General features: G+C 41.2%; 1 protein-coding gene across 1 annotated transcript; it reads left to right on the top strand.

Moving 5' to 3' along the window:
• Positions 1 to 24,032: 24,032 nt before the first annotated feature.
• Positions 24,033 to 65,218, top strand: LHFPL1 (LHFPL tetraspan subfamily member 1). Its single transcript, XM_007183601.3, has 3 exons — positions 24,033 to 24,429; positions 33,483 to 33,581; positions 65,037 to 65,218. Exons 1-3 carry the CDS (start codon positions 24,048 to 24,050, stop codon positions 65,216 to 65,218), a joined length of 663 nt encoding a protein of 220 aa, XP_007183663.2. The 5' UTR covers positions 24,033 to 24,047.
• The last annotated feature ends 6,871 nt before the right edge of the window (positions 65,219 to 72,089 follow it).

Below are 72,089 nucleotides of genomic sequence, written 5' to 3'. Positions count from 1 at the left end.
TCTCAAAGGGTTGAGAGTCCTTTATGCTCCATTCTATTTCAGTGGTAAGCAATATCAGAGACCCTTACAAAAGGACTTGAGTTGTTGAAGCACCATCTCATTGGTCAGAGCAGAGGAGCAGTGGGAGGTTTTAGAGAAATGGCCTTATGAACGTACAGGCAAGACACTCTGATAATCTACCGACCTCCTTCTCTGAGGGAGGCTAACCAGATCCCTGGACAACTATATAGAACTTGCTCTTTAGTTCACTAATTTATGGGAAAAAATTTAAAAATGTCTTAGTAGCACACACCTAACTTCTGGAAAGAACTCAATTCACCCATTCTCACTCCACAGGAGGATGCCTGAAGGGAGATAGTGCAATGTGGGTGGCTAAAAGTAAGGGCTATGATGCAAATGGTAAGCAAAAGAGAGCAAGGATGACCATAATAATATCAGACAAAATAGACTTTAAGTCCAAAGCTGTTCCAAGAGACAAAGAAGGACATTGTATAATGATAAATGGGTCAATTCAGCAAGAAAATATAGTAATTATAAATATTTATGCACCAACTTCAGAGCTTCTAAATATATGAAGTACATTTTGACAGAATGGAAGATAGAAATAGATAACAGTACAATATTAGTAGATTTGAATACCCACTTTCAATAATGTATAGAAAAATCAGAAGATGAATAAGGAAACAGAGGACTTAAACAACACCATAGACCAGTTAGATCTAATAAACATATACAGAACATTTCATCCAAAAATAGCAGAATATACATTCCCCTCAGGTACACATGGAACATACTCCAGGATAAACATAAATTAGGCCACAAAACAAGTCTTAATGAAAAAGATTGAAATCGTACAAAGTATCTTTTCTGATCACAATGGAATGAAACTAGAAATCAAGAGCAGAAAGAAAACTGGAAAATCCACAAATATGTGGAAATTAAATAGTACGTTCTTAAATAACCAATAGGTCAAAGAAGAAGTCACAGAAGAAATTAGAAAATACCTTGAGACAAATGAAATGAAAACACAACATACCAAAATTTATATGATGCAACAAAAGCAATGATTAGAGGGAAGTTTATAGCTGTAAATGTGTACATAAAAAAAGATCTCTGGGACTTCCCTGGTGGCGCAGTGGTTAAGAATCTGCCTGCCAATGCAGGGGACATGGGTTTGAGCCCTGGTCCAGGAAGATCCCACATGCCGCGGAACAACTAAGCCCATGCGCCACAACTACTGAGCCTGTGCTCTAGAGCCCACAAGCCACAACTACTGAGCCCATGTGCCACAACTACTGAAGCCCGCGTGCTCTAGGGCCCGTGCTCCACAACAAAGAGAAGCCACTGCAATGAGAAGCCCGCGCACTGCAACAAAGCATAGCCCCCGCTCGTCACAACTAGAGAGAGCCTGCGCGCAGCAGCGAAGACCCAACACAGCCAAAAATAAGTAAATAAATAAATTTATTTAAAAAAAAAGATCTCAAATCAACAACTAACTTTGCATATCAAGAAATTGGGGGGCTTCCCTGGTGGCGCAGTGGTTGAGAATCTGCCTGCTAATGCAGGGGACACGGGTTCGAGCCCTGGTCTGGGAAGATCCCACATGCCACGGAGCAGCTGGGCCCGTGAGCCACAATTGCTGAGCCTGCGCGTCTGGAGCCTGTGCCCCGCGACGGGAGGGGCCGCGATAGAGAAAGGCCCGCGCACCGCGATGAAGAGCGGTCCCCGCACCGCGATGAAGAGTGGCCCCCGCTTGCCGCAACTGGAGAAAGCCCTCGCACGAACCGAAGACCCAACACAGCCAAAAATAAATAAATAAATAAATAAATAAATAAGAAAATCCTTTAAAAAAAAAAAAAAAGAAATTGGGATAGATTGGGAGTTTGGGATTGACATATACACACTGCTATATTTAAAATAGATAACCAACAAGGAACTACTGTAAAAAAAATAAATAAATGAAAACATGTTGACCCTAAAGGGATATAAAAAATACATAAATTGAGAAAAAACAAGCAAACAAAAAAAGAAATTATAAGAAGGATAACAAAATAAACCCAAAGCTAGCAGAAGGAAGAAAATAATAAAGATTAACACAGAGACAAATAAAATAGAGAACAGAAAAATAATAGAACAAGTCAATTAAATGAAGAGTTTGCTTTTTCAAAAGATCAACAAAATTGACTAATCTTTAGCTAGCTTAACTTAGAAACAAAGAAGATTTAACTAACTAAAATCAGAAATAAGAGAGGAGACATTACAAGTGAGAGCAGAGAAAAAAAGCTTATAAAATAATACTCTGAACAATTATGTACCAAAAAATTGGATAACCTAGAAAAAAAAGATAAATTCCTAGAAACACACAACCTACCAAGACTGAATCATGAAGAAATAACAAATCTGAACTTACTGATAAACAAGTTAGAAAATACAATCAGTTATTAAAAACTTCCTAACCAACAAAAGCCCAAGACCAGATGGCTTCACTGCAAATTTCTACCAAATATTTAAAGAAGAATTAATACCAATCTCCCTGAAACTCTTCTGAAAAACAGAAATAGAAGGAACACTTCTAAGGTCATTCTATGAGGTCAGTATGACCTTGATATCAAAGCCAGACAAAGACATTACAAGAAAAAAAAATAGACCAACATCTCTGATGAATATTGATGCAAGAATTCTCAACAAAATAGTAGCAAACCAAATTCCACAGCACATTAAAAGGATTATACATCATGATCAAGTGGAATTTATTCCTTGAATGCAAAGATGGTTCAACATACACAAATCAATAAACGTAATACAACACATTACCATTATGAGTGACAACACATACATGATTATCTCAATGCAGAAAAAGCATTTGACAAGAACCAATATCCTCTTATGATAAAAGCACTCAATAAACCAGGAATAGAAGTAAACTACCTCAACATAATAAAGACCATATATGAAAAGCTCACCGCTAACATCATACTTAATGGTGAAAACTGAAAGCTTTTCCTCTAAGATCAGCAACAAGGCATGGATGCCCACTCTCACCACTTCCACCCGACATAGTACTGGAAGTTCTAGTCAGAGCAATTAAGCAATAAGAATAAGTAAAAGGCATCCAAATCAGAAGGGTGAAGTAAAATAATCCCTGTTTATAGATGACATGATCTTAAATGTAGAAAACCCTAAAGATTCCACACAAAAAAAACTGTTAGAAATAATAAACTATTTCAGCAAAGTTGTTGGATACAAAATCAACATGCAAAAATATGTTGCATTTTTATACACTAACAAACAATCCATAAATGCAACTAAGAAAACAATTCCATTTACAATAGCATCAAAAATAATAAAATACTTAAGAATAAACCTAACCATGGAGTTGAAAGACTTACACACTGAAAACTACAAAACAGTGGTGAAAGAAATTTTAAAAGGCAAAAATAAATGGAAAGACGGCCATGTTCATGGATTGTAAGACTTAATATTGTTAAGATGTCCACGTTACCCACAGCAATCTACAGATTCAATGCAATTTTTATCAAAATCCCCATAGCAATTTTGCAGAAAAGGAGTCAAAAAGTTCATTATATATTGTAGTTATTAACCTTTTATCAGATGTATGATGTGCAAATATTTTTCCCCTTCCATAGGTAGCCTTTTCACCCTGTTGTTTGTGTCCTTTGATGTACAAAAGTTGTTAAGTTTGATGTAGTCCCATTTGTCTATTTTTTCAGAAAAAAAATATCCTAAAATTCATACGGAATTTATAAGGGATCCTAAATAACAAAACAATTTTGAAAAAGTACAAAGTTGGAAGCCTCACACTTCCTGATCTTAAGACATAATACAAAGCCACAGCAATCAAAACAGTGTGTTACTGACATAAAGACAGGCATATAGACAGATGGAATAGAATATAGAGCCTAGAAATAAACCCTCATGTGTATGGTGAAATGATCTTTGACAAGGGTCCCAACACCACTCAATGGGGACAGGATAGTCTCTTCAACAACTGTATTTGGAAAACTGGGTATCCACATGAAAAAGAATGAAGTTATACACTTATCTTACACTATATACAAAAATTAATTAAAAACGGATTAAAGACCTAAGCATAAGGCCCCAAACTATAAAACTGCTAGAATAAAACATAGGGGAAATCTTCATGACATTGGATTTGGTGATGATTTATTATATATGACACTAAGAGCAAAACAGTCAAATGGGACTACACCAAACTTAACAACTTTTGTACACTGAAGGACACAATCAAAACAGAGTGAAAAATCAAACTTTGGAAGGGGAGAAAATATTTGCAAATCATTTGTCTGCTAGGGGGTTAATATCAGTAATATATAATTAACTCCTAAAACTCAAAAATATCAAATAACCCAATTTAAAAAATGAGCAAAGTACCTGAATAGACACTCTTCCAATGATGACACACAAGTAGCCAACAAGCATATAAAAAGTTGCTAAACATTTCTAATTATCAGAGAAATGCAAATCAAAACCATAATGAGATATTACCTCACACTCATTAGGATGGCTACTATTAAAAAAAACAAACAGAAAGTAACAAGTGTTGGTAAGGATGTGAAGAAATCCGGACCATTGTGCACCATTGGTGGGACTGTAAAATGTTACAACCACTATAAAAAACATTATGGAGCTTCCTCAAAAAATTAAAAATAGAATTACTATATGATTTAACAATCTTCTAGGAATATATCCAAAAGAATTGAAAGCAGGGTCTTGAAGAGATATTTTCATACCTGTGTTCATAGCACTATTCACAATAGCCAGGAGGTGCAAGCAGCCCAAATGTCCTTCAACAGACAAATGGATAAACAAAATGTGGTATATACATTGCTATAGACTGAATGTTTGTGTCCCCACCCGCCAAATTCTTATGCTAAATCCTAACTCCCAATGTGATGGTATTTGGAGGTGGAGGCTTTGGGGGGTGATTAGGTCATGGGTGGAACTCTTATGAATGGGATTAGTGCCCTTATATAAGAGACCCTAAAGAGCTTCATTGCCCTTTCTTTCAAGTGAAGACACAGCGAGAAGATGGCCAACTATGAACCAGGAAGTGGGCCCTCTCCAGGGACTAAATCTGCTAGCACCTTGATCTTGGACTTCCTAGCCTCCAGAACTGTGAGAAATAAATATCTGTTGTTTAAGCCACCCAGTTTATGGTACTGTATTTTGTTATAGCAGCTTTAACAGACTAAGACATACATATAGTGGAATATTATTCAGCCTTAAAAAGGAAGGAAATCTTGTCACATGATACAACATGAATGAACCTTGAAAGCAGCATGCTCAGTGAAATAAGCCAGTAACAAAAACAGACATATTGTAGAAATACACTTACATAAGCTATCTAAACTAATCAAATTTATAGAAATAGAAAGTAGAGGGATGATTAATAGGGGCTTTGGGGAGGAGAAAGGGAAGTTTTTGTTTAACTGGTATAGAGCTTCAGTTTTGCAAAATGAAAAAGTTCTGGAGATATTTTGCACAGCAATGTGAAAATACTTAACACTGTTGTACACTTGAAAATGGTTAAGGTGGAAATTGTTACTTATGTGTTTTTACTATAATTTTTTTTAAAAAACCTTTAAAAAGTCAAGGGCTCTGAGATATGACTGACTGAAAGTGGATATTGGCTTCAGTATTTTCATGAGCTGAGAGACCTAGGACAAGTCTGTTCTAGCTATGTTTCAGTACTTCCAATTACAAAAATAGAGGATAACACAGTATCTCCTACACAAGGTTGCTGTCAGGACCTAATGAGATAAACTATGTAAAAGCACTACCACAGTGCTTACTAGATAGTAAATGCTTAGTATTTTTAGCAATGATTGCTATTTAAGGACACCTTTAAGCTACAGTTCTAGAGTAAAGTTGTTTATGTGATGAGGGAAACAATGCCTGAACTCTGATGACCAACATACTCTTCTCTTTTCTCACAGACCTTAAAGGGTCAGAGAAGCAGCACCATGAATGTGTACAGACAGGTCGTTTCTAATAACTCTGCCTATCTCCTTTAAAGCAGCCAGCTATACCTCTGGTTGACCAAAATGTTGTCTATTTAGCCCAGTAAATTTACCAGAGAAAGAATAAAAGGTGTTAGGAGCATACCCCTAACTTCTAGAAGGATCTCAATGCTCCCTCTTCTAACACCACAAAGAGGAGCACTCCTGGGGCTCAGAGGAGGCAGGGTAGTATGATGTCGAGCTTAAGAGCAAGTTTAGATTGACAGAACTTTGGTACTCTTTCTTATCTATGAAATCTTAGGCAAGGATTTCACCCAGCTATGCCTCAGTTTCCTCAGTTGTCAAATTGGGGATACAAGTGTGTAAAATCCTCACTGGACTGTTGTGTGGATCAAACGAGATAATCTATACGAATTTATCTAATATAATGCCTAGCACAGAGTAAGGATTTAATAAAATGTAGCTGTTAATGTTAGCAAGGGGATCCTTAAGCCACAGTTCCAGACAGTAGAGCTTTTGATGTTATGCAGTTGGAACCATTAAACTTCCATGTCCTTGGAACAAGCATACTGTATCCTCTCTCCATTACTTTCAATTAGGAAAAGTATTCTCTTTCCCCGAGTTAGAGGGTTCTCTGATCTTTGATTTTAGAGACCTTGGGTCTAGCACAGAGAGGCCAAAGAAGCTGCTCAGCATATATTTATCGTTATAAGCCTTAGATCTGCATGAAGCCTTAGGAGGATGGTATCCTCAGGTAATTTACATCTCTGCCCCTTCTATCACTTTCCCTCACTATTGTCCTATAACAGCCTGCTTTTTTGTGATTACAGCTTTTTGGTATATAATTCACATACCATTCAATTCACTCATTTAAAATGGTTTTCAGTATAAACACAGAGCTGTGACACTGACACCTTCACCATTATCTAGTTTTGTAATATTTCATCATTCCTAAAAGAAACAATGCATATTGAGTAATCACTCCTCCATCCCCTCCCCCCAGCCCCTAGCAAACAATAATCTTCTTTCTGTCTCTATAAATTTGCCTATTCTGGACATTTCATATAAATGAAATCATATTATATATGATCTTTTGTGTCTGGCTTATTTCATTTAGCATAATGTTTTCAGGGTTCATCCACGTGTCAGAATTTCATTCCTTTTATAGGTGATTAATATTCCATTGATGGCTATACCACAATTTGCTTATCTATTCATCAATTGATGGATAGTTGGGTTGTTTAAACCTTTTGGCAACTATGAAAAGTGCTGCTGTGAATATTCATGCACAATTTTTTAATACTTGTTTTTATTTTGGGGGGGGGCATATAGGTAGGAGTAGAATTGCTGGATTATATGGTGACTATGTGTTTAACTCTTTTGAGGAATTGCCAAGCTCTTTTCCATGGCAGCTGCATGATTTTACATTCACACCAGCTTATCGACCATTTACATATTTTCTTTGGAGAAATATTTACTCAAGTCCTTTGCCCATTTTAAAATTAAGTTGTTTGTCTTTTTGTTGTTGAGTTGTAAGTGTTCTTTATATATTCTGGATACTAGGCCCTTACCAGATATATGATTTGTAAACATTTCCCTCCATTCCATGGGTTGTCTTCTCACTTTCTTTTTCTTTCTGTCTTTTTTTTTTGGCAGCACTGCATGGCTTGTGGAATCTTAGTTCCCTGACCAGATATCGAACCCAGGCTCCCTGCAGTGGAAGCACAGAGTCCTAACCACTGGACAGCCAGGGAATTCCCTCTTCTCACTAACTTGATAGTATCCTTTGATACACAAAAGTTTTTAATTCTGATGAAGTCCAGTTTATTTTTTCCTTTGTTGCTTGTGTTTTTGGTGTCATATCTAAGACACAGTGCATAATCCAAGGTCAAGAAAGTTTATGTTTAAGTATTCTTCTATGAATTTTATGTTCTTTGCTCTTATATTTAGATATTTAATCCATTTTGGGTTCATTTTTGTTTATGGTGTGAAGTGAAGTAGGGGTTCAACTTCTCTCTTTTGCCTATGGACATCCAGTTGTCCTTAACCTGCTTTCAATTCCTTAAACACTCCGAGCATTTTTATGACTTAAAGCCTCTTAATTTTCTGTGTCCTCTGCCTCTACTTTCCCTCTGGGGAAGATTTTTACCTTGGCTCTTTGCATGCCTGGCTCTTTCTGATCTTTCATGTCTTGTCAAATACTAGCTCGGAGCCTCTCCCAACTACTTCATCTAAACTAAAGTTGCCCTTATTCCCACCCCAACACCCTATCTTATGACCAAATTTTATTTTTGCTTTAGACCTTATCATTCTACTTCATTAATTGTTCACTTTTTAAAAAATTTCTTCCTCACTAGAATGTGAGCTTGGTGAGAGCAAGGGCCTTCTCTGTCTGATACAATTTATCACTGTATTTCCAGTGCCTGATACATAACAAATGGTCAACAATTCATTATAGAATGAACAGAATGGTTCCATCAGTAGTATAATACTGACAACAATGTCCTCCAAGTCATTTTGGAACTTAATAAATGATCTGTTCCCACTGTGGATGAGGCTGGTTTTTAATTTTCTAAAATCTTTCCCTAGATAGGAAAATTAAGTTCTGGGAAGGATATAAGTGACTCCCCAAGATCAAACAGAGAGTCTTTGATTTGTGGAGTGATTCCCACAGCATTAATTTAGCTTGTGGTATCCCACAAGAGTAGAGGAGAAAGGCACAGGAGACTGTTCAAGGTCAAATCCAAGGTGCTTGAACCTGCATTCAGCCTCCCTGCCATTCCTCGAAATTTCTCTAAACTCAAGAAAGAAAACCAGGTGGTACCAGAGTTGATGGCTCTTTGCCAAGCCCAGCAAGCATCAGCTACTGAGTGGCCCCTTAAAACTCATTAAAAATGAAAGAGACTTGTTAAACAAGCTGGAAATACTGTCGCATTTGAGTGAGACTGGCTTCTCACAGCTCATCCCTGGTTACCTCCAGACAATGGTTGGTCGATAAAGCACTTAACGCTGAAGGATTTTTAACCACTGTCCGCCTCAACCTCCATATCCCCACATCCTTCCTGAGCCAGTTCTTCCTGAGCCAGCTCTTGTTCTTGAGAGGTTGTGGTGTGTGGGAAACAGGATGGTAAGGGAAGGACTGAGCAATCTGTGTCTCCTTCATAGGTCCTTGTCTCTTTACCCATCCTTTAAATGTGGGGATAACCTTTATCAGGGTTATTCATGTCCTTGGCCATAATGTTTGACAAACACCTTGGTCTTGTAATCTACTCTTAGGGCTTGTGTCTTCCACACTTGAACTCTCAGTCCAGAACTTCCCTCTGAGCTCCAGACTCATATAACTATTTACTATGTACTAGGATGTTCCAGAGATGCTTCTAACCTCATAGCCAAGCTGAACTCAACTATTCCCTGCTCCTCACTGCCCATCACCAAAGAGAAGGGGTGTAGGGAGGTCACACTGCAATTTGCCTTTATTCTTATTTTAATAAAGGATATCTGCATGTACCCGGTTTCTCAAAGCAGAAATGTAGGATTCATGCCATATTTCTTCCTTTCCCTCATACCCCTTTTGGCCCCTCTCCTCTTTTCCCATGCAATCTGTCTTCTGTCTCCAAGTGTTTTCCTGAATATGTCATCTAAGAGCTCTGTGGCTTTGGGAAAATCTTTTAACTTTTCTAAGCCCCAGTTTTCTGCCCTGAAAATGGAGGTAATGTCTACTTCATAAGGCTGTTGTGAGGATCAACTTTACTATTCAAATTTAAGGGTCAGTTACTAAGTAAAAGGCAAGTCCTGCTTGCAAAGATTAGGCAATGTTTGCTCCAAATGCCCAGCAAATATCCATGACGACAGCCTTGTGGGCAGGTCTTCTAGATAGAAGTCATTTTAGAATCACAGATCTGCCTATGATGTCCCCAGAAAGCAGAATTACATCCCAGGAAGAGAATGAACAGAGTTTTTTTGGCTGCCAATTGTATTTTACCCACAGCTGCCAAGAAAACATGGTATATACTGCAGGTCACTAGGCAAATGCTCAGATATGCCCTGGGGTGGTTTTACCCCAGTACCCAAATACTTACCCAGAGAACAAAGCCGAGGTTCATAGAGAAGGGCCTTTCTTATTGTGTGGTCCTTCCTTCCTGCAGCTGTTGCTTCATGGGATTTTGTGGGCAAGTAGTCTGGCTCGTAGCACTGTCTCCACTGGCCAGCCACTAGCCCTATCAGATTACCCCTGTGGAAAAGGCTGTTGTGTATTTCCTGAGCTCTACATCTCATTTCCTGAGCATTTTTTGGTTATCCTGTAACCCTCAGTTTTCCTTCAGCCTCTAAGCCAGCACTGAACTGGCAGGAGGTACACTCATCCTTTCAGCTCTTTTAATGTCCTTCTGCAGTGTGATTGCTCAGGTGTTTTGGAGCAGCCTGGTTGGCTACAGCATTCAGCAAAGCCAGGAAAGTGTAGTAATGCTGTGATAACCAATTGGATGCCCAGAAACAAATCTTTGTGAGTGAGGTCCCCAAACTGACAAAACTCTGTGACTTGCTTCAGGAATCAGAGGCAAGGATAACAAGGATTTCTTGGTTCTGGAATGCTGCTTCTTGTTTCACTGAAACTCATAACCCAGTTTGATTATCCTTTGGAAAATGAATCAGGGTGGTTTAGAAAATCAGTTATGCTACCAGAGGCCACTCTCCCACATGGTTTGGCCAACTGTGAAGATAGGGGTCTTAGTGCTAGGAAGGCTTCAAAAGACACTGATGGCTTTGTGGTAAGAGAGGTGAGGTGGAGAAGGACAGAGGAAATACTGTTGAGAGACTTGGGAGGAGACCGTTTGTTCTTTCAGCTGTGCGGACCATCATTTAGGACACTGCCCTAGGAATAGAATTCTAGTCAAACTTTGATTAACTGGAGCATGAGAGAGTGGACCTTCTGTTCCTAGGCAAATCAATCTCATAATTAGTCAGCACTGGGGTACCTTGAATGCAGGGGCCAAAAGGGAAATGAAAAGTGAAGTTTGGCTGTTGTAAATGCAAGATGATCTCCGAGAGAAGATGAAAGCTTTGAGGAAGACCTGGGGCCTGGAAATGCTAATATTACAAACTTTTATACTTTAAAAGAAGACAGTTTTCAAATATAAATCAGATAATCCTTTAAACCACACAGTGTCTTCCCATTGCTCTGAGCTGGGCAGATCAGAAAGGCGGGTCAAGGGTCAAAGACTGGTGAGGATAATGACTTAGACTAGGTCAAGGCAGCTTAAGTGATAAAGTAGTAAATCTCAGGCCTAAGTAATAAACCTCAGTTTACTACTAACAAATCTGTGAACAAGAGTACGTCAGAAACCCTGAGATAAAAATAGGAGATGATGGTCACTGTTTCCTTGCAGCTGCTCCTGCTTTCATAGAAGTACGTATGAAGTTGTGTGGTCTTAGCCATGGTACTTAAAAGGAAATCCTATAAATCCCTGCATGATCTGCCCTCTGCTTACCTCTCCAGCCTTACCTGGTACCACTCCTGCTTGGCTCACCATGTTCCAGTCCCACTGGCCTTTCTGTTCCTTAACGTGCCAAGATCCTCCCACCCTCAGAGCCTTTGAATTTACAATCTTCACCCAACTTCTTCCAGCTCTTCTCTTGCTTCTCATCCTTCAGCTTTTAAGCTCCAAGCCTCACCAGAGAAGCTTTCCCTAATGCCTCTATTTAAGGTAGGTCTCCCTCAACCTCATTACTCTATCAATATCACTCTTTTTGTAATTACTCAATATTCATCACTGTCCATTATTATCATGTTTGTTTGTTTGTTTAATCTTTTGCATCTCTTTGAGTAGAATGTAAAAGTCATAAGGGATCCTGTCTATCTTCTTAACTCTTGTGTTTCCAGCACCTAACACAGAACCTGGCGCATGTTAGCAATTAATAAGGAATTATTGGCAGGTTGTCCTTCTCCAAGAGGGAAACAATCAGCATGGGTGATGGATCCTCCCCACCTAATCTATAGGACTTTTGAAAATAAAAGTAAGACTCAAAAGAATTTCATTTAATATGTTGACAAATTTTCTCCATATTTTTTCTTTTCGAAAGTTAATTTCAATATAAATATGCTTACAGAAAGATGCTCATCGTGGTTAATATAATGCAATTTAGTTTAATTTACACTGTACAATTTGGACTAAAAGTATGGTACATTTTTAAGTTTTTTTTAAAAAAGGGATTGCGACCTTTTTTTAAAATCTATTATAAATATAATAAAGATACTATCTCAAAAGTTGTTAAAGCAGGCAGCAAGATCTATGAACAATTTATCTTTGGTTTACTTCTTAATAATACACACATTGCACTCTGAAGGCTGTAAGTTGGGGCAGCAAAATATTTTTGAAATGTTTCAGTGCCAGCTAATATAGTGTATAGAGAGTGGGGAGAGGTCTGTGTGCAACACATAAACAACTATGATAGCTATAGTATTTTGGTTAGTATTGTTTATAGCTTATAAATCTACACAAACCAAGACTGAAGTAATTCCTTGAATCTGAGTTCCAGTAGTGTGCTGGAATTGGATTGTACCAGCTCACGAGAGTAGACTGTGTGTATGTCTTCCCAACTCCACTTTCATTGACTTCAAGTTGGTAGCTTGAAATTGGCCAATGGTGGGAGTATTTACAACACAGCGATCAGCAAATGCCACCAATCAGGGCTCTCTTCCTCCCCTGCCATGTGAAGCCAGTTATTAAATATTTACCTGCACACCACATCACAACACTAATAAGGTCATCCTCTGAGCTGAATAAGGACATTCGCCAAAAGAGTTGTCAGTTCCAAGTTTTATACAAAAAAGAAATGTGTAAGTTTCATCTCTAGGTTTTCAGTCTAGAACTGAAACTATAGTATAAGCAAGGTGTACCTTCCATATTCAACCTGCATGGGTGACAGGTCATGGAGTCTATGTGGTTTTAAATTTGTAAGCACATAGTGCAAATTCTCCAAAGTTCAAGGGCAATGGGACTCCTCTGGAAATAAATGGTCCCTTCCTGTAAGACTAGGACAAAACATAGAGCCATATTAATAAGAAAGTTTAAAAAAAAAAAACAAGTAGCCCCCACAGAAGAAGCAGCTCTGACAAAAGAGGAATAAATAAATTAAGTTATACGCTAATAAGTATGAGGTTTGTTTTTGGGGTAATGAGAATGTTCTGGAATTAGATAGTGGTGATGGAGTGTACAACTTTGTGAATATACTAAGAAAACCATATTCTATACTTTAAAAGGGTGAACCTCATGGTATGTGACTTATATCTCAATAAAATGGTCAGTTAAAAAAACTTAAGGCATATTGGAGAACCACATAAACACAGGTTCAAAGGATAATCAGTTAACAGAGAAATACATTTTCGCAAGCTTACCGAATATTTGGCTTATACTGATCTCTAGTGCGTTGTTAACTTCACAGATTCTAAAGGACTGGTAAGGGTTGACTGGCACCTTAACAAAGCTGAAAGCAAGCAGCACTTCTCTTTCACTTTCCCTTCCTCCTTTTTCAATGCCTTTCTCATAACAATTAACTTAATGTCTCTACTATAATCTATCGGTGTGGGTTTAAACCAGTGGTCAGCATTTTTTTTTTTTGTAAATAGCTAAAGAGTAAATATTTTAGGCTTTGTGGAGCATAAGATCTTTGTCACAACTATTCAACTTTGCAGTTGTAGCATGAAAACAGCCATAGATGATACATAAATAAGTTGTGGCTCTGTGCCAATAAAACTATAAAAACAGGCAGCCTATTGGATTTGGTGCACAGCACAGGCTCTGGCTTGCTGACCCCTTGTCTAGACTGCAAAATGTCGTGGGAGTGTTGATTTTGCTTGGGAAATTCTATTGTATAGAGCAGTGTTTTGCAAACTTGGAATGGGGGATGGGAATATGTATCAGAATCACCTATCACCATATCTTGTCTTTGCAGGATCTCTTATTCCATACTGATCAAAGGCAGAATGTAGGTATTCCCTGGGCCCCTGACCAATGCCCATTTTAGCATTATTAAAATATTATATATCATCCTTCCCCTAAATAAATAACAAGAAGTGTTCCCTTCTCAATCCTTCCCATATGATCTTCTGGAAGCATGGCTGAAAAGCATTTTTAGATGAAACTATATCAAGAGCCACAAGATACCAGCAATTTTTTTTCTGAGACCACTATCAACTGTTAAATTAACAACAGAAAGCAAAACTTTACCCAATAAATTTGATCATTATTTAGCATACATTTAAGTTTCCATAGTATTTACTTAAGGAAACTGCAGGCACAGGGAAAAGAGGATAAAAAGAGGTAAGTAAAAATGAGCTCTTAGAGTTGCAAGTAGGGATCAGTTACCCAAATGTCAGGTGTAGCCACTAAGCAAAAGGCAATATTTATCAGTGCATAGAGTGGAATCACTATCTTTCTGATGTCAAAATTTTCATCCATGTCTCACACACAGTTATAATGTGTCTGTTAATACTGACTTATTTTTAATGAGAGAGGGTCTAGCATTTCTTTTTATATAGCCCTATATCTGAAGCCGTCATTCTTAAGGGCACACGATCAGGGAGTTTATAAAATTTATCTCGGGAGCTTATATTGCTGAAAGTCTGACGTTCCACCTATGGGGTCATCTCTTCCTCCCCCAGAAACTGACATATTATTACAGATGGGAATGTGGTTTATCAGTGTGTTGGGGCAGAAAAAAATGGTTAGAAACTACTGATGGAAAGTAGCAAGATAGACAAAAGCAGGCATAGAAGAATGTAAGGCTTTATCACTGATAAAAGAGAGGATGCCCGCAGGAAAAACTTCAGCAACTACATTAAATTATCAGGGTACAATGAATGTGCTAAACTGCTGGTTCATTTACTCTCATATTTTGAATTGTTACCACAAAATGCTAGATAACAAACCTGATAACCTTCATTGCGTTCTGAGAAGCCAAGTGGACCATTATGGAAGCGAAGATGTTTTGGATCAGTCTAGTATGCTCTATTAAGTTAAGCCAGCTACCATTCCTTCTTCTAACTCACTTTGTTCAGCAAAGTTCCCTGTTCACAAGGCAACTCAGAGGCGAAATGAGACATATATGCAAAAAACTAATACAAGGTAGAAGGTAATAAGTTTACCAAAATAAATATGGAGGGCCAGGGACATTATAGGTGGGAGAGATGACATCAGGTTGGAGCAGAGTGTTCGGCAAAGCTCCATTAATCTCCAGTCTTCTCGGCTCTTTTCTCAAACACAAAAACAGTTATTGGTGTTTTGGGATAAGTTAGACACTGACTTTTGGTAGTACTGTTACTTTTTAAAAGGTATTATTAAGCTTTTTCAATGTGTGATTTTAAGTTTCTGAAATGTAAACTTGTCATATCCTTGAGCCATAGGTTGCTCTGTGAGAGCACCTTCCCTATCACATAGTGGAAATCAGTTTGGGAAAAAGAGGTTATTCTGTCTTACTCCCTTCAGGCATGTGTCTTCTGAGTCGTTTCCAGCCACATTAGGTGCTACCTAATATACATGGTGAGATTATTTAGGGCTTTGGAAGTTAGGGAGAACTTAATATACATGGTGAGATTATTTAGGGCTTTGGAAGTAAGGGAGAACCTAATATACCTAATATACATGGTGAGATTATTTAGGGCTTTGGAAGTTAGGGAGAACCTAATATACCTAATATACATGGTGAGATTATTTAGGGCTTTGGAAGTTAGGGAGAACCTAATATACCTAATATACATGGTGAGATTATTTAGGGCTTTGGAAGTTAGGGAGAACCTAATATACCTAATATACATGGTGAGATTATTTAGGGCTTTGGAAGTTAGGGAGAACCTAATATACCTAATATACATGGTGAGATTATTTAGGGCTTTGGAAGTTAGGGAGAACCTAATATACCTAATATACATGGTGAGATTATTTAGGGCTTTGGAAGTTAGGGAGAACCTAATATACTTAATATACATGGTGAGATTATTTAGGGCTTTGGAAGTTAGGGAGAACCTAATATACCTAATATACATGGTGAGATTATTTAGGGCTTTGGAAGTTAGGGAGAACCTAATATACTTAATATACATGGTGAGATTATTTAGGGCTTTGGAAGTTAGGGAGAACCTCTATTCCTCAGCAGGCATTTGGGTAACAGGTGAGGACGTGAGATAGATACGCAGTTCAAATGTGGGCAGGCACACACACACACACACACTCACACACTCACACACAGCTGACTTGGCAGCTGTGAGGATGGAGGTGGGGGACTCAGTGCCCACTAAGCTACTTCAAGTGCCTGCATGTCTGAGGCTGACTTTGAAGCCTCCAGCGTGTTTGGAGTTAATTCCCATTAGGTTGGACTCCGCCCCTCTCTCCCAAAGGTAAAGCAAGATTTTCAGGCTTCACTGCAAAGAGCAGCTGGGATTCCCATCCCCTTCTGACAAGCTGTAAGGAGAAGTTGTTTCTCAGATCTGAGTCCGAAGAGAGGAAACAAGTCAATCAGCCTTCGTGGTCAGAAGGTAAATTTGCAACTTGGGCCAAATGCAATTGAAACAGCTGGATAAGAAACTGTTTGCTCTCCCCTTGCTCAACCCCCCCTTCTCCCCTTCCTTTCTCAGGCTTCCTGTCCTTTCATCTCACAGCTCAGAGAATCTGTTTTCTTCTCAAAGGCAGCCTGGTGCATTTTTACTTCCTCAAGTCTGTTGTTTGCACAGAGGCTAAGAGGAATCAGGGCTGAATTCCTATTTCATATTGACACGGTGTGAAGACCTAAGGGTTAAATGCTAGTTGGTTTCCCCAGGAGAGTTGGTAATTTGAGTAGAGGAAGTCCATGTCTGTGGGAGTGGAGGGAAGGATTTTGTTCTGACCTGTCTATTGAAATAAAAGTGGATTGGGTTTGCTGATATGCTGGGTTGATCTCTTAGACTTGCCTAAATTGGGGTTATGGTACTGAAATGGGGTGCTGGGGTTAAACTGAAATGCAGATGTTAAAGTGAGTTGGGCTGGAAATAAAAGATTGCATTCACTCAGTAAATATTTGAGTTCCTACTGTGTGCCAAAGCATGATGATTTCCAGAAAAACCTGAAATAGTTTAACTATAAATCCATTCTTGAAAGGAACACTGGGCCAGATAATTCTGTTTTGTGGTGGGAAACAGAAAACAGAAAGAAGTCTAGGGATGAGGAGAAATCACTGAAAGACTGGTTAGCAGAGAAAGGGGAGAGGAATGATATTCTACTCCTTGGGTGACTTTGAGTCTTCTCGATTACTTATGGGAGAATGGAGTCTTCTCTGATAGGGGGGGAATGAACACCTATCCTGGTGTTAGGTATACATAGCACAGATGTTACTTCACTTGAACTTTATGTTCCATCATCTCCATTTTATAGATGAAACTAAAACTCAGAGGTTTTCATTGATCCTTTCAAGTTCATATAACCTGTAAGGGGCAGACCTTAGGACCCTATCCCAGATCTGGATTCTAAAATCTGGACTCTTGTCCATTAAAAGAGTATTTCTCAATCATTAATTTCCATCAGAATCAATTGAGGATTTTTGAAAAATGCAAATCCCATAAAATTTAATTCAGTGAATCCTAAATGGATGTCATAGTCTGCATTTTGGACAAGCATTGGAGGTGATTCTGATGCAGAGGGGTTAGGGACCCCATTTTGAAAAACACCCTTCATATGCCAGGCTGCCTCTCATGTCTGCTGAAGTGAGAGGAGAAGCATTCAGCCCACCTTCTTCCTACACTGGCCAGATTCACTGAATGGGGGAGGTTGGCTATGGTGGCATTTTATTCACTATTGAGGCCATGGGTAGAGGGACTACAGGGCAACAATAGCAGGCCTGGGGCTATGAACCTAAGGGTGTGAGGAAATGCTTTACCAGTTAGTCCATTGTTGGAGCAGTGAGATAGGACTCCTAGCCAATCAACTGATCACTAAAGGTGGTGGCATCGTTCCAGCCAGAATAAGAACTGGGGTGAAGATCTCTAATTGATATGCCACTTTCCAAAGCAGAAGACAGACAGAGAACTCAGTGAGCAGTATTTTTTTTTTTTTTACAAAGAAGGGAGAAGCTCATATGAAATTTAGGGAAATCATTCCCATTCCCACCTTTCTAACCTCAGACCCGGGAGAAAGGGAATAGCCCAGGACTTGACATGGAGGTTCTTTTTATGGGCTCTCTCTGTCTCTGCCTGGCCAACTTGATTATTTCGAATTGGCCTTCTAGGTTGTTGATGACTTGGTTGGGCCTCTCTCTGCACTCACTCCCTGGCTTCCTGCCTCCTAGTGCCTTACCTGCTTGTGAACATCTTCACCTCAGGATGGAGCAATGCAAATAAATAAATAAACAAACCCCACACAGCTAGTTTTGCTAGTCTTTCTACCCCAGACTAAAAGAGGATGGAAGGAGGGAAAAGGCTTAGAAAGACAATCAGCAAGCAAGAAAGCTGAGGATTTGAAAGATAAGACTTAGACTGAAAGCAAGGTCTTCTTAAGCATAGAGTAGAATGGTGGGCGCCGGGGGATGGAGGGAGGGGGGATGAGGATTTGTTTCTCAATAGGTTTACATTTCAATTACGCTAGATGAATAGCTTCTAGAGATCTTCTGCACAACTTTGTACCTATAGTTAACACTATGCACTTCAAAATTCATTATGAGGATAGATCTCATGTTAAGTGTTCTTAGCACACACGCAAACCCACAAAACACTACAAGGAACTTTTGGAAGTTTATGAATATATTTAGTACCTTGTCTGTGGTGATGGTGTTACAGATGTAGGCATACGTCCAAACTCAGAGAAATGTATACATTGAATATGTACAACTTTTCATATATCGATTATACTTCAATAAAGCTTACAAAAAGTGAGGTCTTCTTCAAGTCACCGGGATGCAAATGGGAAACAACGTTCTGGGAGTAGATAAATCATGAGATGATTTCAGGCACAGGAGAACCTGGAGACACTCCCATTGTGGAGATGTACAGAGGAGGAGGAACTTCTGGGGAACTCAGGTGGCAGAAAATAAAGAGAGAAATGTTTGGGAAGTGGTCGTAGATTCTTTTTGAGGCTGCGTCTGAAGCAGAAAGATCTAGAATAGTCAGGTTGCTTATATATCCAATTTGATACAATGGCAAGCCATTTCTCTGGAGTAGGACTCTATTTACACACTGGAACCATATGCCTGTGCATATTGCTTATTTCCTAAAGTTCCAACACTGAGCATGACGTATCTGTAAAAGGGTTGGCAGGTAGGCTATGCGCACAGTCTAGGGGCGTGAGGAGAAAGTCCGTTCATATTCCTTTGCCAGCACCAGTGCCAACAAAGCTGTTCCTCACAAAGCAGTCCAAAACCGGTAGTGTTGCAGTCACATTTTCCTCAGCAGATGCAAGTCAGAGACTCCCTTTCTGACCACTTCATATTCTGGTCATTAGCTCGTCGGCTTCTTTGCCTGGACCCTGTTAGCCAAGATAGCACTGTCCTTAACCCAGAAGTTGTATGACAAGCTTGAGTGAGAACAAAAGGATCTGAGTCTTTTTCTGTGGGGACTGGGGAGGAGGTAAGGTATTGGAAGAACTTGGGTTGTTTTTCTCCACCAAGAAAAATATAAGAGCAATGTTTCCAGTTTCACTGATATTAAGTAAGTGCCCACATATGAGTAGGTACACATGGGAGTGAAAAGGTGAGAACAAATGATTACAGGCTTGACAATGAGACACCACAGGGAGAGATGGAGTGCTCATTTGGGGAGAAAAAGTCTAAAGGTAAGCTACCAGCAATCCGAATTAATCTGTGTTGATGAAGGGCTCTCGTCTGGAGGACAGTGGCCAAGCTGTTCTCCATTCCCTCTGAGGCCCCGACCAAAGGAATTGGCCTTAAGTTGCACCAGAAAATGGTTTAAAATGAGACGTAACAAATGATTCATTGACAGTGAGAGTTGTCAAGCTACTGAGAAAAATTGTAGAGTTCTCTTCTCTAGAGTTCTTTGAAAGCAATATAGATAACTGTTTGACATGTATGGCTTAGGTGGGTTTCCTGCATCTTACAGGTTGAAATGACCTCTATCCATGAGTCTGTGTTAGAATGACCACTGTATCTTTACCACTAGTCTTTAGTAAGAACAACAAATTTAGAACAGACCTCATACTTCCACCCTGGTCGTTATAACTTTCTAGCCACACTCACTGCATCTCATACAACTGCTCTCAGAAACAGGCATGTGACCCATTTAGGAGACAGAGCAACTAAGGGTGAGGGACCATGTAACCAAAGAGAGGGGGTCAATAGCAATCCTATCAATACCTGGTTACTGGACCACTTAGCAGGAGCACCAGGGTGAGTTCTTGGTTTCTGAAATCCAGTGTGGCTCTGTGGCTAGGCATTCCAGGACAGGGAAACCAAGCGATTGCTACATGAAATACACAAGAGGAATAAAGATAGAGTGAAGTATAGCACTGTGTGTGACTTTTATTAATGTGAATGTAAAGAGACTTGGAGAGCCCCTGGGAATGAACTTGGATTGCTTTGGAGGGCTGTCATGAAGGGAGGTTACTCCATTGCAGGTGGTGCAGTAACTCAAAGCATTTGCTTGAATGCACTTCCCTGTCCTGTACATGTGAACATGTAGCAATGTACATGCAGACGGCACATGGCCCATTGCCTCCTTATCTGGCCACAGGAGAAGCTGGGCTGGGGCTTATTTTGTGAACAGAAAATACTGAGCAACTGGATCCCTGACCTCTCTTTCTTGTCTACATGAAGTCAAGCCTATGATTCAGAAAGGTTTACCTTCAAAATATAAAGATTTCATCTCTCCATTATTTAATTCCATGGTCACTTTTAACTTTATATCATTTAGGTCCTGGAGAGAGAACATGAGAAAATGATCTGTGGCAGTGATTCTCAACCTGCTGTCCATGGATAGTGCTGACTCACCACCCTTCTAGTCCTAAACAGAATGACTAGCCCATCCAAGTTTGGGACTTTCCTAGTTTCATCCTTGACAGCCCCACATCCTTCAGTCCCAAGTGAACTAGCTTGGTTGGACATCCTCATTCTAAATGAAAACAGGACAATGAGTTTTTCCTGAAGTTGAAAGTATTTAAATTCTGAAGGCCAATGAGTTTTTCTTAAGCTACACCTATTTTGTTTAAAAGGAATTTTGTAATTCTGCCTTCCTACCTCTTGGTTTCAAAATACCATTTTTTAAAAATGAAATTATGGTAACAGTGGTTGGCAGTCTTGTAGTTTTTTAAACATCCTGCTTTGTCACAGATGGTGATAACCTTATGTCAGAAGCCCTCCTCCTATTTTAGTGTAATGTAGGTACCACTCACTGATATGGTCCCTTTCTCTGCCTTAAGCTCTCTGCCCTTCTCCTGCCTGTCATACTGGTACTTCTGATCTCAAGGTGATGACATTTGTGGGGGACATATGGGGTTAGTTCTGACTACAAACTTGAAACAGTGAATACCCTGGTCCTGACGGTTACATGCTGCTTAGAGAAAGTGGCCTTCCTCCTACCTTTCCTGTCCTTCCCCTCTAATTCTTTTGCCATCCTTAAACAGTTTTGGCATCATGGGTGGGAAACCACGGAGGCTTTTCATTGAAACAGTTTTGGGGTGATGAGGAAGAATATGGGCGAAAATTGCAGGTGAAGGAGAAGTGGGAAATCATGGCTCTGCCATTGAATCACTGTGTAACCTCGGGCAAGTCATTTAGCTTTCTGACCCTCAATTTGCTCATTTGTAAACTGGGGGTACTATTGATACCTTTCTTAGCAACCTAAAAAGATTGTTGGGCAGAGCACATGAAATAATGGACTTGGAAGGGAATATGATGCTACAGCCAGCAGCTGTTTATCAGCTTGTTTCCTCTCATCCTCTGGCCTGGGCTTCTTCACCAAGAAGTAAGTTCATAAAAGAGGGCTGCTTGCATTTTCCATAATCTTACATGCTGTAATATAGCAAGCAGAGGCATTACCTCATTGCGTCCAAGCGTACCTGCTTTCTAACAGCAATTACTCAAAACTAGTTTCACTTCTCCTGTTGGCTTTCAATCCCTCATCACATCTTTCTCTCATTCCCTCCACTCTCAGGCACAAAGCCTCATTCCCTGGGGCCCAGCTCAAGGCACTCTCTTCCCAAGCCCTAACATTCCAAAGTAAGCACCTGCAATTTATGATCTCTGCTCCCTTCCTGCGCAAAACACACAGCACACAATACATACGTATCAGGAGGGGAATTGTGGTGGAGTGAAAAAAAAGCATTCTACTAAGAATCAAATAACTGGGCTCTAGTCCGGCCAGTGTACTTCACTAGTTCTTTACCCTTGGGTAAATCATTTCCTCTCCGTATTTCCATCTGTAAAGTGATAGGGCAGGGGGGTGATTAGCACTGTGTAGTACAAAAGTACTGACCTAGGAATCTGCAGATTGGGTTTCTTATTCCAGTGTGGCTGCTTGCTAACTTGCTCTGTGACTTGGGGAAAATTATTTCCCCCTTTACAAGGCTGTATTCCCCCATATGTAAAACAAGAAGGTTGAATTAGGTGATTCATTAAGATCCCTGCCAGCCTGGAAATTGGATGCTTCTATAAAATGGGTTTCATTAAACAAATATGGATTGCAGTGCCCGCCCCGTGCCAGGTACTGTTTGATGATGGTTATGACGGAGCTCATGGCTGGGCAAGGTCCTTGAGACCCTGAGTACAACTGCTGCTTGCTCCTGACAATGTCCCAAACTGGCAATATAGCCAGTTCCTGTAATTCCCGTGCATTCAGTCCCCCACCCCTGAACCCCTCTCCCACCACCTGTAACTTTAAGCCGTGGTGATGAATCATGGAGAAGTCTCTGAAACAAACCCCACCGTCTGCTTGCTGGAGATGTTCACAGCGCTGTCAGCAAGCTTCAGTGTGGTCTCTGGCTGCCCTCATTGAGAAACAGGCCAGAAAGCAATGGCAGATTAATGGAGTTGGGAGGGAAGTGGTTGATTTTTGACAGAGGGGTCTGTGAAAACCATTTGTGAGCTGGGCTGAGGAGATTAGATCTAAAAAGACTCTCACTGTCTTGAATCTGAGATGACTTGTTCCAAAAGGCACCCTGAAAGGCCCTTACAGCTATAGATCTATGTTCCTGCTGCCAGGCAGGGGGTACCTGATCCATTTCAGAGAGATGAGACGCTTTCTTCACTTTATTCGGCAAAGGACCAGGCAGGTTTTCTTAGTAGACAGCCTAGTGTTAGACAACCCTCACTGGTTGGAAAGGTGCCTCCCATTTTGATTTTGGGAAAAAGTGACTGAACAGTGCTCACTCAGTGATAAGCAAAGAGTATGAGACTAGGCACCCCTTATTTTATTGACCCATTTTAGCCTAGCTGATGTAGTACTGTGAAAGGCCACATTAATGCTCTCCTGGACATCCTACCAAGGTCAAATGGGTACATCCTCTAACTCCATGGTGAGCTCTCCTTCCCTCTTCTCCCTTAGAGTAGAGGCAGGCCCTGTGAGGTATCTTCCTTCTTTCTTAACTCTCTGAAAACAACTTGGTTCCTGGCCCTCTTGAGATATTGCCTCCTTCTAGGCCTTCAGGTCAAACAAGGCCATTCCACCAGAAGTTGGGGGCTCTCCAGAGAGCCTTGGTTTGATTCAGACTTCCCTCCTGTCACTTGTTCCATGCTGGTTGTCAAGAGCTAAAAGCTGTCTGCTCAGGCTGCCTCGGAGTGGGCAGAACAGTCACTAATTCCGTTCTACGCTTCTTCCATGGCAGCCTAGAGACCATAGAACTCTGAATCAGGTGGAAGGAAGGGAAGATGGGAAAAGTGCTGGAGAGCAGAATCCCATAGGGACCCAAATGGTCCTTGAGGCAATAATCTTATCCAGAAGTAAGGGCCAAGAAGCACATGACTGAGCCCCAGGACTGGCCAGGCAGATGAAAACTAGGCCAATAGAGCCTACATGATAAGATTCTACATTGGTGCTGTGACCCAACTCATCTCCCCATCCCCGCAGAGAAACCTGGGACCATGAGGAGCAGCCTGACCCTGCTGGGGACCCTCTGGGCCTTTCTGTCCCTTGTTACCGCTGTGGCCAGTTCTACCAGTTACTTCCTGCCTTACTGGCTCTTTGGATCCCAGCTGGGGAAGCCAGTGTCATTCAGCACATTCCGGAGGTGCAACTACCCTGTGAGGGGAAAGGGGCAGAGTCTGATCATGGTGGAAGAGTGTGGGCGCTATGCCAGCTTCAATGCCATCCCAAGCCTGGCCTGGCAGATGTGCACAGTGGTGACAGGTGCCGGCTGTGCTCTGCTGCTCCTGGTGGCACTGACTGCTGTCCTAGGCTGCTGCATGGAGGAACTCATCTCCAGAATGATGGGACGTTGCATGGGAGCTGCACAGTTCGTGGGAGGTAAGACGGTGTTGCTGGGATTGGGTAGGTTGGGGAGCTTTGCGGGGGTGTGGGTAGTGGGGATGTTGTCTTATGGGGAAATCCACTCTCAGCTTCTCCCCTTTGTCCATCTCTAGGGCTATGAATGGGGACTCGTTTGAAACACCTAGTCTGGGACTCCCCGAAGTGCAATCTACATCAGGGTTTTCTTCACAGCAAGATTGGCTAGTAGGCAGAGTTGTTATCTGGTTTTTTTAGCCCTGATTTTCATCACCTTCTTCTCCCTGCAGAGTGCGCATTGAAGAACACTATCCAGGTCTGCTTTCCTGGGGCAGCAACTTATACTCTAGTATTACTGCTCCAAAATAAACTTGACCTCTAAGATCCCTGATCTTTGGTAGTTATCTCAGAGGACAGTGATCTGGTAAACACATACACACAGGTGTTAATTACTAATACGAGTTTAATGTACAGTCCTCACCAAAAAATACATCTCTAATAGTGAAATGCTAGGTACCAGGCAGACTGCAGGTGACTGCTTATTTGGCAACATCTAAGCCATTAACAGACTCTCCAGGTTTCCTATGGCCCTGACTCACCCTACTTAGCTTTTCCCTCATTCAGCCTCCCTCTAAATTTAGTGCAGGAGACCTGGATGCTGGCAGTGTGTGGATGGGCTAGGAAAGAGCAAAATGCAAAACTGGCAGACTGTAGGAAAGCAATGGGAGCAGTTTAATCTGAACGGAGAAGAAAAAGCAAGTTTAGACAGACAGGCAAATGTGTGTGTGGATATGTGAGCTATTTTTTACACCTGGCTGGGGCAGTGGAAAAAAGTGCTGGTAGAACCTATTGCTGAAGTTTGTTGCTGTTGTTCCTAAAGTTTTAGAATCATTATTCATTATCACTGTCATCTCCATTAGCAGCACAGTGTGGGTGCCTGGAGCCAGGAAACTTGGATCCCACTTCTGGCTCTTTCACTAAGTTGCCCTGTGGCTGTAAGCAAATGACAGTGACCTCTCTCTTGTTCACTTCCCTTCTTTCCTTGAATTTGTTCGTTGGCAAGATAGCCCAGATCCTAATTTTCTTTCTTCTCTCCAATGACTGCATTCATGTGGCCTTGGGGTGAGATGGTAGTGATGAGCTAAGACAGTGCTTCTCAACAGGGGCTGATTTCTTACATACCTCATCCCCCACCAGGGGACATTTGGTAGTGTCTTTGAGATGTTTTTGGTTATCACAAATTGGGGAGGGTGCTACTGACAATCAGTGGATAAAGGTGAGGGGTGCTGTTAAATATCCCACAATGCACAAGAAAAAGACAGCTGCCCACTCCCCAAAACAAAGAAGTATCTGGTCCCAAATGTCAGTAGCGCCAAGGTTGAGAAACACTGAGCTAAGGTATCATGATTTCCTGGCCTTCTTACGAAAAGCACCAGATTCTCTTTGTTGTGCCTGTTAAGGTGATGTTTTCTGTTTCCCTCTTTCCTTAGACTCATTGTACAAAGTTTTAAATTTGAATTCACATTCTAACCTCCCTTATCTCTGAATTTTCCCACTCTTTAGCTACTAATGATTTTCTGGCCACATTGGAAAGTCGTTGGATTAATTTCTCTCTTCCGCTTCAAAACCATGGTACAGAACCGGTTATTAAGGCTGGTTTAAGCCTATGACTTTACCTCCCTTTGGGGGCTCCACAGATATTACAAATGAACCTTAAGTAGGCTCAACTTTCACCTGCATTCTTGGGCTTACTATGGCTAGCTCGGTACTTCTATGGGCACATTATTTCAGGAAGTGACACTTAGCGGGCAGGTGAAAGGGGTGCTCCTTACAACTCGTATTTATAGCCCCAGAGCCCAGTTCAGTGCCTGGCACAGAGCAGGAATTCAGTAATGGTAGAAAGAATGAATGTATGGTTAAGGCAATGTTAGTGTATTTTGGGATAAGTTGGTCATGTGAAAGCTGGGTTCGTTCACACCCTTTGCTTTTTCTCCAGGCTTCCATTCAAGGGTATTAGCACCCTGAGTTCTCTTCTCTTCTGACTTGAGAGTGATAACTTAGCTTCACTTGCTTTTCTAAGAATTTCCAGCAGAGGGTGAGGGGGGACTAACTGTTAGGAATCAGAACGTCAGTAGCAACAGCCTCTATCTGACTCCAAGCATTAACACTGGCTCCTACACCCACCTCGCCTCCTATCTTAGGCTTGAGTGAGACTTTCACAAAATGTTTATGGTTCTCCATATAATACATTTTGGTTGATCTCACCTTCTAGGTCCAGAAACTCAAAGGAAATTGTTGAAGGGAGATGTGGGTAGGAAATGGAGATTTAGACACTCATGGACTGAGTGGGGGAGAGCTTTAACTGAGCAGCAGATATCATACAGGGGCAATAGAAACATCAGTATCGTGTTAATCTCATATGACTCTGCTATTTTATATTCCCCATCGACCATTGCTCATAGGAACATAGTCACAGTGCTTACACTTAGATGGGGGTGTTTAAAGTTCAAGAATAAAATGCCATTTGACAGTACTCATGGAAAGAATCAAGATCCAAGGTGTGCTACAAGGGTTATCCCTGGGGATATTGGACAGATTGCTAAATTTCTACAGCTTCCCCACCTGAAATACCAGCCAACTAAGTGTCATTCTCATTTCCTTTTTAGCAACTGGTGCCTGTCAAGGTTGCATCAGATGTGAAGGAATGGTGAAGGCTGCCTGAATGTATCATATTTTCTAGGCACCCCTTGGCATACAATCATTATCCAAGGTTCTTCAGAGATCTTGGTGTCTCACTCCTCAGAGATGGGCTTTGCTTGTGGCAGAAAGCCAAGCCTGAACAGCATTTTGAGCTCCGTGGATAAAAGACATAAGAGAAAGAGCTGTGAGGGTTAAGTTTAAGCTTGTTGTTCAGCGGAGGGAAATTGATTTTGTTGCTCCAGGCCTGGCTGCTTCTCGGCAGCTAGTGCATTAACCAAAATACATCAGGGGGAGGAGCCAATTTTTTTCAGGTCTGGTTTATCTCTGCCAGACCCCAAACCACTGAAGAGATGGAGGATCCATTAAGAACTACTCCCTCCCCCTGCCTGACGTTTGTTCCCCAGTTTGGCGGCTGCCCACAGAGATGAGCGGTGGGAAGTGGGAGAGACAGGAAGAAATAAAGAGCTGCTGGCCTGAGTCATACTCAGCAAGGTGACCTGATGGGACCCTTGGGTCCCATTTGCTCCACCTGCAGCTGATCCAGCTGGACAAGTGTAGGGTCCAGAGAGCCTTCCACTGGGACCTTCATGCCCTCCTCTAACCGGTGAAGGAAACATCTGGCCAGGAGATTATTTCAACCCTGGGGATGCTGAGGTTTCTAACCAGCTGGCCCCCAGTCCCTGAGAACAAGGTCATTATTTACATTCCCCTGTGTATACATATGCAAGATGCTTGTGAATTATGCTCTACCTTCAGTGAGAGCTAACCAAAGAAGAAATAGGTGAGAAGTAAATATAAGGCACTCTTGGCAAGAACAAGTGTAAGATCTTGGATCAGGTTCCTTGAGGGGGGCCAAGAATCTTTCTAGAGCAGGGAATGTATCAGAATCACATGGAGGGCTTAAAAAATGCGGACCCAACTCTCCAGTCCTCTTTCCCATACTGATATACACAGCAACAGGTGGAAAGCTGCATGTTTTGGAAAATCTCTCCAGTGCCTCTGATGTGTTCCCCTTCCCCAACCCAAGTGAGAACTACCACTCTGGACTGTTTTTTTTTTTTTTTTTTGGTTAAGCAGATAGAATTCAACACACCCAGACAGGCGCTAATGATTTTCTCCATGGAAGGTCCTAAAGCTACATGCTTCAAGCTGAATGAAAATTGCCACTGGAGACAGATCACTGAGAACTTGATTCAAGGAAAGAGTGCTGTTTTCTAAAAACCATTATCTTCTCTGGAAACCAAGCATTTCCTGGAAAGTCTTCCAAAGTTTCATCAGGCATAATTTAACTTATCCTTACCATGCTGAACAAGAATTATAAAAGTGGCTTTCTGTTTGGGAAATGGTATTTAAAGAAGTTAACCTACTAACAAAAACTCATGTAGCAAATTTGAAGCAGAGCAGAGACTGTGGTCCAGGGTTTCTGACCCTCAGCCCTGGACTTTATGCACTGATGTCATTGATTTTTCTTTCTCCGTTTGGAGAAGAAATTATTTTTTTTTTTTTAATTAATTAATTAATTAATTAATTAATGGCTGTGTTGGGTCTTCGTTTCTGTGCGAGGGCTTTCTCTAGTTGCGGCAAGCGGGGCCCACTCTTCATCGCGGTGCGCGGGCCTCTCACTATCGCGGCCTCTCTTGTTGCGGAGCACAGGCTCCAGACGCGCAGGCTCAGTAATTGTGGCTCACGGGCCCAGTTGCTCCACGGCATGTGGGATCTTCCCAGACCAGGGCTCGAACCCGTGTCCCCTGCATTGGCAGGCAGATTCTCAACCACTGTGCCACCAGGGAAGCCCAAGAAATTCTATCACAATGTTTTTCAGAGTGGTGCATGAAGCACTTGTATAAGAAATTTCCTGGGGTGCTTGTTAAATGCAGATACCTTAGTGCCTTTCTAAGCCTACCCAATCGGAACTGATGCCTGGCACTCTGCATTTTACACGGCCTCTCATGCTGATTTATTTTTGAAAGCATAGTATGAACTATTTCAGATATGTGCACCATACAGCTTAAGAAATAGAATATTACCAATGTTGTTGAAATCTCCTTCATACCCTGATAGTATTCCCTTGTTCCCACAGCAAAGTTAACTACTGTCTTGGATTTGTTGTTTATCATTTCCCAGCATGATTCCAGTACACACTAACATTTGAAAACCTCTGCTCAGTTTTGTTCATGGTGTTGCTTTTTTCTGAAATTCTGTTTTCTTCCATCTCTGCATGTAAATATCTCTCTCTCAAAGGCCAGGTCAAATGCAGCCTCTCTGTGAAGCCTCTCCTGATGTACTTTAGAAATCTCTAGCAGAGGCGAACTGTCTTATATCTCTGAGAGAGAATATGCAGTGAAATGAATAGGAGAGTTGAGTGGGAGGGTTCCCTGGGAAGGGAAAGCTGAGATACAGCTGGACGGCAGACATAAATTTTCCACTATGTTTGAGTTGAAGTTGCTACAAGAGCAATACATTGAACAAGTTAATAACAAATTAACCCATACTAGACTTCTGCTCAGGGTAGTAAATTCAAACTACCAAATAGCCATATTTGGACAGATATTTGAGAGTGGGGTGTGACGTGTAACAAGACGGCTGCCCACCCAACAGTTGCACTTGTGAATGGGAGGTTGTGGTGGACAAAAGGGGGTTGATAACACCCAGTTGAGGAGGCTTTCCCTGCCCGGAGACAGAGACTAGGCATCTACCTAATTGAGAATGTGCAGTTGGGAGGGGGTTATACAGCTGTTGCGATATGGGGAAGTAGTAATTCTGGCAGCAGGGGGGGATTGAGGGCAGCTGGGATGTAGCAGCAGGGAGGGTTCTGAGGTCTGTCTGAGATTGTGCACCCAAAGGTTTGTATTGGTGTTGAGGTTGCCACAAGGGCTGAAGCCGAGCAAAGTGTCTAACTCTAGGCCTCTGTTTGGTCAGAGCAATGAATGAAAACTATAGCAACCGTGTTTCGGGAGGACACTTGGTACGTTTTGTGATAGGGGATTCTTGTGGAAGGAGCAGTTGAGGAAGGGAAGGAAGATGGCATCCCACTGGTCACCTGCACATGTTCAGTGGGGGAGTAAGGGTGGTACCACACTCGAAGGGGCTTTCCCTTTCTAGAGGCAGGTGCAGTTGGGACAGACTTCTCCAAGGGACATGTGTGTCTGGAGGGGCAGGAAAACCTGTAGTTAGGAATGGCATGTAGAAAAGTAGGAGCCAGGGCTACAGCTCATACATGGCAGGGCTGGGATTTAAACTAGTTTTCTCCACCACCAGAGCTCCTGCTTTTAATATTTTTAGTGGTGTTTTTCTTAAGTATTGGTACCAGAACCTGATGCATCAACATCACTAGGGTGCTTTTGAAAGGCATATTCCTGGGCTACAATTACTGAATCAAATATCTGTGGGTGAAGTTCAAGAATCTACATTTTAAATAAGCCCCCAGTCTTCCAGAAGGTGACAGAGCCTGTCACTGGAAAGTGACTTCTATGTTGCTATTTGAAGCACATCTTCATATCCCAAATTCATTAGAACTGTTGGGGACAAATATAATTGAGGATAAATTATCCTGTGACTTCATTTTAAAATAATACGTCTTCTAGGACATCTTTCTCCATCTATGATCAAATGTAATGAATCTTCTATCAGTTACAGGTCCAATGTCTCCATGAAGTATGTTTACAACCTACTGTGCTCACCTGTCTAAAAGGCAGGAGGGAGGATAGGGGATGGGAGGTGTGGTAGGGCAGGTTGGGCAGAGCACAGAGCCACATGCGCTGGGGCAAAACACACACCTGGGCAGAGATTCCTGGTCTCTGGCCTGGTGCCTGTGAAAAATTGCAAGATAACAGCTCCAAGCAGGCAGCTTTTAAATCAAGCCCTGTCTTCAGGGGGGCTGAAAAAGGTGAAAGGTTCCTCCTGCCATGTCAGGAAAGGCACTTAGCCAGCACAAGCTCCTGCTTGAGAAGTCAGAGCTCATGCCAGTTCCAGGGATCTGAATGTGGAGGTTGGAATATAGAACTGCTGTTCTTTTATAAACTTGTGTTCTTTTCTTCCTAGTCTGTGTGGGAAAGCTCACTTTTTGTTAACTCTTCTCTCAAAGGGTACACACTGAAAGCAGGAAAAGGCTGAGGTTTTGTTTCCAATTTTGTCCTTAACCCATTGTACATACTCTGGGCTTACATACTCTGGCTCATACATCCTCATATCATATGATTTCAGTTTATCTGTGGTGAGAAAAAATAGGAGTGTTGTTCCATTGCTACTGGATAAATTCCAGAGCCCAGAAAAGTCTTTTGAGTGACCAGTTTCATTTCCTTTAAGACTATCAGACAGATAAGAGTGTCTTCTAATTTTAAGCATTCCACTGAAGGGAATTTCTAACCTTAATTGGTCATTCTTTTAGTTTCTAAACCCTCTCGCACCGTCAGAAAATTCTCTCTGTTTTCCTATTTAAACTTTTCTTGATTTTTCTTTAGGTCCCTGTCTTTTTCTCTGGCCTCACTGAGTATTGAGAACAGCTGGTTGCCATGTTGCTGACAAGCTTAGCGAGTACTTTGAGATCTTCCAAAAGGCTGCAGCTGAAGGCAAAGTGGGCTTATTAGCTTCTCAGAGTGTATATGGAGTCTTCCTCGGTGAGGAAAGAGAAACGAAGGTGAGGCTGGCAGTCCCGGGAGCAGCTTGCTTTTCACTGTCTGGAACCTTCCTGGAACCTCTAAATATGCCACCCAGTCATCATTAATCAAATACCTGGTTTGTGGAGGCTCTGTGTTTTGTGTTAGGTTCTGCATCCACACTCATGGCGGGTGACCGTCCTATGAACTTTGGTGTAGTAGTCAAGTATAGTGTTCTTGTAGTTAGGCTTTCTTGGCTGTAAGCAGCAGAGACTTGCTTGAGTTCTCCAGTGAAAAGGGAACTTATTATAACATAAGAAAAATGGAACTGGGAAGCCATTGGGAAGGACTAGATTCTCTAGCTCTTTCAGGAGCAGTATGGAGTTTTCCCTCATGATGTATCTGCTTCCTGCCACTGTGTTCTCTTCTTTTACCAATCAGTTTCCTCAGCTTACCCAGAATTGATGTCTATTCATAACTTTGGACTGAACTTGGCTTTAGCTTGACACACACTTGATTTTACCTCCTGGTGTTTTTTCCTAACTTCTGCTCCATCTGCTAAGTAGCTCAGCTTCTCTATGTTTCTTTTCTTTTTAAAAAATATTTATTATTTATTTGGTTGCACTGGGTCTTAGTTGCGGCAGGCTGACTCCTTAGTTGCAGCAGGCAGGCTCCTTAGTTGCAGCTCGCGGGCTCCTTAGTTGTGGCGTGCCGACTCTTAGTTGCAGCATGCATGTGGGATATAGTTCCCTGATCAGGGATCGAAACTGAGCCCCCTGCATTGGGAGTGTGGAGTCTTAACCACTGCGCCACCAGGGAAGTCCAGCATCTGTGTTTCTTGATTAAAATTTCCAGAAACAAAAATCTGGCCCAGCTATTCTCTTCAGAGCATGATATGATGTCATCCATTACTGGCCAGCCAATGAATTTGGTTGCTTTTGTGTCAGATGCCAATGCTTAGTTCAATCCATGGTCGCCAAAGGCACGGGAGAGGTGGTCATAGGTTATAAAATGTAAACCTAGGCAGTAAACAAGAGCTGCGGATGAGGCAGTTGTCCTTAAAAGACAGTGTCAGCAAGCAGACCCAGATTTGTATCTCTGGTCAGAAGAGTAAGGTTATCACTAAGATCACATAGATTTTCCCTGTAGTAACCAAATGACCTAAACAAAATGGAGGTGAAGGCAAGGGGCACAGTGGAAGGTTTTGGAAGCCAAAGAAAGTAGGAGTGCTTAGCATGAAGCTGGAATGGTTTCTCAGAAGAAGGCAGTGTTTCTGGAAGAGGGAGTCTGGTGCCCTGCTCACCGGGAGAAGCCTAGGTAACGTGGATGCTTTCTGTCGATCCCAGTCTGGAAGCTGAATTCAAGCTACAGAAATCATGACCTAGCTTCGACTAGCAAGGACTGACTTGATTCTTAGAAAAGGCTGAATTGTAGGAAAGAGTAGCAGCCCCTACCTTTTTATTCTTTGTAAATCAGACCAAGATAGAAGAGGAGTCTGGTTGGAGAGGCCAATTCAGCTTTGTAAGTCATCGGCAGAAACATTTCGGCTGTGAAAAGCATACTGGCCTGTCTCAATCCCCAATACTGTCCTTTCTTTGTGAGTTGTCCCCTCTACTATCTACTGCAACTCACCACTTGACATTTAGGGTAAAAGGGGAAAGGTAAGCTCTGAGTGGAGGAGGGAGAATTTGAGCTGAGCTAATCCAGAGGGAATGTTGGGATGATAGAAGACCTGTTATATTTTTTCTACCTGTGTGTATGCTTTTTTTTTTTTTCCAGGACTGCTGATAAGCTCAGGCTGTGCATTATACCCCTTAGGATGGAATAGCCCGGAGATAATGCAAACATGTGGGAATGTCTCCAATCAATTTCAGTTAGGTAAGGTGGCCTGTGCAGGATGGCGGTGATGGCTCAGTGGGAATCTGTTTTTCAAAGCGCTCTTGGAGGGGCCTGTGCTTGCTCGTGGTGCTTGCCTGAGTCTCTCACTATCTTAGCTTGTGGGAAGTGGTGGCTTGGTCAGACTTACGCGGCCTTGCTAATTTACAAGGGTTGAACATAAATTCTACTTCTTTAACCATGTCTCTCCACACCCTTTATGTAATTTTACCCAGAGTCCTGTGACCGATTTGGGACAACCCTACCTGTAGAGGGATTCCAAATGCTTGGAGACTGCTAATCCGTCATCCTCTGAATAAATCCTATTTCCTGTTGTATATCCTTCTAGGCACTATTTTCCAAATACAAATCAATAGTATCTCTTCTCGCTCCCCACTGAGGTTATAACAAGAGGTAATTTGTTTTACATCACACATTAGGAACCTAGGTTAAACACTGGGAACTGTTACTGGCATTTTTACATTGTTACTGGCATGTTAATGACAAGAGGTATTAAATATTAAAATGGGTGACAGAAGTAGCTCTGGGCTCTTCTATGGTTACCAACTTCACTGAGAACGGCTTAAGTTTGTTATTGTGAATTGGGAATAGATTGGACTCTCCCTGGAAGATTTCAAAATATTTGTCCAACCTACCATGATGGAAGAGAATAGGAGGAGAAATGTCTAGGTTTCCTTGAGTATTCTCAGTTGTAGGAGAGGATTTTGGAAGAATGAGGCCACCCATTCCCTATAGCTTATGCTCCAATACTTCCCTTTTTTCTCTGTGGCCTTAGATTGTTTTTTGAGTCTCACCTGACTCATTTTTGGAGGAAGGAGCTGTTTGCTGTACAAACATAACATAACGGAAGGGCTATATAGAAGACGTGACAAATGTAGACCCCGGCATGTTCAGTGTTCCTGGCTCAGGTCAGGGCTGACTGGTAAATATAATAATTCTGCCATAGGTGAAGGAATGAATACTTGGGGGCAGGTGCTGGGTTGTTAGTCCTATAATTCTACTTTTCTAAAATAACAGCTTTATTGACATATAATTCACATGCCATAAAATTTGCCCTTTTAAAGTGTACAATTAGTGGGTTTTAGTATATTCACAAGGTTGTGCAATCATCACCACTATCCAATTCCAGAATGTTTTCATCACCCCAAAATGAAACCCCTTACCCATTAGCAGCCACTCCTCATTCCTCCCTGTACCCAGGCCCCAGCAACCACCATCAATTTAGATTTGCCTGTTCTGGACATTTCAGATAAATGCAATCATATTATAATATGTGGCTTTTTGTGTCTGCCTCCTTTTACTTAGCATGATGTTTTCAAAGTTCATCCATGTTGTAGCTTGTGTCAGTACTTCTGTCTTTCATGGCTGAATAATTCTCCATTGTATAGATATAACATATTTTATCCACTCATCAGTTGATGGATACTTGGGTTTTTCTACTTTGGGGATATTATGAATAATACTGCTATAAGAATTTGTGTACACATTTTTGTATGAAAATATATTTTTATTTCTCTTGGGTATGTATCTAGGTAGGCGTGGAATTGCTGGGACAAATGGTGACTCTATATTTAAGACTTCTGAGGACCCTCCAGGCTGTTTTCCAAAGTGAAAACATCACTTTGGAAACTGCATCATTTTACATTTCCATCAGCAATGTATAAGGGTTCCAATTTTCCAACATCTTCACCAATACTTATTTTACATTTATTAAATTATAGCCATCCTAATGTGTGTGAAATGATATCTCATTGTGATTTTAATTTGTGTTTCCCTGATGATCGATTTTGTTGAGTATCTTTTCATTTACTTATTGGCCATTTCTATATATTCTTTGAAGAAATATCTATTCAAATCTTTTGCTGATTTTTCACTGGGTTATTTGCCCTTTTTGTTGAGTTGTAAGAGTTCTTAATGTATTCTGGACACTAGACCCCTTTCAGTTATATGACTTGCAAGTACTTTTTCTCATTCTGTGGGTTGTATTTTCACTTTCTTGATGATATCCTTTGAAATACAAAATTATTTAATTTTGATGAAATCCACTTTTATCTAATTTTTCTCTTGTTGCTTGTGCTTTTGGTATCAGATCTAGGAATACAGTATTGCCAAATCTAAAGTCATGAAGACTGTTTTGGCTACTCTGGGTCCCTTGCATTTCCATGTGGATTTTAGGTTCAGCTTGTCAATTTCTGCAAAAAATAAGCTGGGATTTTGATAGAGATTGGATCAGTTTGGAGTGTATTGCCTCTTTAGCAATATTAAGTTTTCCAACCAATGAACACAAGATGATGTTCCAGTGAGTTAGGTTATCTTTAACCTCGTTTGATGATATTTTGTAGTTTTCATTATATAAGCCTTGCAATTTGTTGGGTGACATATATCCCTAAGTATTTTATTGTTTTGATTATATTGTAAATGGAATTGCTTTCTTAATTTTATTTTTAGATCACTCATTGTTAGTATATAGAAATACAAATAATTTTTCTGTATTGACCTTATATCCTGCAACCTTGCTGAACTCCTTTACTAATTCTAATGAACTTTTAGTAGATTACTTAGGATTTATTATATACAAGATCACATGATCTGAGAAGAGAGATAGTTTTATGTCTTCCTTTCCAATCTTTTCCTTGTGTAATTGCCCCGGCTAGAACCTCTAGGACAATGTTGAATAGAACTCGTCAGAGTTCTATTTAACATCCTTGTCTTATCCCTGATCTTAGGGGTAAAGCATCCAGTTTTTCACCACTAAGTAAGAAGTTGGCTAGGCTATTTTCATAGATGGCTTTTATTAGGTTTGAGAAAGTTCCTTTCTATCTATTCCTAGTGTAAGCGTATTCATCATGAAAAGGTGCTGGATTTTGTCAAATGCTTTTTCTACACCTACTGAGATGATCTTATGTATTTTATTGATTTTCATATGTTAAACCAACCTTGAATTTTTGGGATAAATCACAGTTGGTCATGGTATATAATCCATTTTATATGTTGCTGGATTCAGTTTGCCATATTTTGTTGAAGATTTTTGCATCTATATTTATTAGGAATATTAGTCTGTAGATTTCTTTCTTGTGATGTTTTGGTTGGATTTTGGTATGAGGATAATATTTTTCTAATAAAATGAGTTGGTACTTTGATTAATGTAAAATGCCAGAGTGAAAAACTGGAGATGTCATTTGCATGTAGTCGTTTGGCAGTTTTCTGCACCAATCACCACCTCCAAGGACCTAGTTCCCAAATGGGCAATTTCGTGTTTGGCTGCCTCTGTCCCAAGTTGATGGGCTTCAATCGTGTTTACCACAAGATCATTACTTTTCTCTTCCTTCATTTACTCAGGTTTTTTTTTTTTCCTTTGGTTACCGTTTCCCTCTCCACTGCATTCTTCTCCTTTATTTACCCTTCTCTCCTACACCATATATTTGCCTAAGGGCTCTAGCTCCCCTCTCCTTAGTGCACTGGACACTGTGTTGTTCTGTGAATCTGTAGAGGTGAAGGAATTGAAGAATCCTGCTTGAGTGAAGCCCTCCTAGTTCCTTTTTTGAATCACTGTCACATCCTTGCAACTCCTTGTGTCTCTTATTCCTCTGAAGCCCACATTTGCTGCCCATATTCTCCAATTGCATGCCTGTATATTAGCACCTTTCTGGTTAGTACTGAAAAAATGAGATAACCTGTGCCATTCCTGACCCATTTCTAGTCAGCTGCCCAAACATACATGACAATGACAACTCTATTAACAGTTGTTCCCTTGCAATATAGAGATGCTAGGAGCAGCAGTAAAACTTGTAGTAGAATTAAAAAGAAATCTTTTATGATGTGATGGGAATGCCAAGCTTGTGAATACCAAGATTTGGGAATGCAAATGCTAGAAGTAGGGCCTTTCTCCTTAGACCTTTCTTTAATACCCTGGAGATTCTGGCGGTATGGAAGCATCCTCACACACCTTAGATATTAAGAGGATAGATGAATGAAATAGGAGAAAAGTACCGAGTGTCCAGTGTATAGGCCTTTGTTCCCTTTTCCTTGAGAGGCAGCATGGTATACTGAAAGATCATAGAGTTTGGAGTCAAAGATCTCAGTTGGTATCCAGGCTCTGCCATCTTTGTAGTTGTATGGGGTAAAGTCACTTGATATCTATGTCTCAGTTTCCTTCTCTGTAAAATGGGGGATACTAATAATACCCATATCAGTGTTGTTGTTACGGTGAAGTAAGAAAAAGTATATTGAAGTAGCTAACACAGTGTTTGACTTAAAATAGATGATGGGCTTCCTTAATAGACAGCAGAGTAGAATGTGCTGGGGGGTAGACTGGGGGGTAGACTGTCAAATGATGGCATTACTTTGATTCTGCTGTAGGCTCTGTACCCTCCTATGTGCTCTGTATTTTGGGAAGGGAGAGACACAGAGCCAAGAAAGACATGGACCCTACCTGAGGAACAAAGCTTCTTACCCTGAGTGGCTTGAGAGAGATGAAGGGGATAGGGAGGACAATAGAAGCAGGCATTGCCAGTCAGGGAAGCTGATTCTTAGAGTAAGTAGATTTCTCACTCTGATACTTTGAATGGCCTCCTGCAGCCTCCAGTATGAAAGGGTTACACCCATGTCTTCAACTCCTCTTTCCCTAGGTTTCCCAGTCAAGTTATCCTAAACCATCTACAGTTATGATTTTTAGTCCTAGCCTGAATTATCAAAGATATGACTTGTATTAAGACAGCAATCTTGATATCTGTGTTGCATTAGAGATAGCCACAAATGCTTTGCTACTCTTCCCGTATAGAGGCCAAGTCAATCTCTATCCTCTATCCTCCAAATCTGGGCTGGCCTACCTACAACTGCTTTAATCAATACAGTATGGCAGAAGTAACATCAAGTTTATTCTAGGCCTAACCTCTAAAGAACCTGTAGTTTCCATGTTGGTTTCTTGGAGCACTGAGCCATCATATAAAAAAATCTGACTACTCTGCTGGAGACCACATGGAAAGTCCTGGAGATACTTGGAGACAGAGAGGCCCAGTTGAGTCCAAACTTCCAGCCAAGGCACCAGACATGTGAGTGAAGCAGTCCTGGACCCTCCACACTAACCATATGAATACCACTGAATGACCCTTGTTGATGCCAGTTGCACTAGAAGTATTACTCAGCTGAGCCCTGATCAAATTGTGACTGACAGATTTATGAAATATAATAAAATGATTGTTGTTTTAAGCAGCTATGTTCTGGGAGTGGTTTGTTATATAATAATAGACAACCAGAAGAATGCCAATTCATATACATACAAATTTAAGATTATTATTTTTAATCAAAAGTAATTTATGTATGTGACAAAATAAAACAGTACATAAAGGTTGAACATGCAAAGTCAGTCTTTTTCCTGACACCAATACCATTCCCCAAAGAGACCATTACATTCCTTTTGTATCTCTCCAGAATTTTTCATAAATGTAAAAATATGTGTTTCTATGCATATCTTTATTTTGTCCAAGCAAAATCATATTATGTATCTATCTAACTATCTAGCTATCCATACTGTTTTGCACTTTGCATTTTCCACTAACCAATATCTCTTGAAGAGCTACTAACATTTATAGATCTCCAGCCTATGTTTTAGACACACCCTAATTTTTCCATTGTAGGAATAGCATAAATTCCATGAGGGCAGGGATATTTGTCTGTGAGATTAAGTAACTTGCCTAAGGTCACTCAGCTGGTAGAGTGGCAGAACTGGGATTCAAATTCTAGAAACCTGGTCTAGGTAACACCATCCAATAGAAGTTTCTGCAATGATGGAAATATTCTGTGTCTTGCTGTCCAATGTGTTAGCCACAAGCCACATGTTGTTGGTGAGCAGTTGAAATGTTAGGTTTGTGGGACTGAATTTTTAATTTAATTTTATTAATCTAAATTTTAGTAAATATTACTGTATTTAATTTTATGAATGTAATTTATTTTATTTTATTAATTTAAATGTCATAGTCACAATGTGACCAGTGGCTACCATTTTGGACAGCAGGGCTTGAGAGTCTGTGCTCTTAGCTGCTATGCTCCTCTGTAGAGAAGAAAGAGCCTATTGAGGAGACTCAGAAGGAGTAGCCAGAGAGATGTAAAGAAAATGAAGAGTGTGGTGTCACAAAAGCCAAGAGAAAGAGAGTATGTCAAAAAAAAAAAAAGGGGCATGGGCAATTGTGTTTAATGCTGCTGCAAGTTGCTAGATGAGGATAGAGAAGTGGCCATTGGAGTCAGCCAGACGAAGGGACCCAGAGGAGCAGTTTTGGACTTGTAGATATTAGAGGTATTGTGAGATAAGGAAATGAATGCAGTACGTGCCGACAATTCTTTCACAAACTTTTGCTATGAAGGAGAGCAGAGAAACTGTGTAGTAACTGAAGGAGAATGTGGGATGAAGAGAGGCTTTTACTAAGATGACCAAATAGTTGAATGATGATGGTAATGATCCTATAGTGGAGAGAGATTGATGCAGAATAGCAAGGTCCTTGACAAAGTGAAGGTGCAATGAGCAGGACCTGTGAACAGAGATTTCAGTTGATTTCAACTGATTTCCTATACACATATTTCAGCTTTGCTGTGATTTTCAAAATTCTCTTAGATCTATAAAACTATTACGGCATTCCTTCATATCCGAAGGCCTATAAGCATCGGACACACAAATGAGCCCCATTGAGAATTTAGAGAAGCTAAATACTTCTAATGGCACATAGCTGTTTTCAAGCAAGCTTATAAAAACCATTGTGTTATCAGGAGCACATAATTCTAAGGTAAGGTCTCTACCTTATCAATGGATCACATTAGCAACATGTTCTCATGAATATGATCTAATCTGATCCTTGAAAGTGCACACATAGCAGATGGTAGTATGCCCATTTTATAATGAGGAAACCCTGAAATATGGAGAGGTACAGCGATTTGTGTAAGGTCACACAGCAAGTTAAAGGCAGAACTGTGAGTAGAGCCTTATCTCCTAATTCACTGTCCTGTGTGTACTACAATGACTTTTTTCCTCTCTATTGGTGAGGGTGTATCTTGAGTCATTTGAGAATTTTTTTCCTTAAGATATGCTTTAGCTCTATTGTTTTCAGAAACAAATGTCTGAAACATCATGGAAAGTACCCAGTATTGCATCCTGTCTCCCCCCACCCTCACCACCTGCGCTCAGCCTGAGTTCCCTGCCAATCTTTTAGTATAATCAGAGTACAAATAAATAAGGCAGTGGCTGGACGTGATGGGATTCTCAAAGAGTTCCTCAGTGGAATGGATATGTGTGGGAAATTTTAAAGTGCCTCTAGATTTGACTTGCACTAATAAAGTCACCTAAATTGCCCAGCAAAACTTGATCATAGAAGAAAGATATAAAGATGTGTAGAAAAGTTTTTGTGTTCCACGTTCTAAGATCATATGCAGTCTACCTAGGCCTCTCTCTGGTCTTCTGGGATATCTACTCCTTATGTGTGTCTTATCTCAGTCTCTCTTCCTGAGAGAAGGAGACTGTGTGTGTTTCTTTGGGGGAGTGTCAGATAAATGATCTGAAGGGGGTGGGGAAGATACAGATCTCAAAACAAAAACTTACAGTTGCAAAAGGAATCTCAAACCCCTTGCCCTCCAAAAGTTTGAACTCTTTCTTTCCAATGCCTCTCCTGTTTCTAGGATCTCGTCTCTTGTCTCTCAGTCCATCTTCCAGGTCCCCTGCCATCCCAGTCCTCCCCCAGTGCCTGCTCTACATCCCCCCACCAGAAATTCACTTACCTGGCTCTTACCCACAAGAGTCATCAGTTAAGTTTAGGTAATTGACTCTCTTTCTCCTTTTTCTTCATTTAAAGAAGAAATTAACTTGTATGGAACCACAAAAGGCCCCAAATAACCAAAGTAATCTTGAGAACGAAGAACAAAGCCAGAGGCATCACACTTCCTGATTTCAAACCATATTACAAAGTTATAGTAGTCAAAACAGTATAGTATTGGGCTTAAAAACAGACACATAGATCAGTGGAAGAGAATACAGAGCTCAGAAATAAACCCACACAAATATGGTCAATTAATCTATGACATAGGAAACAAGAATATACAATGAGAAAATGATAGTCTCTTCAATAAATGGTATTGGGGAAACTTGACGGCCACATGCAAAAGAATGAAACTGGACCACTATCTTACACCATACACAAAAATTAAAATGGATTAAAGACTTTAACATAAAACCTGAAACCATAAAACTCCTAGCAGAAAACATAGGCGGTAAGCTCCCTGACATGAATCTTGGCAATGATTTTTTTGGATTTTACACCAAAAACAAAGGCAACATAAGCAAAAATAAACAAGTGGAACTACATCAAACTAAACAGCTTTTGCATAGCAAAGTATACCATCAACAAAATGAAAAGGCAACCTACCAAATGGAAGAAAATATATGCAAATCATATATCTGATAAGGTGCTGATATCCAAAATATGTACAGAAGTCATATAAATCCGTAGCAAAAAATCAAACAACCTGATTTAAAAATGGTGAGAGGATCCAAACAGACATTTTTCCAAAAAAAGGCATACAGATGACAGATGTCCAACAGGTACATGAAAAGGTGCTCAACATCACTAAGTATCAAAGAAATGCAAATGAAAACCATAGTGATCACCTATGAGATATCACCTCACACCTGTCAGAATGGCTATCATCAAAAAGACTACAAACAGTAAATGCTGGAGAGGGTGTGGAGAAAAGGGAACCCTCTTGCACTGTTGGTGGGAATGTAAATTGATACAGCCACTATGGAGAACAATATGGAGGTTCCTTAAAAAACTAAAAATAGAACTACCATACGACCCAGCAATCCCACTACTGGGCATATACCCTGAGAAAACTATAATTCAAAACGAGTCATGTACCAAAATGTTCATTGCAGCTCTATTTACAAGAGCCAGGACATGGAAGCAACCCAAGTGTCCATCAACAGATGAATGGATAAAGAAGATGTGGCACATATGTACAATGGAATATTAATCAGCCATAAAAAGAAACGAAATTGAGTTATTTGTAGTGAGGTGGATGGACCTAGAGTCTGTCATACAGAGTGAAGTAGAGTCTGTCATACAGAGTGAAGTAAGTCAGAAAGAGAAAAACAAATACCGTATGCTAACACATTTATATGGAATCTAAAAAAAAAAAAAAAAGGTCATGAAGAACCTAGGGGCAAGACAGGAATAAAGACACAGACCTACTAGAGAATGGACTTGAGGATACAGGGAGGGGGAAGGGTAAGCTGGGACAAAGTGAGAGAGTGGCATGGACATATATACACTACCAAATCTAAAATAGATAGCTAGGGGCTTCCCTGGTGGCGTAGTGGTTGAGAATCTGCCTGCCAATGCAGGGGACACGGGTTCGAGCCCTGGTCTGGGAGGATCCCACATGCCACGGAGCAACTAGGCCCGTGAGCCACAACTACTGAGCCTGCGCGTCTGGAGCCTGTGCTCCGCAACAGGAGAGGCCGTGACAGTGAGAGGCCCGTGCAATGCGATGAAGAGTGGCCCCCGCTCGCCGCAACTAGAGAAAGCCCTCGCACAGAAACGAAGACCCAACACAGCCAAAAATACATAAATAAATAAATTAATTAAAAAAAAAAAGATAGCTAGTGGGAAGCAGCCGCATAGCACAGGGAGATCAACTCAGTGCTTTGTGACCACCTAGAGGGGTGGGATAGGGAGGGTGGGAGGGAGGGAGATGCAAGAGGGAAGAGATATGGGGACATATGTATATGTTTAACTGATTCACTTTGTTATAAAGCAGAAACTAACACACCATTGTAAAGCAATTATACTCCAATAAAGATGTTTAAAATATATATATATGTAAGGAATAAGGAGTGTTGGCAAGGATGTGGAGAAAAGGGGATACTTGTGCACTGTTGGTGGGAATGTAAATTGGTGCAGCCACTATGGAAAACAGTATGGTGGTTCCTGAAAAAATTAAAAATAGAACTACCAGATGATCTAGCAATTCCACTTCTGGGTATCCAAAGAAAACAAAAGCACTAACTCTAAAAGATATATGCACCCCTATATTCATTGCAGAATTATTTGCAGTAGCCAAGACATGGAAACAACCTACACGTCCATTGATGAATGAATGGATAAAGAAACTGTGGATATATAGACAATGGAACATTATTCATCCTCAGAAAACAAGGAAATCTTGCCATTTGCAACAACATGGATGGACCTTGAGGGCATTATGCTAACTGAAATAAGTCAGACAGACAAAGACAAATACTGTATGATCTGAAAAAAACAACCAACAACAAAAGAAAAAAAACAAACAAACTCACAGATACAGAGAATAGGTTGGTGGTTGCCAGAGGCAGAGAGTGGGGATTAAGTGAAATGGGTAAAAGGAGTCAAAATGCACAAACTTCTGGTTATAAAATATATAAGTACTGGGGATGTAATGTACAGCATGGTGACTATAGTTAATAATACTGTATTATGTATTTGAAAGTTGCTAAAAGAGTAGATCTTAAAAGTTCTCATTGTAAGAAAAGTGTATAACTATGTGTGGTGATGGATATTCACTAGACTTATTGTCATGATCATTTCACAATATATGCATATAGTGAATCATTACATATTGTACACCTGAAATTAATATAATGTCATATGTCAATTATATCTCATTAAAAATAAGAAATTAACAATCAAATATTTTAAAGAGAAAAGATAAACAATAATCATGAACTTGAACTGAAACCTACAATGGGAGGGACCTTGTAGGTCAATCAGTGGTCTCATTTATAGCTACTGAGACCCAATAAGCACAGTGACTATCTCAATTCCCCACTAGGGACTTGGGGCTAGCTCATTGACTCTCACGCACACTGAGATGTTGCTCAATGGCAATCCAATATCTGTTTGTTGAACGAATCACCTATTCAGTAAGAAGGGGAAAGTCAGACAAAGGCTCCCAGCAAGAGCCAAGTGCCAACTTTCCCACACTTCAATTTGATTAAGTAAATGAAAGATTTAAGCTGAGAAAGTTGTTTTGATGGTTGTTAATTGAACTCTAGACATCAAATAAAGATTTCATGGACTTGATCCCACACAAATGAATCTATCTTGGTTCAACATTAAATTGATGCATTTAACTCCATGTTCTAGTTACTTCACCAAGCCTTTAATTGGCCTCACCAAGAATGGGAACCAGGGAAGAACCCATGGGAGAATAGCCTAGTGGTAAGAGGGGGCTTTATCATAGCTACACCCTTAGTTCTGTGACCTTGGGCAAGTTTTTCAGCATTTGGGAGCTTATTGCTACTTCCTGGGGTTGTTGTGTGGATCAAATGACATCACACATGCAAAACACCTAGTACAGGGTTTGGTATATAGTAACCAGTCAACATTTGTTGTCTGGTATCATCATCATTATAATGATACCGGTTGTTGAAATGAAAAGGTCCCCAGTACTTTAGTTTTCAGAAAAAAGCAAGGAGCCACTTGTACATAGCATGATGAATAACAACACAGGCTAATAGTAGAAAGACCTGGGTTCAAATGTGAGCCCAGCCACTTACTATTTGTGCATCTTTGGGCACACTACTCAACCTCTCTGCATTTCCATTAATGGGGTGGATAAAAATATTTTTCTCCCTAAGGTTATTGAGAAGATTAAGTGAAGTAAAACACACCTAAAAATATTTAGCACACTAGGTTGCACTAAATGTAACCTGTTGTTAGTAGGTAATCAGCCCAGTTCTCAAGAGCCTCTTTGGAGAGGATGCCCCAGGCTTGACTTCTGGGAGGGAGGGAGGGAGGGACCCACTCAACTTGACAAAGGCCCACAACAGAGGCTACCTAAAGGCCTTGTGTATGTGCCCTGTGTTTCCTCTCTCAGAGGCCCATTTCCTTTTTTCTCCCATCATTTCCTTTCATTCTTGCCAGTTCAAAGCCTTTTATGGTGACTCGGGGTTTGGCCTTTATGGGTTCAGTTTACAGGCGTTTCCTGTTACCTTTCCTCTCTGTCAGTTTCCTTCTTTATGGACAACGTTTTCTTATGCTCACCAGAGCATAATAAAACAGCTTAATACATTCTCATGTCCACAGAGGGGCAGCAGAGTGTGGTAGAAACAGCCCTCGCCTGGGTATCAGAACAGCTGGGTTTTAATTTTCCTAAGCTTGCTTGGGCATGTCACTTTCCCACTCTGAGCCTTGGTTTCCCTGTTTTTACATAGAGAGCACTGGACTAGACTGATGAACAACTAGAGGCCACAGATACCTACCTAACTCCCTGTCGTGACCTACCTACCTTTGTAGTGAGGCCCTTGATCTAATTTCATATTTATTTTGTTCTTAAAAACCAGAAGGATAGTGAAGAAATAAACCAGTCTTCTTAAGGCAACCCTCCTAGAGGAGAGGAGCCTTTTAGTATCACTCACCCATGGGGTGGGGCTAGGGATTGGCCAAAGGGATTGCCAGAAGCAACTCATTCATTGGGCAACATCAGCTAGAATGCCCTGGGCAGCCAATCCTTCTCGAAAACTTAGGGCTCAGGTGTTGCTTAAGGTTTTTCAGTTGCCCTCCTAGCCTACACAGAGAGAAGTCTCCACCCAGAGGAGAAGCTGGGCTAAGCTGGAGGAGGGAATCAGTGGGTGAGGGAGCAACTTAATTCAACTGCAGATCCCTGGTGCCCGGCACACTTTTGACACTCTCTAAATGTTGCATTGAGTGGAATGAACAAATTGTAGGGTGGCTTTGTTGCCATCTTACTGTGTGACCATAGCCAAGTCATTTCAGTTCTTTAGTTTTTGTGTGTTTTAATTGAAATACATTTGGTATATAACATTGTATAAATATAAGCTGTTCAACATGTTAGTTTGATACATTTATATATTGTAATATGATTGCCGTTGTAGTGATCATTAGCACCTATATTACATTACGTAATTATAATTCTTTGTAGTGGTTGGAATAATTATGTTCTAGTCTCTTAGCAAGTTTGGTGATTATCATACAATATTGTTTTCTATATTTACTGTACTGTGCATTAGATCTCTAAGGCTTATCTAGTACTTGTTGCAATGTTTGTATCCTTAAACATCTATTCTCTCACCCCCCAGCCCCTGATAACCACCATTTTATTCTCTGTTTTTTTATGAGTTTGGCTTTTTTAGATTCTACCTACAGATTTCAGCTCTTTAGACCTATTTTCCCATGACTAAAGTGAGGATGATTTTATCTACCTTCAGAGATTGTTTTGGCCATGAAATGACAAAGTTTACATGAACGTGCTTGATGAAAACAATGCCCAACAGGAGTAAGGGGTAAAAAATGAGAAAGCTGATCTACCATTAACTTCCTCCTCCCTATCATTTCAGTAGCTAAAATTCAGTGCTAGTTTTCTCACTGACCATCTTCTGTTAAAAATAGAGAAGAACTTAAAGTAATGAGACTCTATACATCACATGGAATCCTAAGCTATTTTCATTTTGAATAGAAAAAATAATGGTGCTTATAAACATTTCAGTCTTTCCTGAAATTCCCCATATGAGAGAAGGGTACATACCCCTGGAGTAGTGGATCCCTAAGGTGACTTCCAGCTTGGTGACTCCAGAGGGAGACAAGACTCTAAAAAGGTCTCAAGGGCAGGTCCTCAGCTTTACTTGGCCTTATTTCCCCACCCAGTGTCCGGCAGAGGGTCTAGTGGGCTCACTGACTGAAACAGTGAAGGCAGAATTGTGAACCAGTTGTCTATACATCAGACTACCACGCGATGGCAGTAAAGTCAGGCGGATTCATCCTGTTCTGTTTCTCTCTCTGTCCTGCCTGGTCCTCAGGTCAAAGAACGTGATTCACGCTTAATTTCCTTGCTTCCATTTCCTCCACACAATTTCCTTCTATAAACTTCAGCATCAGCTTTCTTTGTTCCCCTCACCTTTAGTGAGTGAGTGTCTTTCCCTGTCTATTCTGGGATGATACTATCTCCTAAGCCTCTATTTTAAAATCAGAAATCATTTTTTAATGGGAGGTGTTAATACTGCCACAACCATTTCACAGGGCTCTTGTGAGGATAAAATGAAATGATATATACCTAAAACATTTAGTACAGGGTCTGTACTCAATAAATGTTAACAATAACTGCTATTATAATTACTGTTATTATTTTTATAGTTTAGACTGACCCAGAAGTTTCTTTTTTTAAGTAAAGCAAAATGGGTTTCAAAGTCAAGAACCAGAAAGAAAACCAGAGGACAACTCCTGCACATCCTAGGAGCAATTCTCTGGCTAAATTAATGTTACAGGGGTGAAAATATATGTCTCTGTGTTGTTTCATATGACTTTTTCAAACCATCTTCACCAAGCCCCATCCAGGTGAACTGAGAAGAATTGCATCAGCTGTATTTTTCAAGCACTGCATCAAGCTAGGTAGGTTCCAATAAATGTTGATTCCCTTCTACTTTTCATCTAAAAGCTAGACTAGTTTGGGCTCATGATACGGTCTGATTCAGGTGGTTCCCCACTGTGCTCTGCATCAAAATCATTTGGGTCCTCTCCTCAGAGATAGTGATTCTGTAGATACGGAGTAGGACCTAGGAATCCAAACTGTAAAGCTCTCCCCAGACATTTGTGGGAACTGGTGGACTCGTTGCAAAGTGTTTAGCTGAGAGAAAAAGGAGCTGAGAAGTACTGATCATTCTAGGGGCCATGCTAAGTGCTTTATATGTGTCATCTCATTGGATCTTCACAGCTACCCTGAGAGGTAGGCGGTGTCACTTCTATTTTACCCATGGGGGACCTGAAACTCGGAAAGGTTAAATGACTTGCCTAGAGGTTTAGTCTATAAATGACAGGGCATGGTTTCAAACGCAGTTCCTTGCAACCCTCATCCCAGGCCCTTCTCCCTGCACCACATGACTTACCGAGCACACATGTGCCTGGTCCTGTCTCTACCCTCTGACTAAGTGGGAACCTTGGTCAAACACTTCATCGGGCTGCTCATTTGCTTCCTCATAACAATATTTCTGTCTCTGGCTGGGAGTTGATAGATGAATAAAATAAACGAAAAAGGACTAAATGAAATAATGGATGGAAAAATTACCTTGTAAAATGGTAAAGTGCTATACACATACTGTATTATTTGTGGCATTGGTTATTGCTCAGGGAACTTGGGTCCCAGGAAAGTCTCTATGGTCTAAATACATCTGTTGACCAATGAAGCATGGATAGAAACAGCTGATGTTCAATGCTGATGTTGCTGATACGGGGTAAAGTCAATGGCTGGAATGAGGGTGCATTCATTCCTGAGTTCTGAGGTAGGTTAGCTTGCCAGGTCTGGCCTTTTAACACTCTTAGGTTTTTGAATAGTATGTCAAAAATAGATAACAGTCACTCAATAAGCATATTCTGGACACTTACTATATACAAGATGCTAAATGGACGACTGTACATAATTCATAGAATTCAAGAATACAGTCTTCAAGGAGCTTGTAGTTTATTTGAGGAGACACGATATATATATACATATACATACATATATATATATGTGTATATATATAAAACAATGGACATCTAACAAATACAACCATAATAATATCAATCCCAAACCATAATGATGTCAGTCATCAGAAGGAATAAATACTGCTAGCAAAGGCATACAATGAGAACTCTATAATCTGTCTTCTTTCCCTTAGTATCAGTTATCTGGATAACAGAAAACAGTTCCTGACTCTCTCTCTCTCTCTCTCTCTCTCTCTCTGTTCCTCAAGTTACTGCACACTGCTGCCTTGCTCTGTGGCCTAAGTGGCATTTCAAAAGTGCAAATCTGATGTCATTCTCATTTTTTAGCAATGGTTCCCCATTGCCTTCAGGATAAACTCCAGACTCCTTAGCATGGTCTATGGGGACCCTGGCCATCATTTCCATCACCACTCAAGCTTCTCTTGCCCAGTCACCCTGAAAATACCATGTTCCTTCAAACTTTTGCAACCTTACATGTGTTCTTCCCTTGTTAGAAACACCCTTCTCCCCTTCCTCACCTACCTAACATTTTACTTTTTCTTGAAAACTCCCTGCTCCCTTGAAACTGGATTTGATGCCACTCATCTGTATCCTTATATCACTCTATGCTATAACACTTGTCACACTAATACTCTGTTTAGTTGTTCCACGTCTGTCTCTGGTGCTCGTTCACTCATCTGAGAACAACATGTTTAAAGTGCTTAACACAGTGCCTGGCACATAGATGCATTTGACCAATATTGGCTATTTCTATTCCAGTTACAGACTTAATTAGCTGAGAAAGTTCAAGTGGATGCAAGAAGAGGTCTATTGAGCAGACGTTAGAGAAGAGGGGCCAGTTTTTTAGAGGTCAAGTATCCTAGAGAGCTCATGCTGAGTCAAAGAGGTCCAATACTTGATTAGATTTTTTTTTTTCTTAAACCTGTCTCTTTGGGGAGAGTACATCTTAGTCTGTTTGGGCTCCTAGGAGAGACACCAAAGACTGGGTAGCTTATAAACAACAGAATGTTTTTCTCACAGTTCTGGATGCTGGGCAGTCCAAGATCAATGTGTCAGCAGATTCAGTGTCTGGTGAGGAAATGCTTCCTGATTTCATACAGGGCCATCTTCTCTCTGTGTCTTCACAGGGCAGAAGGGGGCAAGGGAGCTCTCTGAGGTCTCTTTTATAAGGGAACTAATCCCATTCATTAAGGCTCTGCCCTCATGACCTAATCACCTCCCAAAGGCTCCACCTCCAAATACTATCACACTGGGCATTAGCATTTAACATATGAATTGGGGGGAACACGAACTTTTAGTCTATGGCAGTTCCCAAAGCTCTTCTGAGAAGCTGCTCCAAGTGAAGTTGATGGGCGGTATGAAGGACAACACAGAGTGACATGGAGGTTTTTTTCAGGGGCAAGTAGGAGTCAATCTTGGGAAAGACCCAGTAGCATAATTTAAATTGGCCTGAGACATAATTCCTCCCCCTCACCCCCAGTGGAATAAAAAGATGAGCAGAGTAGCTAAACCTCAGGCTAATTATGCAAGAAATGATATACGTAGGAAAGGCAGGCTGGCAAAGTACGAAGATAAGTCAGAAACAAATGCTCAGTAGTGGTGAGGAAGATTTCAGTAAAAGGATTCCATTTGTTTAGCAGCAGTTTGTGTAAGAGAGAGAACAAAATCAACCAAATCAGGGCATCTCTGTCACCATGAGGATTTGACACTTTACTGAGTGCTACCCTGACTTTCTAGCAAATGCCCCGGTCTGCCCTTACCCTTTAGAACATTGAGTTTGACCAAGACAGAGTTGGCAACTCACAATGTCCTACCTCCCTAGCAGACCTGACTGAGCCAGCCAAATAATGGCTACTAACAATAATATGGTTGCCTGAACTACTGGAGTTTTCAGAGGTTTTTCGTTTGTTTGTTTGGTTTGTGGTTTGTTTCCTTCTTCTCTGACAAGGGAGCCTGATAGGCTCCTGGAATCTTCAGTAGGTTCTGGGCCTCCAATCCGGGCTCTTCCTGACACTCATATCCAGCCTAGAGAGTGAGAAGAGAGCCCATTCTCATGGCTTTGGCTATCTTTTTGTTTTTAATTTTTATTTATTTATTTATGGCTGTGTTGGGTCTTCGTTTCTGTGCGAGGGCTTTCTCCAGTTGTGGCAAGTGGGGGCCACTCTTCATCGTGATGCGTGGGCCTCTCATTATCGCGGCCTCTCTTGTTGCGGAGCACAGGCTCCAGATGCGCAGGCTCAGTAATTGTGGCTCACGGGCCCAGTTGCTCCGCGGCATGTGGGATCTTCCCAGACCAGGGCTCGAACCCGTGTCCCCTGCATTGTCAGGCAGATTCTCAACCACTGCACCACCAGGGAAGCCCTTGGCTATCTTTTTACTGGGGTCTGTGGCGGGTGTGGAGGGAAGGGTCTTTGGCAATTACCTTTGAATTCATTGGCTTTGCTTGATCATTAACAAGTATCCGTCTGTACTGAATCTAGCAGAGAAAGTTCTCTGCTCATTTAGCTTGGCCTTGGCTGCATTGAAAATGTTTTTGTGCTGCTACCTATGTAGACCTTAAAGTCAGCAGGATTTCTCGGAACAGCTGGGACCACCAGCCTCTTCCAAAACCCTGCTGTCTGCTTAGCACTAAATTCAGGTCCCTGTGGCAAAAAATATGTTGAATAAGCAAATAGCCACCTGCCCTCTTCCTCACCACGCCCCCCGCACCAACCATGCACACCAAACAGCAAGGGGTGGGGGGTTGGAGCTCTGGTTTCATAAGCTTAGATGGTACCATAGTAATGCGAGCGGCACCTGGCTTTTCTGAGCTGGGTCTGCTTTGGAAAAAATAGGACTCTCGTTAGGAAGCGTTCTGTTGAAGAGCTCAATCTCTTCAATCTCTTCACTCCTCAGTGTGCCTCGTGTTCTCGAGTGTTCCAATCTTCTAATATTCTCTCAACAAACTCCCCCTGCCTTTATTCTTGTCCTCTTCCGCCTACTGCATTGACCCTCCTTTAGTCTCTTTCTCTCCTTTGATCTCTCTCTAGTCCTTCCCCTCTCGATCTACTCTGTAGAATTCCAAAGGAACCTTGGGTGTCTCTCTGTAGCTGAGTATCTTGCCCTCAGGGCCAGTGCAGGCAGCCTGATTTGATATGATGAAGGCTGTGAAGGCCCCCCAAGTGGCTCCCAGACAGACATCCGGCATATCTCGTATCTATCCTGTCCCTCTGCTCTGGGTGCTGAGGTTGAGGGCAATATGCTGGTTCCCGTTGCAGGTCCTCCTCTGTCCATGTAGTCATTCCTTCCCTTATCTTGCCTATCTAAGGCTAGAGTAGTGTCTCTCAAATTCCCTGATTATTGGAGTATATTAGACGAAAAAAACAGATGCTAATATGGTTCTCTCTGCATTCTACCTCAACCACCTCCCAACATCCTGACTCCATGAGTTCCTAGAATTTGTATCTCATCTTTGTATAGGAATTCAGTCTTCTCTCTACCCCCTTGAGCTGTTTACCTTCTTAAAACAGCTTTATTCCTTCTTGCCCTACCCTAAGGCTTGCCTCTATCAGCCTCTCCCCTACCACACTAATATCTGGGGCTTCTTACCACTGATCCCAAGTCACAAGTAAGCCTTTTTCTGGAGTATTAGCTCTCAGAACTTGACTTTTGGCAACTCTTGCATCAAACCAAAACTTCATGTATCTGAAAATTCCATTCCATTTCATCTAGCCATAGTCAGTTTTCAAGGTGTTAGTGGTTGTTATTATTCTTTCTATATCCCTGCTTCTCTGTCTCCTCCTCCAACCTTTCAGGAGCCTAGAATTCCATCAGATGATTCTCTAAAATGGAAGACTTGAGAAACCCCAAAGACAGACTTACCTCACTCTTTTTTTTAATCAAGACTTTAATAAAACAGTTTAAGGTTCACAGCAAAATTGAGGGGAAAGTACAGAGATTTCCCATATGCCCCCTGCTCCCACATATGCACAATCTCCCGCATTATCGACATCCCCCACCAGAATGGTACAACTGATGAAGCTACACTGACACCTCATAATCACTCAAAGTCCATAGTTTACATTATGGCTCTTTCTTGGTGTTGTACATTCTATAGGTTTGGGCAAATGTATAATGACATGCATCCATCATTACAGTATTTATCATACAGAGTATTTTCAGTGCTCTAACAATCCTCTGTGCTCTGCCTATACATTCCTCCCTACATACCTCCAACCACTGATCCTTTCACTCTCTCCATAGTTTTTCCTTTCCCAGAATGTCATATAGTTGGAGTTGTACAGTATGTAGTCTTTTGGGAATGGCTTCTTTCACTTAGTAATATGCATTTAAGGTTCCCCCACGTCTTTTCATGGCTTGAGAGCTCATTTCAGCACTGAACAATATTCCATTGTCTGGATGTACCACTGTTTATGTATCCATTTACCTAATGAAGGATATCTTGGTTGCTTCCAAGTTTTGGCAATGATGGATAAAGTTGCTGTAAACATCTGTGTGCAGGTTTTTGTGTGGGCATAAGTTTTCAACTCATTTGGGTAAATGCCAAGTAGCATGATTGCTGGATCATATGGTATGAATATGTTTAGTTTTGTAAGAAACAGTCAAACTCTCTTCCAAAATGGACGCACTCTCTTTTTATGCCTTTCCCCTCTTCCTCCAAGGAGGACTCTTTTCTTTAGATTACTTCTCTGGCATTTATGGCTTCTGAGCTAGAACTATGACCATGCCTCCTGCAGAGAAATATTCTCTGTTGGACTCATTCTTACTCTAATTCCCAACTCTGACACGCACACCAATGTTGGACCCCACAAAAAACATTGGCTTGTGGCTAACCTTTCCCACTAATGAACCACTGACAGCTGGCCAGACACCAAGTCCCTGAAGAGCATAGGACTGGGGCTCTAGGGAGGGGGTCAGTTTAAGTAGCAGACAGTGATAATTTGTCCTCTAAACAGCAGAGATATAATAACGTAACTTAATGCTAAATCAAAGGAAATAGAGTCAAACTCCAAGCCAATTTGATTTGCAACTTGGAATAAAAGCAACGTGTCTTGATTTAAATGTCAGGCCCACTGCTGAGTGATGATTTAATAACTTTTATGAGGGATCTTGTCACAGCAAATTCAACACTGGAATAGAATGACTCACAGATAGGGTGTTAGAAATGATACAGAGGAGCACAAAAAGGAACAGGCTTATCTCAGGGCTTATCCAAAAGCTTTGCATAAAGCTAATCTGCGGTTAGGACCTTTTCTCTCCCCCTATCCTGCCACCCAATCTTTCTCTTCACAGATACCTGTGCACGCATGTAGACACAGTCCCCAGGTGTGATGTCAGCTCACTGAAGTATTTTCTGGGGACACAGGTCCTTGAACAATTCTAGCATGGAATTGCATTCAGTGCATTCTATCTAAAAGGCAAGGCAGCAGTGAGCCTGGCTATTTCTGAAGAGGATCTCAAAAACTCATCTGGTCCTATTGCTCTATCTTTACACAGGTACTTAATTATTTTCTCTCATTTTAAGGGCAAGAGAGCTGAGATCCAGTAGGGTTAAGAGATTTCTTCAAAGAAAGAAATGTCATATATCTCTTGACTCCCAGGGAATTTGTAGTTCCTTCTCAATACCTTGTGAGATCTCTCTCCTTGACCTTCTCCAGCTTCCCTGGGCTAGCACTCTAGAATGCTCAAGGCTGACCAGGTCCCGCTTTCAGCCAGCTTCCCTGGTCAGTAAGGAAACATGCACAGCTGTTCTTGAGGGAGAAGGATCCATTCTGCTCTGGTAATCTTTCAGTCACCAAGATTCGTTTTGGAGGTAATTCAAAGTATAAACATGTGGTGTTTGCCTAAATGATGGTTGATAAACCTTGAAAATATGAACATTTTTGGCCAGATCATTTTTTGTTGTGGGAGGCTGCTTTGTGTATTGTTGGATGTGTCAATAGCACCCCTGGCCTCTGGTTAACTGGTCCCTGCCTGTAGCATAAAACTACCTCCAATCCCTTTTACACAGAGCTTTTAGGTTAATCTTCCCAAACTGTACCTCCAACTCAGTGGTTCTTAATGGAAAGCAATCCACTCCCCACCCCGACCCCGCACCTCCACCCCCAGGGACATCTGTTTGGAAATGTCTGTCAATATTTTTGGTTTCCACAGTTCAGTGGTGGAGGGATAATTTGCAGACATCTAGTAGGTGGAGGTCAGGGTGTTACAATGCACAAAACAACACTCCCCACCCCACCCCCGTTACAACAAAGAATTTTTTGGCCTAAAATGTCAATAGTGCCAAGGTTGAGAAGCCTTGCTGTATCACATCATTCTCTGATCAGAAACTTGCCATTGTTCTCCACTCCTTGTGGGAAAGATGGCAGATTTCATGGTCCTTCCTGGTCTAGATTCAGCTTATTATTTGCCATCTACAGCTTCTTTTCTGAAACATGTGATCTGCTCTCTCGCTTATATAACTTTGCTCACACCAACCTCTCCCCCTGCACAGGATGCCCACGTCCCACTATTAAAGTCTGGTTGAAATGCTATCTCCTCTATAAAGCCCTATCTGAGCCTGAATCCTCCAAGCTACAAATAATTCTTTCCCTGGATGTTACTGGACTATATTACTCATATGTCGCTTAAAGCATTTATCACATTCATAGTGGAATGGAAAATTTGAATTAAAAGGTGCCTTTAGAAATCTCTCCAGTAAAATTCCCTTCACTTTAAGAAAAGGAAATTGAGACCAAGAAAGGTGAAGTGATTAGTTGAAGGTATCATACTGTCTCATAAAACTTGGACCATAGTATTTTGTATCCTTGACTCCACTCTCCTGGCATGGTTGAAACGGATGACCATGGACTTAGTCTTGGCATTCAAATCTCAACTCTGACATTTTTAAGTTGGTAAAGTAATTTACCTTTCTGAGGTTCGGTTTCCTCCGCTCTGAATGGAAATAATCATGGCTGTTGTGAGAATCAAATGAGATGGCACATAGTAGGTACTTGATAAATATTTGTCAGATGAATAGAAGGATCAACTATACTTCAAGGAATAGAATTTAGGGATTGGTGATGGTCCATGAGACTTCACTAAAAGGTGATTGGAGGTAAAGTGTGGTAGTTCATTGCCACTGCTCCCTACATTTGCCTCCTTCCACAGAAAACACGAGTTCCTCTGTAGGCCATCAGACCAGTGTCCAAGCTTTCTGTGGAGTACGTGAGTAATGACAGCAGCTCTCAACTTGGAAGTGTAGTTCTTAAAAGCTTTGCTTTTTTTTTCCCTTTTGCAATGCTAGTCATGTAACGTCTCTGTTCCCTCAAGCAGATAACAGGTAGGGTTGTAGGGAGAGGACTGGATAGAAGATATATTTCCTCTATTTCTCATTGGTTTCCTGTGTGGCAGCAGCCTTGGGCTTAGATGCTGTTCAGTGGCCTAATAGGCATCTCTGTGAGAGGAAACTCTGCACTTGGGGTGGCAAAGGGGGCACTTTGGTGTTGGTTCCTAGCCCAGTGACACCTGGTTCTGACTTGACTTCAATAAGGTTTATTAAGGCCTTTCTAGCTAGCTCTTCACTCTGGAGCTGCCCACTGTGTCAGCTTTCTTCCTGCTTAGGGCTTTGGAGTAATGGCATGCTATGCATTTATTCCTTTCATTTACAGAAACAAGTCTTTCCCTGGTCCCTGGGTGCATGTACCTAATAGAAAAAGCCCTGCTACTCCAGTGGGGGGATGAACTGACAGGCAACTGAAGAAACAGAATGAGGTTTCTGATGCCTCTCTAGACTAGATTGGGAGCATGCCAGAGAGGAGGAAGCTTCCCAACAGTGGGCCCACCCCAAGAGCTGGCTCCTGTCTACTCTGCTATGTGAGCACAGGAGAATTTTGTTGGAGGGGTAGGAGAGAAGCTCAGGTGAGTCTCTTGCAAATTGATTTAGGAGCTCCCTCTTTAGAGCTTACAGGTTAAGTGTCCTGTAAGAGGAAAATGGCTTTTGGGAGTATGAGGAAAACAGTAGAGGGCAGAGAACCAGATTGAAAGTAAAGATACTTGGTCTGGATCCCTGCCTCTAACCTCTGCTTCTGAGAGGGTTCCTAGGGCTTTTGACTGAGCCTCACGTTCTTGTCTGTGAAGTGGGTGCAATACAGCCTGTAGCCTTCCTTCCAAGGATGGTAAAAGTTGAAGGTTTGCCCATCTCTAGCATTTTCACTCTGTGAAACACAAAGCATTATATAAAACCTCCTACTTTTACTGAGTGAGTGAGTCAGTGTCTAAAAGGAGGTATGACAAGGTTGGAGGGGGGATCCAGATCTATTGGCTGCTTGCTTCAACATCTTATTTTTCAGTTTACTCTTCCCAGAGTTCCACTATTATTATACACGTGGAGGTTACTTTGTAGATAGTTGGATTCCTTTCTTTAAGAAGACTTCTCTTTCAGATTTACCCCCTCTCTCTGAAGGTTTCATTGTTTCAGTAGCTACTGTTGTTGCTCTCACCATGAGTTTGGGTGGGGCTATGGGACTTCAGGAAATCATATGACTGCCTAAGTCTATTGGTAAAGTACCATCTCCTCTGAAGAACTAAGATTTGACACTTGCCATGGGAGAGCATAAGGAATTCATTAATTCATTCAAGTACAGAAGGAAAGGTACACAGTACTAATGAGGGCTTTTGATGGAATTTGACTTAGGGATGTCAGGCAAGGCTTCACTAAGGAATTAATGATCGAGTTGAGCTCTGAAGAATGGTTGAACATTCACTAGGCAAAGAGAGTGGTGGGAAGTGTATGTGTACATGTGTACATGCACTAAGCATTTTAGGCAAAGGGAACAGAATGTGCATAGGCCTTATAGCACATTCCAGAAACAAATAGAATAGCTGATTTTGTAATTTTAATTCAAAATTTAAGTCATAAGTTTGGGTGTTAAGGGTTAAAAATGCAAGTGTATCCATCTTTGAAGTATTGTTAGGCTAAATCATACTGAGCACCCAGTGTTGACAGAGCATGGGAGCATTATCAAGAAAGAAACAAATACATTCACTCTGTTGAGGCAACAATCTGGAAGGGGGTAAAGAGTAGGTGAAAAATACATGATATAAAAATCTTCCTTCCAACATTTTGCCTAACAAGCACACCTACATAAGGGGTATATAGATGAATTCCTGGAGGGCTACTTGGTTGAGGTGACTCGAGCCCATTGGGGTTAGTCAGGGAAGACTTCCTGGCGGTGCTGAGTCCTGAAGAGTATTCTGAGGAAGATATGAATTGGTGAATAAGAGGAAAGAAGCTGTTTATGGCAGGAGAGACAGCATGAGTGATGACTTGGTGGTAGAAAGATTATTCCTGAGGTAGGAAATTTGGGATAAATTAGCCTGGCCCTAATGGAAAAGCAAAGCAGCCTGACTTGGGGGCATCTTAGACTCTTTATATAACATGGCAACCAGACATTTAAAAGAAGGAAAATTAAGGTTCACTGGGAACCATGTGAAGAGAAATAATTGGTTACTGAAAAGTAAATTGTCGTGAGGGGAGATCAATCAAGATGGTGGAGTGAGAGGACATGAGGCTCACCTTCCCCCATACAAACATCAAAAATGCATCCATATGTGGAAAAATTCTCACCAAAAATCATCTGGAAACTGGCAGAAGGACTCGTGCACAACCAAGTCTGTATGAAAGATACACGTGTAATTGGGTAGGAAGGGAAGAAAAGTGATCGGGTCAGGACCTATGTCCCTGGGAAGGGACTCAGAGGAAAAGGGAGAATGCAAAGATGGAGACCCAACTTGAGGATTGACCGGTGAGAGCCACAGATTGTGTGCCCCAGTCCCGGGGTCCTATGCATAGGAGACAAGCCACCTTGGCTGGTTGGAAAACCAAAGGGACTAACAGGAGGGCTAGTGGGAAGCCTGGACTCTGCTCTTGAGGAGCATGTGCTTGTGTATGCACGCTTGCTTGCCCCCTAAGCAGGGCAGAGAGAGGTCTGCTCTGGTGGCTGCTGAGTTTCCCACAACTGCCCCGCTGCTTCCCAGCCCAAGCCAAGAAAACACTCCAGCCCCACTCACTCCACATCATAGTGCAGCACTGGATCTGGGGCAGCCTCAACCGAGGAGAAGACTCGACCATGGGATACAGAGGTGATCAGGTCTCAGGGCAGAACCTCGGTGGAACAGCAGTGGCTATCATTGGCGCTTACTCAAGCAGTGCATCAGAAGCAGCCTAGACCTCTGATGGTGGCCATTCCACTATAGCTCACCCCCCAGTATACGCTGAGAGTTCACATGGGCCCTGCCTGCCTTGTGGTGTGGCTCCACAACAGGGTATGGGTGGCAGCTATGAGGGACAAAGGGGACTTGCACCTGAGGCTGTGTCTGAGCAGAGAGAGGAAACAATTGCAGGCGCCTGTAGAGGCAGCGCATCAGAGACAGCTTGGATCTCTGTCTGTGGCTGACTTGAGCAGAGAGCCTGCACAGGGCCCCTTTGCTTCAGCACTCCCCATCTCTGGGGCAAGGGTCCTAGTTTGGGGAGAGGGGAAAACACACACATAAAGGCAACAGAGCCAGCTTGGGCTCAAACTTCAGGGCTTCTGCTCCAGCAACATGGGATCAGACCCCACCCTTGATAGGGTGGTGACAGCCACTGAGCAGAGCAGAAGTCCCACCTCACACTGGCTCCAGCTCTAGCCCCTCCATCTCCAGCCCAAACACATGGAGATGAAGCAACATGGTACTAAAAAACAATGGGTTAGGACTTCCCTGGTGGTCCAGTGGTTAAGACACTGAACTCCCAATGGAGGGGGTACAGGTTCGATCCGTGGTCAGGGAACTAAGATCCCGCATGCCACACAGCTCAGAAAAAAAAAAAAAAGAAAAAAATGGGTCAATGAAGAAATCAAAGAGTAAATCAGAAAATACCTTGAGACAAATGAAAATGGAAATACAACACTCCCAAATCTATGAGATGCAGCAAAAGCAGTTCTAAGAGGGAAGTTTATAGCAACAAAGGCCTTCCTCAAGAAAAAAGAAAAATCTCAATTAAACAACCTAACCTACCACCTAAAGGAAATAGAAAAAGAACAAACAAACAAACAAAAAAGCCCGAAGTCAGCAGAGGAAGGAAATAATAAAGATCAGAGAAGAAATAATTAAATAAAGATTAAAAAATAGAAAAGATCAATGAAACCAATATCTATTTTTTGAAAAGATAAACAAAACTGATAAAATTTGTTCACCAAGAAGAAAAGAGAGAAGGCCCAGGTAAACAAAATAAGAAATGAAAGAGGAGAAATAACAACTGATACCACAGAGATACAAAAAATAATGAGAATATTATGAATAGTTATATGCCAACAAATTGGACAGCCTAGAAGAAAGAAAATTTCTAGAAACATACAACCTGCCAAGACTGAATCAAGAAAAAACAGATAATTTGAACAGACTGATCACTAGTAGTCAAATTGAATTTGTAATTTAAAAACTTCCTGCAAACAAAAGTCCAGGACTTGTTGGCTTCACATGGGAATTCTACTGTATCAAACATATAAAGAAAAGATGATACCTATCCTTCTCAAACTATTCAAAAAATTGAAGAGGAGGGAACACTCCCAGATTCGTTCTATGAGGCCACCATTACCCTGATACCAAAAGCAAACAAAGATACTAAAAAAAAAGAAAATTACAGGCCAATATCTTTGATGAACATAGATGCAAAAATCCTCAACAAAATATCAGCAAACCAAATTCAACAATATATAAAAAGTATCATGCACCGTGATCAAGTGGGATTTATTCCAGGGATGCAAGAACGCTTCAATATTCGCAAATCAATCAATGTGATACATGAATTAATTAAAGAAAGGATAAATACCACATGATCATCTCAAAAGATGCAGCAAAAACATTTGACAAAATTCAATATCCATTCATGATAAAAATTCTCATCAAAGTGGGTATAGAGCGAACGTATCTCAGTATAATAAAGATCATTTACAGCAAACCCACAACTAACATCATACTCAACAGTGAAAAGCTGAAATCCTTTCCTTTAAATTCAGGAACAAGCCAAGGATGCCCACTCTTGTTGCTTCTATTTAACATAGTATTGGAAGTCCTAGCCACAGCAATCAGACAAGAAAAAGAAATTAAAAGCATCCAAATTGGAACAAAGAAGTAAAAGTGTCACTACTTACAGATGACATGATACAACGTAGAGATAACCCTAAAGTCTCCACCAGAAAACGATTAGAACTAATAAGTGAATTCTATAAAGTTGCAGGATATGAGATTAATATACAGAAATCTGTTGCTTTTCTATACATTGTTAATGAACTATCAGAAAAAGAAAGTAAAAAAAATTCAGTTTTAAAATTGCATTAAAAAGAATAAAATACTTAGGAATAGACTTAACCAAAGAGGTAAAAGACCTATACTCTGAAAGCTATAAAACATTGATGAAGGAAATTGAAGATGAAACAAAGAAATGGAAACCTATTTCATGCTCTTGAATTAGAAGAATTAATATTGCTAAAATGGCCATACCACAGAAAGAAAGAAATCTACAGATTTAATGCAATCCCTATTAAAATACCCATGATATTTTTCACTGAGCTAGGACACGTAATCCTAAAATTCATATGGAACTACAAAAGACTCCAAATTGCCAAAGCAATCTTGAGAAAAAAGAACAAACCTGGAGGTATAACCCTCCCAGATTTCAGACTATACTATAAAGCTACAATAATCAAACAGCATGGTACTGGCACAAAAACAGACACATAGATCAATGGAAGAGAATAGAGTGCCCAGAAATAAACCCACACACTTATGGTCAATTAATTCATGACAAAGGAGGCAAGAATATACAACAGTCTCTTTAATAAGTGGTGCTGGGCTCTATTTACAATAACCGGGACATGGAAGCAACCTAAGTGTCCATCAACAGATGAATGGATAAAGAAGATGTGGCACATATATACAATGGAATATTACTCCGCCATAAAAAGAAACAAAATTGAGTTATTTGTAGTGAGGTGGATGGACCTAGAGTCTGTCATACAGAGTGAAGTAAGTCAGAAAGAGAAAAACAAATACCGTATGCTAACACATATATATGGAATCTAAGAAAAAAAAAAAGGTCATGAAGAACCTAGGGGCAAGACAGGAATAAAGACGCAGACCTACTAGAGAATGGACTTGAGGATAGAGGGAGGGGGAAGGGTAAGCTGGGACAAAGTGAGAGAGCGGCATGGACATATATACACTACCAAATGTAAAATAGATAGCTAGTGGGAAGCAGCCACATAGCACAGGGAGATCAGCTCGGTGCTTTGTGACCACCTAGAGGGGTGGGATAGGGAGGGTGGGAGGGAGGGAAATGCAAGAGGGAAGAGATATGGGGATATATGTATATGTATAACTGATTCACTTTGTTTTGAAGCAGAAACTAACACACCATTGTAAAGCAATTATACTCCAATAAAGATGTTAAAAACAAAAAAAGAACTAATCTACCCAGTAACTTATAACAAATGTCTTGTGATCCTGTTTTGAGAATAAAGAGATGTAAACTGTTAAAAAAAAAAACTGGTGCTGGGAAAACTGGACTGCTACATGTAAAACAATAAGATTTCCTCACACCATATACAAAAATAAACTCAAAATGGATTAAAGATCTAAATGTAAGACCTGAAACCATAAAATTCCTAGGAGAGAACATAGGCAGAACACTCTTTGACATAAATTGTAGCAATGTCTTTTTTGTATCTGTCTCCCAAGGCAAAAGAAATAAAAGCAAAAATAAGCAAATGGGACCTAATTAAACTTAAAAGCTTTTGCACAGCAAAGGAAACTATCAACAAAATAAAAAGACAACCTATGAAATGGAGGAAAATATTTGCAAATGATATGACCTACAAGTGGTTAATATCCAAAATATACAAATAGCTCATATAACTTAATATCATAAAAAGAAACGACCCAGTCAAAATTGTACAGAAGATCTGAATAGACATTTTCCCAAAGAAGACATACAGATGGCCAACAGGCACATGAAAATATACTCAATATTGCTAATTATCAGAGAAATTCAAGTCAAACAAACAATGAGACATCACCTCACACCTGTCAGAATGGCTATCATCAAAAAGTCTACAAATAACAAATGTTGGTGAGGATATAGAGAAAAGGGAACACTTGTACTCTGTTGGTGGGAATATAAATTGCTTTAGACATTATGGAAAACAGTTTGGAGAGTCCTCAAAAAACTACTATATGACCCAGCAATTCCACTCCTGGGTATATATCAGGAAAAAACAAAAACACTAGTTCAAAAAGATACGTGCACCCCAATGTTCATAGCAGCACTATTTACAATAGACAACATATGGAAGAAACCCAAATGTCCATCAACAGATAAATGGATAAAGAAGATGTGGTATATATATATACATATATACATACATATACATACAGTGGAATATTACTCCATCATAAAAAAGAATGAAATTCTGCCATTTGCAGATACATGGATGGATCTAGAGAATATTATGCTTAGTGGTTTGTCAGACAGAGAAAGACAAATACTGTATGGTATCACTTATATGTGGAATCTAAAAAATTAATACAAATGAACGTACATGGCAAAACAGAAACAGACTCACAGATATGGAATACCAACTTTGTTAGCAGTGGGGAGAGGAAAGGGGGGAGAAACAAGACAGGGGTATGGGATTAAGAGCTACACACTACTGTGTATAAAATAGAGAAGCAACAAGGATATATTCTATAGCACAGGGGATTATAGCCATTATCTTATAATACCTTTTAATGCAGTATAATCTGTAAAAATACTGAGTCACTATGTTGTACACCTGAAACTAATATAATCTTGTAAATCAACTATACTTTAATAAAAGAAGTAAATTGTCATGAAGATCAGTCTTGACATCCCCACCTGACTGACTATAGGCAGGACTCACTTTCTGCAAGACAGTGAGGTAGGTTAAAGTCACTGCCCGCCTTTTTTTCTCAGAATTCCTCTGCAATTTTGTATCACTGGACATCTACTCCAATTTCTGGAGTACTATTTGCTTAAGCACTTGATTTTAGCGGTTATTTATTATTCTGATCCCTTGTAATATAATAGCTCTCTTTCTTTGGGCAGTGACCTTTTCTGATGGATCTCTGAAAAAACTCAAACACTTCAAAGGAAAGAATCTACCTCTGGTAGAATGAATGATAAGTCGTGGGGTGGATATTTTTGAGCAGGTGACCTTTCCCATTATCCTTCAAACTGAAACTACCCCTTAGAAGCTTGGCCTTGATTCCAATGCATATTTCCTCCCTGGATGTTGAAAAATTAGGTTAGGATAGAGACACGTGGTCCGGAGCAAGGGATTTGATTTTGCCTGCAAATTTCCTGATGATACAGGATATAGTTCTTTGAAAGCAGTCTATGAACTGTAATATATCAGTGTGGTTAAAACTGTGGAGCTTCAGAGTCAAGATGAGCGAGGGTTTATATCCCAACTCTACCACTTTCTGTGTGATTTTTCACAATTAACTTAACCTGTGCCTTGGTTGCCTCATCTTGTATAAAACAGGGATAATAAGAGTAGCTAACTCATATAGTTACTATAATGATCAATGAAATATATGTCTAAAGAGCTTAGCATAGTTCTTGACACTTGATCAAGTTGTTCCTGTCATCATGTCATTAGCATCACCACCACTGCCACCACCAACACCACCCCCAGGTTCCTACTGTAACAGAATAAAATTTTATAACCTCTTGCTAAAGCTAATACCAGCCATCAGCAAGGGAGGAAAGAGTAAGCCCAGTCGCAGTCACTGTTTCCTACTCTCACTTTAACCCTAACATCTCAAAGAGAATGTATGAGAAGACACTCTAACCCTCACGTCTCTGTCCCTGTTTGCACAGGTACCTGTCGGCTTGGCTGGGCGTATTACTGTGCTGGAGGTGGCGCAGCTGCAACCATGTTGATCTGCACCTGGCTCTCTTGCTTTGCTGGAAGACACCCCAAGCCTGTCATGTTGGTGGAGAGCATCATGAGGAACACCAATTCTTATGCCATGGAGCTTGACCACTGCCTCAAACCTTGAGCTTTAGCAGAAGATTGGAGAGGGTGGGAAAGAGGAGGGAAGGGAGCCTTGAAAAGAGGTACTAAGACTAGGCCAGTTCCTACCCACTTGCCAGTAGTGTAACCCAGTGTTTGCATGCTTTTTAACTCCCCAGTCATTCATTTTTGGTTTCCCTTAAACCAGTGGGTCAGTGGCTATTTACAAAATTCATCGAGAACAATAATTCTCAGACTTCCCTGGCGGTCCAGTGGTTAAGACTTCGTGCTTCCAATGCAGGGGGCGCAGGTTCGATGCCTGGTCGGGGAACTAAGATCCTATGGTGTGGCCGAAAAAAAGAACAATAATTCTCTCAAATGTTTACCTAGCTGGTGAGTGCCCACTAGCCCCCAACTCCCAAAGTGCTCCTTCATACAAAATAATAAGAAAGATCCTCAGCTGAAAGGTAACTGCACAGTCAAGCAGCTCTTCAGAGTTCTACAGCTCCTATCACTTACCCCAAAGCTTAAAGTTTGGGTAAAAACACTTGTGCATGAAGGGGCCATGAGATGGACAGGGATGGCTCCTACTTCTCCATTCCTTTGGTCATCCCTGATACTTATTGCCATCTCCAAACATCTGTGGAGTTCCACTGCCCAAATTTTTGTGACTTTCTCAGGACTATACCTTGACTCGTCCTCTTTTTTCCTGTTTTTCTTCCTTGCCTGTTGTGAGCAAGCTTATGGGGAGGGTGAGTCCCAATGGGGAAAACACTAATCAAGGATGTTTGCGTATAGTCTAAGACCCCTTCCTCATTATGCTTTAGAGTATTCATAAAAGTTCATTTTGTGTTCTGGCTGGGTGACTGGCATCAAAATAGTGGCAACTATTCCCTAGTCCCTTATAGATACAAAAATGGTGTTCATCAAATGTTCTGAGCAGAGACTAGCATTTGTTGTGTGCACAATAAACACAAATTCAGAATGATGACGACAAGGATGTTTCTGCTGGTTCCTTATTGAAATTCCTATTAGAGTTCATTTTTATTGACAAGGAAATCCACAGTGGCCTTTTGCCCCTGTAGTCATTCCTAGCATGATACACATTTCTCCACTTGTTTCAAAGACTACTCATCAAGTGCTTTCCCTTCCATCTGGGGTGAATTAGACATAAAAGAACAGAGTCCTGATGTCACCTAAGGCTGATGTATTTTTAGGCTTGGCCTCCATCCCATCTGTGCTCAAGGCTGATGGATGGTGTAGAAGAACTTGGTGTCTCTCAGGGACAGAATTTGTCTCCCCCACTCCTCCCTAATTAATTCAGACTAGCTCTATTGTTCCATAACTATAGCTTTAGGGACCAGGGAGGGCCTATGACTCAAAAGGCCAGCTCATCTCTTTCTATTCTTAATCACTCCAGAGTGGTTTCAGTACAGCCCGGTACAGCCCTACCTGGAAGGAGAGAAACGGCAAAAAATGTTCTCATTAGTTATATGCCATCCCAAGAAGGGTCAGGGTCCGTATATCAGCCTTATGCAGGTAAGTGAATTCAAGCATACACTCCATTTATGAGCTCATTCATTCATTTAATCACTCGTTCAGGACACACTTTTTGAATATCCTACTGTATGCCACATTCTATGCTAAGTACTGGGGGAAAAAAAGATACAGTTTTTCACCCTAAAAGTGATAGGGTATTGACAGACATGTAGATAAATAATTGCCAAACAGTGTGTTAAATGCTACCAGGTGAAGGGCTGGGGGCTAAAGGATCACATAGAGGGGCTATTAAACCAACTTGGGGTGAAGGGGTTCATGGGAAAGATTTCTAGAAAAGATGATGTCTAAGATGAGTCTGAGAGATGAATAGGGGGAGTTAGTCAGCAAAGGCTAAGTGTGTACCATACAAGGGAACGTGGAAAGCAGGGCATGGAGACATGAGAAAACATGGCCCCATCACAAGAATGATGAACAGAGGTGTGAAAGGGGAGGAGGCAGAAGCTGAAGCTGAAAAGGGAAATACCAATGGGATCTTCTACACTAGGATAAGGGGTTTGGATTTTATCCTAAAGGAGGGCCATTGAAAAGGAAGTGATGTGAACGTATTTGTGTTTTTCAAAGATCAGTTTGACTAATGTGAGGAGAATGGAAGAAAATAGGGAGAGACTATAGATATTTCAATAATCTAGGTGTAAGAAAATCAAGTCCTGAACTAAGATAGTGACTGCGGAGCTGGAGCAAATGGATGAATTTGAAAGAAGATATTTAGAATATTTTGTTACATACCAGAATTAAAATATCTTATTAATAATTTTATACTAAGTGTTGAAATGATAATATTTTGGGTATATTGGGTTAAAGAGAGCATATTAAAATTTCAAAAAGATATCTAGGAAGTAGATCCCATGGCACTTGATGTCTAATGGATATGGTAGGTGAGGACAAGTAAAAATTTTGCTATGATCACTCTGAGATGTGGGCTATCACCGAGATGGGGAATACCATAGGAATAACAGATAGTAAGGAACTGATGATTGGATTCATGTCAAGTATTATCTTCCCCATGGAACTGGATTGAGTGTTTAAGGTAAAGCAAGTTGAACATAGCTCACTGGGAGGAAAGCAATGTAATTAGGTTTGCAGCATCCCCTCTCCCCAAGACAGATGACTAAGAACAGGTAAAACAAAAATGGAACTGGCTCAAACTTCATTTTTATTGTGTAGGCACAATAATGCAACCGTAATTTAGGAGAGCTCGATGTATGGAGAATATGTCAGGTGTTTGAGGAAATGCTGATCAGTCTCTTTCGAAAAGGCAGTCGGATCAGGTGATCTTTCTTCTCAGGCTAGGGAACCTTCTGGAATTCGGCGGGATAGGATTTGTGAAAGTGATATAAGTGTTTAAGTCAGGGTATTGGCAGGAAAGAGATGGTATACTCAAGGAGTTTACCTAGCTGAGCTTAATGAAGGGGCTATTTATGGTGGTGTGGGTAAAATTCAGGGAATATACAGTGATGGTGAGGCATACAGAGGCGAGGCATGGCGGGGAGCTGTTATCACCCCAAAGACTGAAGGGACAAGGGGAAGTAACTGTGTTACTGGAACCCAGCAAGAACTGTAGCCATGCAAGAGGGGCTGCCTGATAGGAGCTGTGTCTTTAGGTAGCACAGTGTGAACTCCGCCCAAATGTAACACAGCTAGGAGGCAGACAGGGGCACAAAATTTTATCTCCCTCTCTTCCTGCTCTCTGATCTCCTCCCAGTGCCCACCATTAGCCAGACCCAGCCAGATGCCAGCTGGCAAAAAAGGCAGTTGCTACAGTCCGTTGAGGTCAGCCTCCTTTGGCACAGAGCATGGAGGAGAAGGGCAGAGAATGGACCTTGGGGGTGTGAGCGGCCAATGGAAAATAACAGCTCAGTGAGTTTTCTCAGCTCCCGATGCTACACATTGCTTCCCTTACACATTGCTTCCCGGGAAGTCAATGCTTTGCTGCCCTCCGTGGCCCAGATACCTGAACACACTGTAAAGTAGTTATACCCTAGAGAGGAGACTGAGCAGGAAGGGGTTAATTCAAAAGAACCATTTTAAATGACTGTCACCTTGTATAAGGTATTAGCTGGCATGTTTCTCTCCTCTTCCAGGGAAAGGGGAGAGGATTTAAAAGGGATTTTTTTTTTCCTGTGAAGAAACCAGGCCTGCAGGGGCTTATATTCAAAGAGGGATCCAGCCCCTTGTTCAATTTGAATTTAAATTCCTCCCTGCCTGTGTCTGGTTTCTTTCCTGCCAAGCATTGTTTCTGCATAGATGTCTGACTAGCCTGTTTTTTTTCCCCTGTGGCCTAGAGCAGACTCTTGGAAGCTAAGCCTGCCTCCTCTGGCTTCTGTTAAGCAGAGAGGAAGGAGAGCCCATGGGTCAGGGGAGGGCTGAAGGAGCAAAGTGAGGATCTCAGAGATGGTGGTCCGTCCCATACCTGGCTGGCTGGCATGCTCCCCACCTGTGCACACAGTTTGGGTGCTTAACCATGGGTCCTTTCTGACTCTTGGAACCACTTAGAGCTTGTGTGTAGAGGGGTGAGAGGTGGGAGGCTATTCACCCAGCCTAGCTCAAAACCAACTGATTATTTCTTAAGAGTCTATTTAGCAGGATATTCCCTCAGGAAAGAATGTCAGATGGACAGTACTCACCCATTTGGCATGTCTCTGTGTCTGTAGGGTTACAATTTCTCCACTTTGGGTGGCCCTTGGTATACTGCAAGTGTCAGGTCATTCAGGTCTGTCTTGAGTGATGCCTTCTCCCTAATGTCACCTCTCATTATGCCTGTTCCCAGGGCAGTAGCTGCCTCCATTGATTTTCAGATGCTGATGACTTCCAGGCAGTGGGTTCCCGCCTTGCAGGGGCATGTGCCCTGAACCAATATGGACAGGCTCTGGCCTCTGAGCTTCTGCAAGAGTAGGTGGTAATATGAGTTTTGGGTTGGATGAGGGGATGAAGAAGCAAGCAGAGGCTTTATAAATTGTCCAACAAGTTGGACTAAGAGGGAGGTCTGGCCCCTTCATAATGTGATAAGGACACTGTCTTCAATCTGGCATTCACTCTTGGTAGAAATACTAATGTGGAGAAGCTTCAGGATTGTATTTAGTCCCAAGGCAGTCTGTCGGTGAGGAAAAAAATGGAAGTTTCAAGAAAACTAATAGTGAATGCATTTTGTAAAAGATGGCAGGCAACACACTTTGTGGCTTGAGGGGAAAGCTGTGCTATTTCTAGAACTCACCATCAATCTCTAACCAGAGCTAGTAAAGCTTTCTTAGCAGACAGAAGGCAGCACCCTTACAAGGAGTCATCTCTGCTCTGTGTCCCTGGTTTAAAAGCATTTTCTGATCTGGAGGGGGGCTGCAGTTGAAGGATATTTATTACTGGCCTCTCTTTCAGATATAGAGAGATGTATTTTCAGCTTCAATTTTCATTTCGTCTACTTATGAGATTAGACTCTCCCAGTGCTGATCTCTTCTCTAAAGGCATCGAACCCCCACTGAGTCTTCAAAGCTAACAGCAAATAAACAGTTGCTATGTGTGCACACAAATGGTTTAGATTTTCATTATACAGAGCTGCTGATATGTCAGGAGGCAGAAGTAGGGGGAGACAAAATGCTTGGTTTTGACTGCAGCACTGTATCCTGGTTCTTCCTCCCTCTCCAGAAAGGAGGCTCCAGAGAACAGTACTTGGGAGAGGAGGGCATCAAGGCCACCTGGCATCCATGAGGGCAGCCCATGATGTTGGCTCCTTTTCACGTAGTGCCTCTACTTCCTGAAGAGGTGGTGGCAACTACAGAAAGGAAACAAAGCTGGGAGAAAGATCAAGGGGAATAAAGAGGGGTAGATGAAGAGGTAAACATGGGAATCATTCCAGAGACACATTGCCTCCCTCCACTGTGGCCTATCAGAATCCCATTTGGGGAAACTTTGTATTTTTTTTCTGAGATATCTCTTTGTATATCAAGCTAAAATACTACCCCCCCCCACCCCAGACAACATGGTAAAGTGAAAACAGTTCAGGTTTGGTTTTGGAGTCAGACAGATCAAGGTTTGAATCCCAGCCCAGACATTTTCAAGCTATGTGTCCTTGGGCAAGTTACTTCTCTGAGTTTACAAAACTTTCTAAGACAGCATCTCCTATCTGCTGTTGGCCTTTGCACTCCCCAGGATCTATAGAAAGCATGTACCATCCAGTGGCCCAATACCTTTCATTTTGCACTGATTATTCTAACACAGTAATTTTGAATCCTGGTTCACATTAGATTGCTCTGAGAAGATTTTTTTTAAAGTTTGATGCTTATGTCCCACCCCAGTCCAACTGAGTCAGAATCTCTGGGGGCTGCTAGACCATAGTATTGCATCTTCATTGTTGACATCATCTGCTGACCCCCTTGTCATCTCTCATTCATTGAAGACTTCAGCACCTGGCTCACTTTCTTTTTTTTTCATTCCTATTTCTGTCATCCTTTTGGAAACTTTAACATCCACATGAACCACTCTGCCAACTTCTTGGCCTCTCAGTTCTTTGACTTCCTTACCTCCGATGATATTTTTCTTCCATTCAAGCTCTGCTGCTCCCACTTTTGACGTTGGCAATAAGTGCACCATCACCAAAATCCAGATTTCCAGCCTCCCATTCCTGACCACACTTCTTATTCTTTCAGCTCATGTTTTTTAATATCCCCACTCTATCAACTCTTGGATCCCATCCTACTTACCCAATCCAAAGTCCATAGTTCATCAGTGTAATCACCTCTTGAATAAATGTGCCACTCTTTTGCCCCCTGCTCACCCTGTAATATATTTCTTTGTCTGACAAAATCTTAATTAATCCTTGTTAAATTTAATAATCTGCCTGGTCCCAACTGTTGACAAAGAAAAACAATAACTGTTCTTGCATTTTCTCTGTCTATACCCACTCCCTTGATGAGTTCATCCAATTTCATGGCTTTAAATATTATCTATACCCTTGCTACTCAAAGTGTGAGCTATAGTCCAAAAACATGGGAGTGCATTAGAGATTTAGGATCTTGGGCCCCACCCCAGGTGTACTGAATCATAATCTGCCGTTTAGCAAAATCCCCAGGTGATTCATATCCATTAAAGTTTGAGAAGCACTGATCTATGCCAGTGGTTCTCAACGGTGATTGCAAATTGGAATCAGCTGGAGGGTTAAAACTGCTAATGCCTAGGCCCACTTTCAGAGGTTCTAATTTAATTGGTTTAGGGTAAGGCCTGGACATATATAAATTTTATAGGTCACTATGTGATTTTGATGTGCAGCTGTGATTGAGAACCACCGACTTAAATATTGATGACTCCCAAAGTAATAACTCTAGGCTAGTGCTGGCTTACTAGTGGGCAGAGTCAGTGTCCAGAAGATT

The sequence above is a fragment of the Balaenoptera acutorostrata genome, chromosome X (genome assembly GCF_949987535.1).
Source record: "Balaenoptera acutorostrata chromosome X, mBalAcu1.1, whole genome shotgun sequence".
NCBI lineage: Eukaryota > Metazoa > Chordata > Mammalia > Artiodactyla > Balaenopteridae > Balaenoptera > Balaenoptera acutorostrata.
The sequence above is the reverse complement of the archived record's forward strand: the minus strand, read 5'-3'. Positions and strand labels throughout refer to the sequence as shown.

Excerpts from the sequence above, each read along its gene's own strand:
- LHFPL1 (XM_007183601.3), top strand. The coding sequence starts at position 24,048 with ATGAGGAGCAGCCTGACCCTGCTGGGGACCCTCTGGGCCTTTCTGTCC. Across the intron at positions 24,430-33,482 it reads AGCTGCACAGTTCGTGGGAG|GACTGCTGATAAGCTCAGGC; the intron begins GTAAGACGGTGT and ends TTTTTTTTCCAG. Across the intron at positions 33,582-65,036 it reads CTCCAATCAATTTCAGTTAG|GTACCTGTCGGCTTGGCTGG; the intron begins GTAAGGTGGCCT and ends CTGTTTGCACAG.